Raw genomic sequence first — 72,089 nt, forward strand, 5'->3', positions numbered from 1 at the left:
CGGCCATATCTCTTCTGATCCTGCCCAGTAGTAAATCCTGTATGAAGAATTGGAAGAAGCCAGGTGCCCCATTGGTCCAAATGGCATCGTCAGCGGGGCAAACTGGCCGGCGCAGCACACAAACACCAACTTTTCCTCATCGCCCTCTGCCACCCTGAGGCTGCCATAAGCATTGCGCAGATTGAGTTTTGTGAACTTTTCAGCATGAAGCAGGCTGTCCACTAAGTCCATTGTTAGGGGGAGCAGGTACTTATTTTTCACCGTAAGTGCGTTCAATTTGCAATAGTCAAAGCACGGTCTCAGGTTACCATCTTTTTTTCCCGTGAACAGTACTGGGGCCGCCCACAGGGACGTCATCCGTCGGATCTTCCCGTTTTCCAGGCCCTCCCTGATGAGCTTTTCCAATGTGTCATTCTCTGCTGGGGAGAGCGGGATCACTTGGCTGGCTTGCAGCACCGCTCCTGGGACCAGATCCAATCAAAAGTTGTACTTGCACCGGGGGGATAATCATTGAGCCTCCGTCTTGCGGAGCATGTTGAGGTAGACCTTGTCAGCAACATTTCTTCCAGTGCCTTAACCGGTTCGGCACCCTTAGCCTCAGCCGCCAGCTTTGCCAACGTAGACCAGGATGCCTTCGCCGTGCAAATTGAACGGGGGACCTGCTCTGCCAAATTTGGAAGATGTGTCCGCTTGCCAGATGCTCTCAACTCTGCAGGAGATGGGGGTAATGGGGGTATGGCTGGGGACTCACATCGCAGGGGCGTTGTTCCGCATAAAGCACGCACCCCCTCGCCATTTAACCTTGCGTACCTCCCTATGGGCTCCTTCCCGTTGGTGGAGGTTGATTTTGGTATAGACAAAACCGCCGGAGCGGCCGCAATGATACCCTTTGGTGTCCCTCTTGCAGTTGGTCTTGCCGGGATTTCATTGCCTGTTGGCTCATTGTGAGGGGGGGTTGGTGTTGGCACCTGTGTGGGAAGTTCTAACAGCACTGCCAGTATATTTGGCTGGGATGAAGTCATCCCAGTTTAACTGGGATGCACTCAACCAATTCAAAACAGGTTGATCTCATCCAATGAAATATGAAACCAAGGGGGGTACCTTGGATTTATATTCCATCAGTTGAGATCAACCAAGTTTAAATTGGTTGAGTGCATCCCAGTTTAACTGGGATAACCTCAACCCAGCCAAATATGCTGGTAGTGCAGAGGTATCCGCTTGCCAGTTGCTCTTACTTGGGCGATTGAAGTGGATGGGTGGTGGGACTCCCATTGCGGGGGTATTGATTGGCATAAAGCACGCACCCCCTCGTCAATTCTCCTTGCTTGCCTCGCTACGGGCTCCTCCCCATCCTGCAAGGTTGTTTTTGGAGTTTGAAGGGATTTCAACAGAAGACCGTAACACAAAGAGCACTGAGATGAGCCTTAGGGCTCGAGAAGGGACAGTGAGGATTTAAGAGCTCACCGGATCGGCTTGGATTTGGAGGCGCGGAAAAAGAGAGATAGAACCAATGGTTGATTTCAGGTTTGTAGGCTATGTTTTAAGTAGGCTACAATACAAGGACCAAATTGTGGTTGAGAGAATATTGAATATGAAAGAAGACAATAGAACCTGATGGAAACTCAGGATGAGCAAACAGGTGACATACAACCAATCACTAACAGAGCACGCGCACCAGAGAACACAGTAGAAGGAAAGCAATACAGCTAATCTAGGCAGGGATCAAAGTCACAAGGCTAGTACGGCAAGATAGCATGACCAAACTAAAAGGAAACACAGGTGGTATGAGCATAAGTAGAGATGATGATTTAGGCAACAAGTAGCTCGGTGAAAAGAAGGCAGAAGGAAGATTTGAAAATCCAACAGAGTTGATGACACTGTCTTGGCAGTGGCAATCCCAGTTGAAGAAGGTGTCAGTCGGGGGTTGCGCCATTCAATCCGGTGTCCGTGCCTTTTGATCCACGGCATCCCCAGGATCCTGTTGTAGCTGTCTTTGAGAGCTGTGTCAATAAATGTAGAGGGGCTTGGGTCCTGATCCAGTAGGAGGTCTATCTCTTGGGAGGCCTGGCTCCTAGAGCCATCAAAACCAGATATGGTCCTCACGGCGGCCAAATTGGTGAGTCTCAGGCCCACTCTAGCGGCAAACACTCCACTTAATACGTTCTGGGTGGCTCCTGAGTCTATGAGAAAAGTGGCTGAAAGGGGGGTTGTGGCTCAGGGATCATGTAGTGTGGAGAAAGTGAGGCCTGCAAACAGCCAAGAATCCATTGCATTCCGGACAACTATTCTCAAAGTTCCCACATTAGCTAGTACAGCGTCCCTACTGCTCGGGGGAGGCACAGCCGTCACTCCCAAGCATCACCATTTTTTGATTTGTCCGCTCTCCCCGCTCCGCCACTTGTCCCCTTGCCCATGGTTAGACGCCGTACTTGGTCCTCCAGCTCGGCGATCCTCGTGTCCACCTTATTCCTGCCCTTCCCTTTTTTTGGGAATCCTCTTGCTAAGTGGCCCTTCTCGCTGCAGTAAAAGCACAGGTTGGCCCGCATCATGGTGGCTTTATCCAAGTTTGAAAGCGTTCCCTGTATAGCCAAGATGTCCATGGTGTTGGGGTCCATCGTTGGGGGGGTAGAGTCAACAGCGCATGGAATCAGATCCATTGATCTTGTTGTCAATCTTCAGAGCGAGGTTACTGAGGTTGGTGAGCGCAGTGAATTGGGCTTGCGCAAGGACCAGCGCTAATCAAATGTCCTTCTTGAGTCCCTGCTGGTACTGGCTCATGAGGGTCGCCATCTCCCATCCCTTGTTGGATGCGTGTTGGTTGAACTGAAACGTGTAGTGCGCCACTGACTTTATCTGTTTCAGCTGTTGGAGCGCCTTCTAGGCCCGGGATTTCCGTTTGGTGTTGTAGTACATCATTTGGAAGGCCGTGGCAAAGTTGAGGTACGAGACCGGTTGCCCTGCAAATAGCTTTGTTGTATAGGGTTGGGCCCACTCACTAGCTTGCCCAGTCAGGTATGAGATCAAGAAGATCACTTCACTACAGTTGTTGGGGAACATGCGGCGTTGGAGAGGACATAGAGGCCATTCTGTGTCACATATAACTTGGCCTTTGGCCCGCTTGTGCCGTCGTACTTGTCTGGGAGGCCAAACTCGGGGCCTTGTCTTGAACCGGGGGAGCGTTAGGAGGCTGTCCTGGAACAATGGGTACCACGGCGAGTGTGCCCATACCCGCTTGCGCTGCTGCAAGTTTGGCCTCTGCTTGTTGTCAAAGCCCTTGTTCTTCTTGGATGGAAGCCGCTAGCTCCTCAACCCGGGCGCGTAGTGCTGCTGCGTTGTTGGCCATTTGGTGAGGTGCTAATGTGATGGTCAAAGTATGTAGTGCTGGGGTTCGGATAGTTGGGGTAGGATTCTTTTCTTCTGGAGTTTGGTTCTTTTGGTTCTGTTTCTTTCTCCCGTCTTGGTTCTTTCTGGTGTTGGCCTTGTCCCCCGTTTGGTGATCTAGCAATATGTAAGGGTCTGTCTATTGGGGTGAGGAGGCAGTCTGGTGAGTCTAGCTAAATAGTAGATTGCTAGATGCAACAAAGGGTAGTTACGTTACGTTGCGTTATCCGCGCAATTTTGGTAATGTAACTACCCCCGTTATCCGGGGCCCCCCGTTACTTTACTAGTAACAGGGTCATTTCAGGCCCCGCGCATAACGTAACGGACCTGATTTTTGAGGCCCGTTATCGCGTTATCCCCCGGATAACGCGATAACGGACCATTTAAGGCTTTTTAGCCTCATTTTTTGCCTGTTCTCAAGGGCTCTGCGCGCCCGGATAACGCAACGAGTATGAAAAAAGCCGGCTCAACGTGTTGCAATAACGTAATTGCACTGCTGTTACGCGTAACGCGTAGATAACGACAAAAATTTTGTTACGTTACCGTTATCTACGCGTTACGCGTAGCGTAACTACCCTTTGTTGCTAGATGAGGAGAGCTGTTGATCTCTCCCCGAGTCCCTGTAATGCTAGGGACTCGTGAAATGTACATACAAAAAGTAACATGCCCTCTGGAGTAAGCTAGGCGCGCAAGCGCAGCTCACAAGACCAGTGTGGACTTGCTTGTGTCTGAAAAGTTGATTTTTCTCTCTAGAAGCCACCAAAAATACTGTTTTCACCTTTTGGAAAAAGGAGAGATAATGAGAACAGTGGGAGAAGATCTATGAGTCTTGAGTATTGGAGGGTGAATCTTGAGGGATTGGAAGTCTTGAGGTCTTGAGGATGGCTTCTTGAGGATTGAATCTGAAAGTGACTACCATTTAGACCACCACAGCAAGTAGTCCCACCACTGACCACTATGCCAAATTGCCTTGTACTTGCTACTTACCGGGAGCGCAGCGGGAGGTGGGCTGAGTCCAAGGAGCTGCGGCTCCTAGGCGCAACAGCAGCGCCTTCAATAAGGCGGCAAGGCGCTGCCCTTGGAACAAGCACTAAGACCCGCGCAGGGTTGCACTCCCTCGCAGTGTCAGGCTTGGTGATGCCAGGAGTATGAATACTCCTCTAGCTACACCGGCAACAGAGCACGGTGCGGTGGCGCGCGCAGCAAATGCGCGGTATAAGTGCGAAATAGCTTAAAAAGCTATTTCTAATGAACCCAAAAAAGGGGTTAACGGAGGGGCCAGGGGCGCCTGGGGTGGTTTAGTGCCCTCCGCAGTTCTTACAGGGCCTGCGCACGGGATGCGCAGGGGTTTTTGTAGCCTGTGACGTCTGGGGCCCTTAACAAGGGGGTATTTGCTCGATGGATCGCTCCCAGGAGATATAAGGGGATGAAAATCCCGATAGAAAGGAAAAAAACGCAGACTTACTTGTAAAAGGAAGTCTGCGACAAAAAAACACAATTGATCCCATAAAAACCAAAGTCGAGGCGATGTCAGGCTGGCGAACTGGTCGGTGAGACGAGTGGCGAGACTGGCGAGGCGTCGAACTGGTTATAAAAGGTATCTGAGGGGCCTTCCTTCGCCCGAAGGCCCTCAATTATATAGTCGAGCTACAACCGGTAGGGTTGTAGCTCTTATTTGCAAATGCTTCCTCGGTTTCTTGGCCGGAGGAAGGCGTGCTTCTGACAAGGGTGACGGGAGTGAAGGGGGATTCTACTTGTCCCTTCGCTCCCGTTCATTTTTCCTTTGTCATTTGATATTTCTGCTATTCCTCGGCTCGAGGAATAGCGTGGTTTATGTTCCATCATCGGCCGGGGGAGGAGGAGTAGTATAATTCTGTTTCTCTCCTCCCCGACCGAAATCCTTCTATTTCTCATGGAGACTACTCTCAGTTTAGTAGTCTCTTGAGAGTGTCTTGCGACCCGTTCTCTTGGCTTGAGAACGGGTTTGAACTGTTATTCTTTCTCCTCCCGATTCTTTGGCCGGAGCTTATTATCCTTACTCGTCTAAGGGATCTTTCTTATTATTATTTATGTATTTATTTGCTGTTTTTATTCTGTGCGCGGCGCTCCGCGCCGCAGCTAGGACTTTCTAAGAAAGAAGGTTATTTTGTACGCGGCGCTCTGCGCCGCTATTAGTACATACAATTTTTGTAATGTTACAATAGTTAGCCGGGCTCTAACTTATTATAGTAGCCCGGCTGACACGCGGACTGCTGCGGAGGCCGGCGAAACCTAGTTGGCCCAGCGTCAAAAGGTACCGGCAAGCTTCACGTTATTGCAAGGATCTTCCCGCTAGCAACTTTGTAAACCTCGCCGGATCGCTGCCCGCCATTAGCAGGGAGAGAGGAAGAATTTTTTTTTTGCCTAGACGCAATAAATGTTAAGTCTCATCCAATCAGCAACTAACGCAGTTAAAGAAAAAGCAATGGAAAGCAGCACAGCAGCAGAAACCGACCAAACTCCAACCGGGACAAGGCAAGAGGAGTTAAAAGCAGAAACGCACCAAACTCAAGAACCACCTGCGAAAAAACCAAAGAAGATGTCAGGATCCAAAACAGCCACCACGGCAGGGAAAGGAGCAGCGAAGAAGATTGTTACGCGGGCAAAATCCAAGATTCCAGAAAAATACAAAGAGTCCGGACAGGACGACCGGGACAACATCCAGGAAACCTTAGGAAACAATTGGATGGAGATTGTTAGGCCCGGTAAGTCAAGGAATCAGTCTCGTCAGGAAACACCAAAGGAATTACCCAGAGGAATTAAGGAACTGAGACAGACGTATGTGTGTTGCACCATTCAGTCAGAGATCCAGGCACGGAAGATTTTGCGACCGCCAAGAAAGCCTGCAAGGGAAGACTGACTTCAGGTAGGTAACCAAAAGACAGGAATCCAGGAAATTTACCATGGAATAGGGAAGCTAAGACATTGTATCTCGGATCCATCTAACAGCCACAAACCCTGTCGCAGCGAAAGGACATCCAAAAGCCCAGCGATCCCTCCAGACAAGGATCCTTGAGATGTTCAATAAGGCGGAAGAAGCCGCGGAATCAGGCGATCATTCCAAGGCCAGGATCCTCCTAAAGATCTGTGAAGGTCTATCCCAAGTCGCCACTGGTCCTACTGGAGTCGCCAACCCCCCTAGCAACGACTCGAACGGAACGAGCTCAGTCCAAAAAGTCGGATTTTTGAGTGTGATCCCAGCAAAAAAGCTCAATTCAACCGTCAATGACGCTAATGATGTTGATACGATTGGGATCACGGACCAACTGGGGAAGAAAGGCGCATTGGTATTTGACGACACGGCATTTCCTACTAGCGACGACATCGGCTTGACCCAATTCTTCAACAATAACCTGAAGAAGTTAAGGAACCCTCTACCACTTGCCATCTTCAACAAGGCTTGGCAAGAGAAAGCTATGCTTCATTACAGCAAAAAGCAGCCCCGATCGGAAGAAAAACAAGCAGACAGGAGCCAATACACAGGCTTTCCATTCCCCAGCAAATACCTCCAGACCTACAACAAATGGTCAGTGAATCATCAAGGATTCTACGCAGCAGTAGCCAAAATCCCCACTCATGCAAAGTTCCTTGTATGGCTGTCAGGCCATAAGCGGAACTGCGACGCCATCATACAGAACTATGGATACATGACGGGTTTGCGGTACAACATCACGGTTTGAGTCAACGCCTTCTTGGCAAGGGTGCCTTTAAGCGATGGACGTCTCTTGGTGGTCAACATCTCATTTTATAGAGAGACAATCGTCCAGAAGATGTATGCCAAGGCTGCTAGGTTCGAAGAAGTCGAATTCACCAACAACCCTTAAGCGGCTGGCGGTAGGCAAGTAAGCCGGGATTCAATCATCGGCCTACCCAAGTCCAAACCAAACGACTCCAACAACACCCCGCTCCACTTACAACAACCATTGGCCAAGACCGGACATAGTCAGAACCCCGCCAAGTAAGCCCCAAAGCCGTCCGAGGGTTCTAACCAGCAGACCCAATGACAGGGAGGGTACAAGGGAAACCGCTTCAACCCGCACCACAATGAGTGTGATGGCGGCGGCGGAGGGTCATACAGGAAAGACTGCAACCATTAGTAGGCTCCTGTCCACAACTCTTATGTTTCCTCTCCACATTTAGAAGTTGTATGCGCAAGCAATGGAATATCATTGGGAAAAAAAACCTTGCCATTGCTCTATGCTGCGCAAATTTAATCAGAGAGCGCACTAGAGTGCAGAAGTAAAAAAAAAAAAAAAAAAAAAAGAGAGAAGGGGACAACTCTGATATGTTGCCCTCTGGTGCCCAAATTTAGTGAGACAGATCAGGGCAAAAGTGGTTCATCGATGGGGGCAGGAGTAAGGAAACCTGTACCGGACACTCATACAGTAACAGAAATAAGCTGGCCTCAGGCGGTTTCATGCGAGATGAACCTCCTGCAATGGGAAGCAGCTCTGAGCGCAGCTGGGCTCCTTCCAGAGTTCAACAATGTGCTGCTAGGATTCCGTGAAGGTTTTGATGAAGGAATACCAGAACATTACATAGAGGGGAACGGCACGTTCTTCACATCACCAAACCACGACTCGGCAATGCAAGCTAAAGCCAAGATTGAAGATTCAATTGCGAAGGAGGGCGCCGCTGGAAGGATGTTTGGGCCTTATACTCGCCAACAGGTCAACAAAAAGTTTCCCTTCTTCCGCACAAATCCGCTAGGAGCCGTGATCAATGGGGATGGGTTGTTGAGGCCGATTAACGACCTCTCTTTCCCGCACGGACAGCCAGGGATTCCTTCTGTTAACTCATTCATAGATTCCAAGGACTTCAAGACCACCTGGGACGACTTCAACGTTGTAGCAACATACTTGAGAAAGAACAAAGAGCCCATACTGTTAGCTCTTTTTGACTGGGAAAGGCGTACCGGCAAATCCCTACTGCACCCAATCAATGGCCGTACCTTATGGTACAAGATTTTAACGGAGGAATCATGCTTGACACTAGGATCAAATTTGGAGGCGTGGCGGGCTGCGGCTCCTTTGGCAGACCGGTAGACGCCTGGAAGAAAATCATGTTAGCTGATTTCACGTCAGAGCAATCTTCAGATGGGTCGAAGACAACCTCTTTGTAAAATCTGTCACCTCCCCACTACTAATGACGGATGTAGTGAAGTGGTCCGACCAGCTGGGAGTAAAGACAAACAAAGAGAAATACTCTCCCTTTCTCAAAGAACAGAAATACGTGGGTTTTGTATGGAATGGGGTCAAGAAGACGGTCAGACTACCAAACAAGAAACTAGACAAGCGCATAAGCCAAATCAAAGACTTCCTGGAGATTGGAGCCAAATTCTCCTACACAAACGTTGAAGTGATGGTTGGACGGCTAAACCACGTGTCATTTATCCTGCCTCAACTCCAATGCTACCTGTGTAGCCTATACCGGATGCTGAAGAACTGGGTTTACAAATGGAAGACAAGGCTGCTACCCAAAGATGTCAAAGAAGACATCCACTTTTGGCTGACAAGCCTGAAGAACTTCCGCCCGACTCGCCTAATAGCAGCGCCAGAACCTACGGAAGTCGGCTGGGTCGGCAACGCGTCAACAGGTTACGGAATTGGTGTTCTCATAGGGCAACACTGGGCACAATTTCGCCTGAAATCATTAGAGAAACTAGGCGAGGGAATAGCAGACGACCTGGACAAAGAGGAAGAAAGAATTTCACGACTCAAAACCATAGCGGTGAGACTCGGACTAATCATGTTGCTTAAACTTGGAGCAAGAAAGAGCAAGAGTTTCATTGTCTGGACAGACAACACAACAACAGAAACCGTAATTAGCAAACGCAAGTCAAAAGATTGATTTGTGAACAGCAAATGGAAGATCATACAACATATGTGGATCAAACGTGAAGTGGACCTTGTGGCAAAGCGTGTAACATCAACAGGAAACCGCGCGGACGCCCTCTCAAGAGGTTCAAGAGAAGGCCACAAGAAGCACGATGAACTCCGAATAGAGGTACCACAGGACCTTGAAGAACTAATAGAATATATGCATTAACATGAAAGAGAATGGATGCAATCAATACATCATCTTGCAAAGATATTGTCGAGCTAGTGAGAGGGTCGGATACACAACAAGAACTAATGAGTATGGGAGGCTAGCTCTGAGCAGGGCTCCAGAATCACTGGAGTTACGGGTCGGGCTCAGACCTTAGGGACTGCAATGCAGCCTAGGGTAAGGAAGAGGACACCGTTCCTTAGTGACAATGGTCTCAAGGAATTTCTACTCCTAGACACTCCTCTCTTCTGGGCGGCCTACAAGGCCACCAAAAATGAAGAAGAGAGGAGGCCAGTAAAGGAAGAAAGACCCAAGAACCTTCCTCCCTTCTTAACCCAAACTCGGATGACTTGGAGAGACCAAACAAGCCTCTTGGGCCATCCTAGACAACATTACATTTTTGTTGAAAAAGTTCAAGGAAGTAAAAGGAATACTTCCCCTAAACCCTCAGATGCGCCACACTTAGCGGCGGATTGGACATGCCTTGCTGATTGTTGTATATGGACACTCCCCCAATGACCGGAGCAAACCTTTCAACGAGATGAGTGATGAACGGTTTGCTCCGGTCATTGAGGGGAGTCTTGACTCCTCACGATGACCGGAAAACGGAACCATTGAGAGGAGCACTTGATCCCCTCAATGTATGAACGGTCTGGTCCCGGTCACCAAGAGGTGTGTTTCTCCTCTCAATGACCGGGTTACAGTTATTGCTCCTCTCGATGACCGGCCTACTTCTCCTCCCCCTCCTGGGGGTCAGGCTTAGTTCAAGGAGGAAGGGGGGGCTAATCTCAATGATGGTGGGCGAGTGGTTTTAGACATCGGCGGAGTGTGTGAGATACATGATTGCAGCCACAGGGCCCTCTACCTTGTCAGGTAGTATTCAACGGCTGGGTTCCAGAGCCTTCACGCCATTGGGAAAAGCCGTGGCCGGAGGCGAAGCAAACAGCATTGGGCAAGTATGCGCAGGCCGAGGAGGTTTTGGTGGCCTGTGTAGCGGGCGGGCGTGATCGGCGGGACTCCTGGGGATGCACAAGATGCAGCTCGGCCTTCGTGATTGAGGGATCACTACCAGCAACAATACCCTCATGACCTGGGAAGCGGTATTTCCCTGTACAAAGCTGGAGAAAAAAAATTCCGCCACACGTGACAGTCAAAGCCTCTCGTGGTTTAGGAAGGTGCACCAAAGGCGCAGCATCATTGAGAGGGAGAACCGTCAAAAAAGACCCGCCTTGGCCAAAAGAGGTTCTGGCCTGGGTGTGTACATATACATCCATAGCAACAAAAAAGTGTGCAGGTCATCTAAAGACAAATGTTCTGATTTGTTTTGATTTGTTTGAAGGGTCCCGGTTGCTTTTCTCGGACAGCGCCACACGGCTGTAAAGATTTGCAGTGTTGGAGTGGGCCAAAATGGGGAGGACTCCCCTGGACTTATTGAAACATGTGTGCGCTGTTGATCTAGAGAAAAAAAGAGGAGCGAGGGGAGGTAGACAATAAATAAATGCGCCTCAACGGGGGCTGGGCCTTCACGGGTCAAGTTCCCCTCTTGCAGTTGCAGAGGTTGAGCACAATCCGTTGGTTAACACTCTCCGCCTTTGCATTTGAAAAGGTCTGAGGGCTTTAATCTTTCATCTCAATCCCCTGTTGCGCTTGTGCAGGCTGATTATGTCTTATCTTGTCCTCCTGCTGCAGTTGCAAAGGTGGGTCAAAACATTCATCACACAAAGAAGGAAAAAACATCCCCTGTTGCACTTGCACAGTGTGAGCCTGTGCCTCTAAAGTGACAACAGGACACAAGAGAAATGGGCAACACTGGTTGTATTTCTTGGGATAAAGAACTACAAACAGAAGGAGAGAGAAAGATATGATCTGGAGGGGGTCTATCAGGATCCTCAAAGTCAACTTGAACCACCTGGAAAAGTGGTAAGGACAGCTGTGCCAGACCAACAGGGGCTACAGCCTCCGCGCGCACCAAGGAGACGGTGGGGGAACACAGAATAGTAAACTAATCTGCTCTGATTTTTAGACTAAGTCTAGGTTTAACAGAGGAACCTTTGATCTTGATGGAGTTGGGTAAAAAGAGAAGGAAAAGAAACAGTCAAGAGACACAGAGTTTCACTCTGAGATAATCAAGGTTCAAACAAAGGTATACTTACTGTCAATATCCTAGGCGCCTGTGACGGTAGGTGTACTGGGAGTGAGGTATCCTTGTGGGGTTGATCCTGGGTTATCTGGGGGTGTGGTTCTGGTTGTCTGAAGTCTGTGGATCCTCCAGCTGCATGGGGGATCCTGACTTCGAAAATTTTCAAAGTTGGATGACATAATCACACATGTACATGTGGTTTGGAGCGCTCAGGTTCGACTACACGGCGCCGCTGCGCATGCGTGTCACAAACCACAAACTCTATGAAGGAGCAGAGATATTGGAAAGTGATCAGTGAACACTAGGGTCAAAATTGCATGAGAAATCAGAATCTGAAGTCAAAACAACCTTATGTCTTAATTTTAAAAAGATATAAACACATTTAGGTACAAAATGGAGATAAAAGGCAGTTTTAGGTCAACTGTGTTGACTCTAAGGCTGACACACAGGTTGAGGCAAATTTTACTCCCCTGTTGCACTTGCTCAGGCTGGGCAATTTATTTAACCAACCATTTGCCCACCTCTCTCCCCTTGCATTTGCAACAGGCAGAGGTGGGAGAATCCGGTCCCTTTTCATTCATGGTTCATGAATTGGGGGATCAGTCCGAGGCATTAATGTTTGGGGACTTAGAATTTAATTCACACGGCAGAAAAGTCAAACATACTTCTGCCTGGGAAGAAGGGAACTGTGGGAAATATTGCCAAGTTGGCCACTGTGCCACTGGCAGGCCCCTTTTGGGGCCTTTTGGGAAAGGGGGAGGGTGAACCCATGAACCCAATTAGAGATGGCCAGTGGGTACCCGTTTGGCGGTACCTGGCATCCGTTGGCGGGTACCCGCCACTGCCCTTTGAGTACCCGTCCGCAGGTGCCGTGTACGGGTCCAGGTATGCAATTTGGGCCAGAAAATCACCGGGTACCCAGGTACCAAACAGGTCCGCCATTGTCAGCAGTGGATGGCCGGCCATCAACCAACTTGATGGCTGGCCATCAACCAACTCAATGGCCAGCCATCAACCAACTCGATGGCCGGCCATTGAGTGGGGCACACAGCCCGCTTGATGACCAGACATCAAGCAGAGTACACGCCCCGCTTGATGACCGGACATCAAGCGGAGTACACACCCTGCTTGATGACCGGACATCAAGCGGAGTACACACCCCGCTTGATGACCCGACATCAAGCGGGACACACATCTCACTTGATGGCCGGTGCACTCCATGACCAGCCATCGAGTGGGATGCGCACTCAATGACCATTGACCGGTCACCAAGTACACACCCCACTTGATGAACGGTCATTGGGTGGAGTACACACCCTCAATGACCGGCCATTGTTGAGCGGAGTCCACACCTACCCATCCCACGCGATGACCGGACATTGAGTGGGGTGATTACGATGGCCGGTCACTGAGCGGGGTGTGTACTCTGCTTGATGACCGGCCTACACCCCCACTCGATGGCCGGTCATTGGGTTGAGTGCGCATCCCACTTGATGGCCGGTCATTGAGTGAGATGTGCACCCCACTCAATGTGCGGTCATTGAGAGGGGTGTGTACTGCTTTCAATGACCGGCCATCAAGAGGGGTGTGTACATACCCCACTCAATCGGTCACCAGTGCGGTACCTGCGGTACCCGCCTCAATTACCGCCGGTACCCGTCGGCGGGTGCCGTGTCCGGGTCCGGGTGTCCAAAATTGGTGAAATTCACAGCAAGTACCCGCACCCGTCGCGGGTACCCGGACCTGTTTGGCCATCTCTAAACCCAATTTCCATGAAAGTGTGGATTTAACATACTTAGATATGTTTGTGATATGAAAGCGGAGATAAACTGATACAAAACTTCTGAGAGAACTGATGTTATCTGTGAACTATTTGAAGTGTCTTTGCCCTCTTCCTTAACCTTCAGTTAAGAGCAAAATTGGTCAAGATCACTTTGACTTGTTAAGAGCACAAGTGGGTGATGCTTGCTACTTGACTACTTAGAACTACTCTGAGGCATGAAAAATGTTGATGGGCAACTTGATTGAGATCACACTACTGGATTTTATGTGGATGTGACTTGTAACTCTGAGTGAGATGTGTGTTCTGGTTAGGATTGTTTGAGTGGAATGCAGAGCCTGAGGAGGGGAAAGGTCCTCCTCTTATAGTAAAATGTGAGGGGTTTTTTCTGGTGGGGATCCTTGTGAGGGATTTTTGCTGGTGTGACTGCCATACAGGTGTCCATGTGGTGGTGGTGGTGGTGTCCATGGTGCCCATACCATTTTGGGTGCAGCCAAACAAACAACAATGGAGGTGTCCACAGGTGGAACCATGCCGTGGGCAGAGCCAAACCACGCCACTACATACACTATAAATATGTACTTGAGTCTAAGTCTATACTATGTACTATATATAACAATATCTCTACAGTATGTAATCATGCTTGTGAACACAGTATAATCCTAATAACTTTTGACTGAGTACAGCTAGCCTAGTGGTTCCAGTGAGTGAATAGGGGTTAAATGACCTGTAGAATTCAATTATGCAATAATGTATCTAGAAATATGTCTCCTTCTCAATATTAAACTGTGACTTTATGCAATTTGATACTTGAAACACATTTGGCACACCACACCGGAGACATTCCTCAGGTCAAAGAGGTGTACATGCCGCCAATTGGATGGATCAATTCCTCCGGTCAGATGTGTGTCCTCCTCCCCAACCGGAGCTCCGGTCAGATGTATGTATTCCTCTTCAACCGGAGGGATTCCGGTCAAAGAGGAGAGCCAGTGCTTGCCGGGAGGAGTCCCTCCCGGAAAACAGTGGCTTGTTTGACTTCCAGCTTGTTGCAAAGGACGGCATCAAACTGGATGGAGCAAGGCCAAGCAGGAAAGCAAGATGCTGCCACACCAAAAAATTTCACAGGCGGTACCCACAGTACCTCCCAGGCGGTGCCAGATGTGGTACTAGGTACCTGAAATGGGCCTGAAAGCGGTGTTATCTCCACTCTTTTTGCTTTTGGGTTGTTTTTGTTTTCCCTCTATTTCTTTCCTTTTCTCTGATTATGCTGTCTGGTGATGTCTTTAGGGATTGTTGATCTAGACCCTGGTGCCAACCGGTACCTGGGTCCCCTTGTTTTCCAGCCCAAATTAGGTACCTAGTACCGCACCTGGCACCGCCTGGCTGGTACCACGGGTGCCTCCAGCGCTATTTTTTGTCTCCATTGTCATAGACAGCCCTTGAATACTAATTCACTATTTCATATATTGTGAGCATCACCGAACAGCCTAATTCCTACTATGTAAACTATCTAAAATAACTTATACTTAGATTAATCTTCATCTACAAGGATTACCTTTCTTTTATACTTCTTTGTGGTCTTGCTGGAATCCTTTTCTTTCATGCAGCGAGGGTACCATATTTGATTCTTCTGGTCTTTGAATAGAAAGCAACTGTCATTCTGCCACTTATTGAGTTTGGTCCGAGTTGGTGCCTTCTTGCCAAAACATAATCCCGACCAAAGCTGAATGCTCTCTCCACATCAACAGAGGTTGCCAATGAAACAAGTTTGAAAGATTTTAGATGGATGCAGTAAAAATATTAATCTTTAGGTAGTTGACTTGCCTGGACAACTTAAATTATCAAGCGCCATATGTGCAAGGCCGCCATGCGTGTTTCTGGAACGCATATGTTGAAGCCACCACTTGAGAGGATTGAAAGAATTGTTACCATCCAGGATAAGTCCATTGGCCAGCCAGAAATCAAATGCGTCGGATGCTGAGTATCTGCCTCGGGCGGCCGCTGCGTTGCCAAGGCCAGCAAGCATACTTGTCCTGGGATATTGAGATATGTGAAAGATCAGTAAACCAACCCAATTTGCTAATTTGAAGTACTCATCCTTAAATGATGGGTGCAGGACTAAAATTCACAAGCTTAATATTAATAAAAAAACATCTGTTGTGATGAACAAAAGTGGTCACTGTGTAGAAATTGCAGGACTCCGCCGCTCCAAGATGATTCCCAGGTAAAGTTGGGTGATCTGGAGAAACTCCGCTCCGCAGCTCCGCCGCGTTGTAGGGCTCTGAGTGGGATAAATAAAGTATGGCACGTAATATGATAAAGCTCCGCAGACGTAAACCGTAAAAATAAAGCTCCACCGGATAAAGAAGATAACTCCGCCACAAAACTCCGCAAAAAACCGCAAGAAAACAGCCGTAAAGCAAGCACAACTGTAACACATAAAGCAATTCCGCAACGTACACAGAGTAAAAGAAGCACAACAATCCACAAAGTAAAGTAAAACCGTAAAAAGAGAGTCTGTGGGGCGTCCCATGATGAATCCTCCCTCCCCCACTGTGGTTTTATAGAGAAAAGGAAGAGAACTAAAAGATATCCTCCGCCCGCCTCCCATGCACACAATCTGCTAACTCCGTTCACACACGCACACTCATCATCCGCCAAGCGCTATACACACACGCACGTAATCCGCCAAGCTCCGCTCTCACACCAACTCCTGTTGTCTCCGCCGCTTGCCTTCAACCACCGTTGTGGTAACCCTGTTCCTATTCATACTATCACCCTCATATCTCATAAACCCTTCATAAATACTTCATCATTACTTCATATTCAGATTCTACACCCCATTTTACCCCTAGTCACCCACTCATCTCACCTAGGATTTCCAAATGGATTAGCAGTTATTGGCATGTATTTTCTTCATACGTATCCTTAGCATTATTACATATGTCATTCATTAGTATCATAGCTACATAGGACTGCAGATCTTACATAACTTCATTACTCATTTTTCTCTTCATATGAATCAGCAGTACAGTGGGTCATCTAATGTTTTTGGCACCACATTTTTGAATGCAGAAGCTCAGGCCACAGCCATTAAGTCATGAGATTGGCTACAGGGGTGGAAAATAAGTTCCTAAGAATGATTATGAAGTAAAAAAAAGTAAAAATAAAAAAATGAAAAATGTGGAAATTTTTCAATTTCTTGCAAATCCCACTTTCTTAAATCCACACATTCCTAGACCTCAAGATCTAAGTTTTGGCGTATTTCATTTCACCAAAAAAAATTCCAGCACTTCACAAAAAAATCACTCCACACGTTGAAATCCCCAAAGGCCCGGAGGCCCTATGGATGACCCTCCAGCCGTGCCGCAGCAACAAGCAAAAGAGGGCCGGTTGTTAAAGGTGTCCAGGGAGGCCCTAACCAAGCGGTCAGGTGGCTCCCAGGGAGGGGGCGGAACAAAACCAAATCCCCTGGCTTTTCACTTCCAACAATCTCCCCCTTCTTATACTCCCACAAACCATCCACATCATCGTCCTCTCCGCTATTCATGCACCTACTCATGCCATACTACCATTGCTTTTGCCACACCACTGCTCTCACAACGGATATTGGATTATCTTGTCACGCCACTTGTACACAATACACGTCGCAGCTATTGCAACTGCTCTCGGGGTATCACCTTCACCTTGGCCCACATCTTAGCTTTGCCCAGTCCCTGACGCGCTACCACCGTTGCTTTCACCACAACATTTATCAACACGCCTCGCCCAGGCCGCTTCCTGAAGATCTACTACCGTCGACTTCGCCAGACCACTTATCAACACGCCTAGCCCAGCCCGGTTTCTGATGCTCTACTACCGTTGACTTTGCCGGACCGTCTATACTCAATTCTTGCCTCCAAGCGCTATTTGAGTATTATTTCCACCTGGCCCACATTTCAATATTCGCCTTGCCCACTCACAAGATCACACTTCTCAATTCACCGTTTCCACCTACTCCCGCAGTTCATTCCGGTATTATTCAATTAATCAATTAGTAACCACAGTTGGCTTTTCCATGCTCACCGCGGCCCTTCTTTTTTCACCACTCTTCTCCAGGTACCTTGCCCCATCTCCCCAATCAATGCTTGCAGGCTCTGGTCCACAATCCACGTTCGCAAGCCGCTTATTGTTCACAAGTATGGCCCTGGTTGCAACCCACGTTCCTCACACTCCTTGAACCCGCTTCGCCACGCCCGGGAGCTCACAGACCTCCTCATCTTATCCAGGCCAGTCAATCTCCTCTTTTGCCTGATCCTTCCACCCTCATTGGTCCACAACAACATCCACACACCCACAACTTGGGCTTCAGCACTTTAAATCTCCCCCAACGTGGACCAATTTTTTATTCCTCCCCCATACCACAATCTACTTTTTATACTTCTTCATTACCTCGATACCTGAAATCCACCCTTCGCATTTGACTCAAACTTCAACTTGTCCTCAAATTAACCTCCCCAGACACAAACACTCTACTATGTCTCTCAACCGCACTCCAAACCATCCAGCCAGTATGACAGGCCTCTTTGAACCTTTAAGCAAGGTCAGTCCACCAGTCCTCTTGACCACTCACCAATTGCTGACCCCTCCACCAGTCTATTCCTGAAGCCATTTGGGCAAACCAGTACGGCAATGTTACTACTCCTAGCTTTCTCCAGTGCGCAGGTCCTCTTAGCACAAAGACGGAAGATTTTAAAATTAGCTTGACTACCAATACGGCCCTCCACAACTTGCTTGACCCCACGATGATATATTACCTCAGCGGGAAATTCATACCCCTCAATGACGGCTCCACTCCCAAGCTCACTTATGTCCAATAGATGGTTGCTCCTGTCATGCCTATCGCCGACAACACTCTCAACTTCACTAATCAGGCTAATTTCAATTCCCTTGGCATGGTTATATCACACCAAGAAGTTGTAAGCGCTAGCGGGAAAGGTACCTGCAAGTTGGAACCTGGAAGTCGTTGTCGCACATAGCAACTGGGATCCTCAAGTAAGCCACACCACACCTTACCGTTAGTGACAATTCTCACCGCTTCTTTTAACAGGACCGCGCACACAAACGTTTTTTGATCAAGTACATTGTACCCGGCTCCAAACTTCAAATCAAAACTTTCAACTTGTTTGTTGTTGGCCGCGAGGTCAAAATTGCTGGACAATTAGTTGACTTCGAAATGGATACTCATATGGCCGTTGTTGTTGTTTGTTTGTTTTCCTCACATTCATATTGACTTCAGCTCATTTCCATTGTTCAGGTTGCACATGTCGCCGTCACATCCGGCCATCAAATCGGCATCACCTCCAACATTGCATCAACCAGCGTAACTTGCTCCTCAACCGGTAAACAAATTCGCAGTCTGTAAGTATTACACAATCGTTCCGGTTATTTTCTAAATTACTCACATCTTTTTTTTGCAGGACAAAATTTACACCCAAAAAGCCGCTTCCCAGCAACCCCTCCACATTGGGTTGTTCAAAGAATTAACACTCATCTTCCGCTGGTATGCCTTCAAAGGTTTTCAAAGGCAAAGGCAAGGTTCCCATCCCGTCGCCTGACCCTTCCCAAGAAGGCAAAACCGCTTCAGAAGAAGAGTTTGAAGAGGAGAGTGAAGAGGAGGTACTCCCTAAACGCCAAGGCCGCCCCTGCAAGGAAATCCTCAAAGACGCTGCAAAACGCATGAAGTGCTCTTGATTAGACATCACGCTTCATTCAACGTTTTTGTCACAGCTTCCGCACTTGATATTTACTTTACATGTCACATATTATATTCCGCGCTCATCTTATCTCTCATTGTTTTATCATAATTTTACTGAGAAGCCACCCACTTAACATCCTCACACCAATATCCGTTAACTTCCTTCATGGTCCATCTACACAAACTTTCCCAATGTTATCCCTCGATCAGCATCTTTGTTCTACTCACTATCTTGATCTTGAATATTTTCCTTTAAACATCCTCACAACATTGTTGTTCCAATCAATATGTTGTCCTTCATGTTCCATTCCACACAATATTTGAAATCCAGCGCTTATCACCCAAGAAGATGGTAGAATGTGATATATGACCACATCACTCGTGCGGCTTCCGCTCTGCCAGGCATTCATCGCGCACCCCCCCAGTTGTTTCCTTGGAGACCCCGCCAAAGCAACTTCAAGTTTTGTTCAGAGCAAAAGCAACCAAACCAGCCCTTCTCTTTTGCCCTTTCACAGGCACACATCCTGCTCATCACCTCAACATTCAACTCCTTCCGCGCCGTTGAGAGAGGCACACACAAAGTCATTATCCCTGTCAAAATCAAAACAGGTACCTACCCCCGTCAAAATCAAAACAGGTACCTCTTCCTCAACACATCAAGTCTCTTTGGTCATCAACTCAACCTTCTACTGTCCGTGTTGTTCACAGAAACACAAAGGCTCTATTTTTGTTGCACATTCTACAAGTACAAATTACCCACGCCATCTGAACATCACTCAAAGTTCCTGACATCACTCCCGTTGTTCGCAGGTAATTGTACGCAAGTTATCACTGCCACCCTTTTAGAGACTTCTTCAACCACACACTTCCACGTAACATCATTCCATATCTCATTGCAGCCCTTCATCACTTCCTGAGTTAATCGTGGGTCAACTACCACTGCCTTCATGCGTTCACACTCAAATCATCCTACACGTGGCCCCGGGATTTCAATTAATGAGTGATTTTGTTTCTCACATAACCCATCACACTCGGAGCAATCTCTGGCTCCTCATTTATTATCATTCTATGACGGCATACCTCACACTCTTAACCCTGTACGCTTTTAGCATTACTTTTGTCAAAACACCTGGCCGCGTAGTAACTTCCCTCAAATCAAATACCAAACCAATGATTGTTGCTTCAAACGACTCCAAATTACCACATCGCCTTGGCCCGTGTAATGTTCAATGTGCCAAATGCCGAGCATTACACTTCTGCAAAGAGACCGCCGTCGTTGACGCATCAAAAACCACAATTAGCTTCTCAACCTGTTGTCAAAAGGACAAAGTCACCATCCCTTCATTTGCCCCTTCCGCCCCACAATTTCCCCCAAAACTGAAAGTTTTGTTTGACGGCACCAGCCCAGGTACGTTCATCTTTCAAAATCACGGCAATTGACTAACAGATGCCTCTAGATTCAGAAAATTTTGTCCAACTTATACGTATGTATAACAACGCTTTATCGTTTACTTCACTTGGCGCAAACGTCGACTACACTGTACAAGGTCCTTATGGAGTAAACATTTTTTGAATGTTGGGAGGCTTGGTACATCTCATTTCTAGCGTAGAACCACTCGACAGCAACAATCCTGGGTTTTCTCAAATATTTGTCGTCGGCGATTGTGGTACTAATGAAGCTCAGCTCCGCATTCAGAAAGCTCAAGGCCTTGGTGGCGATGCGGGTTGCAGGCAAGCAATGCTCCTCTCAACGGTTCAGAAACTTATGGATTTCCTATATCACAACAATCCTTACGCCATTGTCTACAAGACTGCTCGCAATGTTTTGCAGCAAACACAATCACTCACCTTCAAGTTGCAAGGAGTCCCCCGCGCTGGGTGCGATCCCAAACGCTACAATCAACCAACGTCTGACGTGCAGTAATTGTAAGGGGGGCAGGTGACATCATCAAAGAACGACAGATCCTCCTTCATCGTGCAGATGGGCAACTCCAAGCAATATCAGATATGCACTCCTCTTACTTTCCCCTTTGCTACCCTCTAGTCTTTTCACGTGGCAAACAACAGTGGGACAGCTTGTATCGGGCTGTAACATCACGTGGTAAGCTTATCTCTGTTCCATTAAACATTTTCATGTGCTGACTATTTCACAGTCAAAGGTCGCGTTTTTGGCCCGTTGGAATGGTTTTCATTTCTACTATTCGAACAACCAGATCACTTTTCCGCAATACTCGCCGTTCGCGCGCTGTTGCAGGAACTCGTCTGCAACATGTAGATCTGCGTTGAAAGATCGCGCACGTCTTTCATTGAATCCAACCAGAGCAAATTAAAGGCAGACAAATACAACGCACTCGTCAAAGGACTCGAAAACGGAACCGTTGTTACCGGTACAAAAATTATATTACCATCAACATTCATTTGCAGCCCGCGTGGGATGTCTGAATTATATCACGATGCAATGGTGATTGTCCTGAAATACGGCCCACCATTGTTATTCATTACAATGACTGCAAATCCTAACTGGTCAGAAATTATTGCAATCATCTCTGCAGGCAAATCCGCAGTAGATCACCCAACAATTGTTTCACGTGTTTTTCACCTAAAGATGAAGGCCTTAATGTTTCAACTCCTCAAGATGGAGCGCTTGGGTAAAGTAGTTGCATTTGTTTGGTCATTGAATTTCAGAAGAGAGGCCTACCTCACCTCCACCTGATGATCACTCTTGACTCCCACGACCACCCCTTTACCCCCAAAGAAGTTGATTTGATTGTTTTTGCCAAAATCCCTGAGGAATTTTACAAACCACGCTTCCACCAACTTGTGACTCAGTTCATGCTCCATGGTCTGTGCGCAGGTCAACCCTGTTGGAATGGCAAACACTGCAAATCTGGTTATTCCAAACCCTTCACACCTTGCACAGTCATCATCAACGGAGCTTATCCCGCATATTTGCGGCGCAATGAAGGAGTAACATTCACAAAACAGACAACCACATTCACAAATGGCAACGTTGTTCCTTACAACAAATTTTTGACACTCATGTTTGAATGTCATATCAACGTTGAAATTCCCGTCAACACAACAGCCATCAAATACCTTTACAAGTACATCACCAAAGGTCATGATAGGTCGTATATGACCATCGATGTTGCAAATTAAGTCCAAGCTTATATTGACGCTCGGTACATAAGTCCTCCCAAAGGTCAGTAGTTCACTTGTCCATTTTTCAAGTGACTTGTACACTGATCCTCTTTCTAGCTTGTTGGAGATTATTCAAGTTTCCACTTTCTGATTGATCACCTGCTGTAACCCGGCTTGCAATCCACAACGCGGGCGAGCATCTTGTGTACTTTGATTCAAACGAAGGCGCCGAAGGGCAAATCAAGTCGGGCAAAGCCTCCCAGACGAACCTCATTGAGTTTTTCAAGCTAAACCAAAAAAACTCAGTTGGCGCAGAAGGTCGGCAAGCGCGTAGTTTGTTGTACAAAGAAATTCTGAGTTTCTTCTGGTGGCACAAGGGAAAAAAAGTGTGGTTTCCCTGCAAAACAAAATCTGAAGCAGTTGGCTGAATGTATGCCATATCATTTCTGGCTGGCAAATTTTTTTATTTACGTGTTCTGCTGTTACATTGCAAAGGGTCTTGTTTCTCAGAATGTTCATTACTGTTCAAACCAAGGGGGGGAAATTAGAGAGCAAAGTATGGCATACAACAAGAATGATGAAAAATGAAAATTTTTGAAACCATTGCCAATGATTTTTATTGGATAAAATAAATTGAGTCAAATTAGTGGTGATTTGGGCTACAGTCCCTGAGTTCAAATGAAATTGGTTGATAACCCATCCACCCAAAAAATCATTGGCAATGGTTTCAAAAAATTTCATTTTTCATCATTCTTGTTGTATGCCATACTTTGCTCTCTAATTTCCCCCCCTTGGTTTGAACAGTAATGAACATTCTGAGAAATTTGCAAGAAATTGAAAAATTTCCACATTTTTCATTTTTTCATTTTTTTATTTTTACTTTTTTTGATTTCATAATCATTCTTAGGAACTTATTTTCAACCCCTGTAGCCAATCTCATGACTTAACGGCTGTGGCCTGAGCTTCTGCATTCAAAAATGTGGTGCCAAAAACATTAGATGAACCACTGTACATTCCTTCATAGCTCTTGTAGTTATTACCAAATGCTCATCATTATTTCATCTTATACATAGTTACCTTTCATGTACACTCCTTGGTCATTGAACCTTCATCATTAGAGCATTCCCACCGCGGGCCCTATCTTTGGGTTGCTAAATGTCACGGCTTGGGGCTGCGCAGCAAGATTTAGCGCCTGAAACTGCTGCAGCATACACCGCTAGCCTCCATATGAGCCTCTAAAAATTGATGAAAGGCACATCCCCTGTCCCCCTGGTTCACTCCCCCGCCAACAACTCTCCTTCCGTCAGACTCGGACTCGCTGCTGTCTCCGCTGTTGGGTTCGTTTGCTTCAACAGACACTGGTGGGTGGTCCTCCTCAATCGGCGGCATCTTGTTCGGAGGCTCCGGAGGCTCTTGATTTTTCTTTTTGACAGCTTTCTTGGGTCTTGGTTTCACAGTTTTCTTTCTAGCATTCTTTGGGTTCGGACCGGCAACTACAAAAAGAAAAATAAGTAAAAGTTAAAAGAAGATCAAGTACTCGACTGACCATCTGGCAACGGGATGCTTCTCTTCCTCGAGTCATTCTGTGGAGCGGAGAGTACATCTATTTCCATCAGGTCTGCAAGAAGCAAAAAAAATCAATAAAAACTTTGAACTCTGCAGAAGAAACTAGTCAAAATCTCACCGTCAGTGCTTGGCATGAGCGCTTCAAGCGCCGGGTCAAGAGGGATGTTGTCCATGGTCGGATACTGATATCAAAGGATATCGGGGGTTGAGATCAAATGGGTTGGGTTGGAGTTTCACTGTCTCTGGCATGTGACAGTAGGTTTTGACCAGGAGGGAGAGTCCCTAGGAGAGTCCCTACGAGTCCCTACATGTGGGGACTCGGGCACGAAATTTAGGGCCGGCCTTAAATTTAAGACGTATTTAGCGCCCGCGGTGGGTCGCGTTGGGTCGGTAAATCCCAAATAGGGACCCAATTTAGGGCCCGCGGTGGGAATGCTCTTACTGCTCATCTTCATATATTGTTACTATGTGCTCATCATGTATCACCCCCCTGTAGTACTTCTCACATATATAAACACCCCTCTAGATGTTGTATCCATCATGCACTTTCACCCACTACAATTTGTATGCACCCCTCCCCCCATACTCTCTGTAACACCTTTACACACCTCACTTAGATAACATTTCACCCCTCAGAAATATATCCTCCAGAATATATCTCATTACCCATCTCAGAGTGACTCCCCAACAGCTTCTGCTTTTCTCCCCATCTCACTTCTCCTCTCTCACTCAGTAGTATTGATACACCTCAAACCCATCAGTGTTAAAGCCATCTAATTCAAAGAGAACCATCAGCCACACCTTTTTCTTTTTCTTAGTGTAACCCTCTCTCCATCAGCATTAGTCCAGAGGGCAGCCTCAACAGCACCTGTAGCCTCTTCTACATTATTAGTAGTGTAGTTGACTATTTCCCCTCACAGCTCTTTCCCAATCTTTTAGGAGTTCCACAAGTGGTGTCCCAACAGTGGCCTGATTACTTTTAGATTTTAGTCCTAGTTACCTTTTTCACTACCAGTTTATATTCCTATCTCCTACACAAATCCCTTCCATTCCATCCCTCTTCAAGTGCAGAAACCATAAAAACTACAAAAAAACATATTTCCTACCATAAGTCATTCATTTGAATTCTTCCCTCTTTTCCCACCTTAAACCAGTCACTCCTTCAACCCTTTTTTCACAAAAAAAAAAGAAAATCCTCAACTTCACTCTTCTGGAAAGGCTCTCATTTATCCCAACCATCCAGCTGGACTACTTCATTCCTCTATAGTTACCCTTCAACATGTCTGAACACTCCCAAGATACTGCTCATCCTATCAAAAACAACCTAGGAGAGACTTTCAGCAACAACAACCGCATCCCAACTGCTCCAGAAGATACCAAAACTCACCCTACTGGACCAGCCAATCCTCTTCCTGAAGATCCAGCTCCAATCAATCCTTTACCCCAACCTACCAACACCTTCAATCAGTACAGAGGCAGCACTGGCCCCAACAATCCTCAGTTTCAACCCACCAATGCCTTCAATCAGTACAGGGACAACATACCTGAACCTTCTGAAAGCTCTCACCTAGGACTCACCTCCAGCCCCATCTGTATCTTCCAAGAATTCTGTGGTCTACTTTTTGGAGAAGGAAACCAGGATGCCAGCCTACAAAGGACCAATCAAAGGAGTCAAAATCAAGCCCTTGGACAAAGAACTCTGCTTTGATGGAACCAACCTCACCATTGAAAAATTTATTAACAGGTATGAAAATGTAGGATCAACTGATGGAGCTTCTTCTATAGATTTGGTCAGACAGTTTGTTTTTTTTCTTACAAGGAAGAAGTGGAACAAATGGAGGCTTACAGGAACCAGAACGGGGATGACCTCAAGAAGCAACTACTGGACAGATATGGATCCCCACTCTCTTTGGTCAGATATACTAGGAGGGACCTCACTCAATTGGTCAACAACTCAATCCAGGCTGGAGGAATCAAAACTTCAGAAGAATTCATGTTGTTCAACAATAAATATTTAGTCATTACTAATTACCTCTTAAGAATGAAACAGTGCTCCCACCTGGAGGAATTCAGAGAATTCCTATTGGATGCCCTTAGCCCAGAACTGGAATAAGCTGTCACCAAGGAACTCATCAAGTGCAATTAAATGCTGGCCTCAGAGGATGCAGGAATGATTCCACCCCCAACTGCAACCATCTGCTCCTTCATAGTCAGAGAAGTACATTCAGCATCAGTCATGGAAAGGAGAAAACTCTTCAAAATGGCTCTTCCCCAGGATCAAAACGACTCAACTCTTCCAGTGACCAAGGCCCCTCCTTCCACCTCTCAACCCATGGCTCCTCCTTCCAGGTTTCAACCTCAGACTACCATCTCCCAGGCCCCTAAATCTACAGACCCTATTCCTTTCCTACATATAAAACTTACTTCATACATATAAATTCTGGTCACCTTTCCCCTGCCTTGGACTCTGGACCCCTTGGAATCTGGACCCCTTGGACTCTGGACCCCATATAAAATCTTCTTCTAGGAATTCTGGACTTTCTTCTCAAGCATTCAACCCTCTTCAAGTCACATGGCCACATTGGATTTCTGGACTTCTTTGGAAAGCAGTAGATATTCTTTCTGTTAAATATATAATACCACAACTCTTCATTCTGGATTATCATTAGGGGGGTTCACGATTGGATTTTTGGCTCCTGGTGACCCCATAAAATCTTCCTTGCTGGTGCACATTTGGGCCATAAAATTACCACCAGAAATGGTAAAACTTTGCTGGTCATCCAACCGGGACCAGCAAAATTTTATGGCACCCCTTCCAATGACCGGTCAATACCATTCATCACCTGGAATGCATCCAATGGCTGGTCAACACGGGTCATTGGGTCAGGTACACACTCAACTCTTCCCCAACACCGGTGATCGGACACACGCACACACCCCACTCAATGACCTATGTCAACTTGGATTGGGAGTATACGGTCCAACCAACAGTGGGCCGCTATGCTAAACTACACTATTTTAGCCCTAACGTTTAGCGTAGCGGCAAAAAGCGCTGGCCTCTTTTGAATAGAGTTAGTGCGCTGTTAGCAACAATGGGAAGTTACTTACGTTAGGTTATCCAGCGGGATTTTTGTAACATAACTTCCCACCGTTACCAGATAACGCGTTATCGTTATCTGGTGAAATATTCCTGCGCTATTTTGGATAACGTAACAGAGGCGAATTTCCGCCTTGATGCCGCAAAAAATAACGCCGATAACGCGCTAACCACGTTATCTGGCGTAAAAGCACCGTAAAATAGGCAAAAAACCCGCGTTATCCGCACGTTATCCTCCTCAGATTGCGGGGGATAACGTAACGGGTCTAAGAAAACAGAAAAAAAATCAAAAAATAACGTGACTAAAACAATGCTGCCGTTAGCGCAATGATAACGGCACCAATTTAGTTACGTTATCCGTTACTTTTTGTTACGGATAACGTAACTTCCCATTGTTGCTGTTAGCGCAGCGTACGCCAATTTTTGTTGAGAGTTAGCGCTAAACTACAGCTGCTACGCTGTGCTAATTTGCGCTAAGGCGCTTGTAGCGGAAAAAAGGCCTTTTTTGCCTCAAAAAGTGCTGTAGCGCAGCGTAGCACGCTCTTTTGCGCCCTGCGTGCTTAGCGTTAGCGCCATTGCGTGAATCCGCGCCAACGCTACGCTAAAAGCTAAAATAGATTTGCACCCTATGCGCGTAGCGTTAGCACAGATGCGCACAATTGCGCTAACACTACGATAAAAAATAGTGCATTTGTGCTGTGCTACGCTACGCTAACAGCTATGGTAGCGTAGCTGACCCACTGTACTCCAACACTTGACCCTCAAGATGATCCCATGGAAACATCTTGGAAGTTTGCTTGCACACCCAATAGCGAGCATCCTCAGCAAGAAAAACTGTACCAAAAAATATTGGCACAGACCACCGACTCCGGATCCAACAATAACACCATGGCAGAGGAAATGTCTCCTTACTTTGCTCCAACAAGCCACCAAATACAGACTTGTGGGATCCAATGACAATGCACATCCGGTGCTTTTTTCACAAGCTGGCATTCATAGTCAATGCCGGTCTTGCATCCTTGTTGCTAAAGACCCTGCCTCCCGCCAAAGCCAAGGAGTCAGTCCTGGGATTTTTCCCTGTTCTGGGCAGAATTGGTGAGGAAAATGAGGACACCAATCTTAACGCCGCTCATTTAGGTGATTCTTCCAATCCAAATGCCGCCATAAATCTGTGTGGCAATGATTGCGCTGCCTCTGAAGATGATTAAGGTAATGTCGATTATCAGCTCACAGGATTGGAAACTAGCAATTAAGAAAATGAGAAAGACAAACCTCTTGGCTGAAGCTATGCAGTGTGAGACACTTGTGCTTGCCACAATCCTTCATCCGTGCTACCGGATGCAACAGTGGGTAGTTACGGTACAGTTATGGGTAACGTACCAATATTGTAACGGTTTTTCTCTTGTTACCGTTACCATTCACCGTAACGGGAGTGTGTTTACGTTACAATATTGCACACCCAGGATGTTTGACATTTGACATACGTTACAATATCTGCCCGCACTGAGGGGCAAATATTGGACTACATATGATCCAGAGGGGGCTATTTGCCCCTCTTTATCTTGTTAACCGGTGGTTAAAGTGTTACGCTACTAGTAATGCAAGTAACACACCAAAAAAATCAGGCCCGGGGTTACAACTGGTTGTTACTAGTAGCGCTAACGCCTGAGCGCAGTAACGGCAAGTGTTACGCTACGCAGATAACGGTGGTTATTGTCGTGTATTGTAACTACCCACCGCTGCTGGATGCATATCTTTGACCTAGCTTTTGGATCTGAAAGTGCTCAGCTTCAATTGAACTCTTCAATCGCCGATACCGCGACTTCAAGCCCAAACCAGCCCACTCAACAGTGGACGTTCCTGAAGCTAAAATCCCACTTTCTTAAATCCACAGAATCCTAGACTCTTGGATCTAAGTTTTGGGGTGTTTTTTTTTACAAAGCTACAACAAAAAATAGCACACACAACAATTAAACACAGGCACAAGTTGAAAATCCCCAAAGACCCAAAGGCCCCATGGATGACCCTCCAGCTGTGCCGCAGCAACAAGCAAAAGTGGGCCGGTTGTTAGATTCCAGGAAGGCCCTAATCAAGTGATTAGTGGGCTCCCAGGGAGGGGGTAGGACGAAACCGGAGCCCCTGGGGGGACAACCTCATGGAACAGCACTCCTTAAATAAGTTTTCCGGAGGATCCCCCACGAGCACTTGACCCCAGCCACATCCGCTTGTCTCCAATGCCCTGCTATTACTGCTCCCCAATCACCCGCCACCACCAACCATACACCCGTTCCCACTGCCTTGGGCGGTATTGCTCGCCACTGTAACCGTTGCGCATGTTCCATTGCATTTACAAAACCGCCACCGCCACTGTTGTCATCTTGTACAAGCTTAACAGCTCTTACCAAGGCACCACATCAAGCTCGTCATCCCATTGCTGGGCCAACCCCGCGCCACAACCATCACTTGCATAACCTGCCTACCTCAGCCTGTGCAAAGGTCTACATATCAACGCGCTCGGGTGGTAACCTCCGTGCAATACACACAAATCCAACAATTATATTTATGTACATGTGTATCTGATTTGGACATGGTCACCAGATTTATAAGCTACCCAGGCCCGGCTGGCCAAGAACTCACAAGGCCGACTCATTCGAGGCCCCGATCCAGTCAAATATACATATTGGATTTCAGAGTGCTGCTTGCCATGCACGCACTTCCTTCCTGCCTCAGTTCGCCAGTCTTACCGAGCAGCTTAGCTCATCCGTCCAACCTGACCACCCACCCACAAGCCAAGCGCCCGACACCATCCCCCTAGAATGCACTGGCTTTCCCCAACCCTCCTTCTTCTTTGGACCCTCCGCGCTTGAGTAACCAACAACCAAGGATGGTGTGTCACAGTCTCAGAAAGACGCTCGCGACCAAACGCACGCAGATTGACCAAGAATGCCAAGCGTGGATAGCCTTCAAGGGAGATTATACAACGATGGTAGCGTGCAATATCCTTGATGAGAAGTAAAAACAGGTGAGCAATTCAGGACCGTTTATGGCACGTCATATGTATACACAGCAGCAGGAGCGGCAGTCTCATCGGTGTGTTTACAGGCTTCCGCATTGGCCCGTCACACTCCGACCGTTCCCATCAAGCCCTTCTTGGCCCGGGAGGAGGAAACGTTCATGTTCGGCTAAGCAGAAGAGAGTCGAGCCAACTGGCCCCAACGACTGGAAGAGCACAGGCGATTCGGCGAAGCAGGAGCCGAGCACGAAGCACCAATCGAGAGCCGTCCAAGTCGCTAGATCGCGTCTAGCCCGTGTTGACGAAGGGCGTGCACTCACCATCTCCACGGAAGACGCAGCAGAAGACAAGGCGCCATGCCATCACTCGCCGCACAGGGACGGCCCATCTTCGCACCAGGTCACACCACGACTGCACAAGCATCTCCGCCCCGAAGCAGGCGCACTGACGACCCCGCAGAGTGCTTCCCGCCAAGGATCCGCGCGGGCGGTCCTCCCTGCGCCCGAATGGATGTGGTACTCCGACAGCAAGGCACACCATTCCAAGCAGGTCTTCAGCAACCTTCCTCCAGCTAAGAGCTCCTCCCTTGGCCCCCCGCCTAAGAAGCTGGACTCTCAAGACTCAACCGTCCTGAAATTCTTCAATGACTCCTCCAAGGCCGCAAGAGGACTCGCTGTTGGGAAGGAAGGACCTCTTGACATCAAAAAACAAAGCTCTGGAAGAAGAAGAGGAACCCGGTCAGGGCCCCATAATAGTACTTCAGACTGATGACAACGAAGGAATGGGAACACAAGTGGTCAGCTCTCCGGACCAAGCAGGAGAGTGGTGGCATGTGCCTGCAGCCAGACGGAAGAGTTCCCGTGACAGCGCAAGGTGCATTCAAAGCGTCAGATCTTCCTGCGCCTGCCCCTTGATGGGTGCCCTTGGCTCGGGCTGTGGCGCCCTGCTGGTCCAGTTCAAGATGGAAAAGCCTACATAAACGGGGTTGCATACATTTTTGACAAGGTTGCACGGGAAGGTGGTGCACAAGCAGATTATGGGTGTGACTGCAACCACTGTGCCAATGTGATTCTTCCCCCCAATGTGATACCCAAGCTGGAGGCAATCTCTGAATCTTGAGTATTTGTTTAGTATTATGAGCAGGCGGCGAAGGACCTTGATTGTGTTGGCGCCGAGCGCAACCCGGTCTCCCGCCACCAGCAGCATATCTCACTTCAACCTACCGGGGGACTGGTGGGTTCTTAGTATTGTAATATTGGCTGGAGAGAAGCTTGTGTCCTTGTTTCTTTTTGATCTCCTCTTGTCTTGTGCTATGTGAAGGTAGTTGGGCCTCCCTGATACCCAACGGGTTGAGGAGGTCAACCCCAAGGGGAAAAAAAGAAGCTAAGGTGGGGTCATTGACAAATATCCAACCCCATAGAATTTTCAAGTGCTTAAGCAGGGAATACTCTGTGTACTACCAAGACATCCTTCACCTTACACTCTGTTTTAACCTGGCCATTGATGATCTTCCTCTCCAAAAATCTGATGATTTATACATAATTTTGTGTCCAAACTGGGAATTTATGAAAAATGTGAGACTTGAGAGACTCAGTCATCCAGAATTTCTGACATTTGTAAGGGTGCCACAAAATTGAAGTTGTGGGTTATTTGACAATAGTGATAAAAGTACTGTAGATGCCCACTTACAATGAAATCATTCACTAATTTGTTTTTGAGTGTAAATTAGGCATAAATGTTGATTGAAGCATGACCAATTTTATTGTTTTGCTCCCTAAAGAAAATATAGTCATATCATGCTTGTGGGTATTCATTAATTCCATGAGGTGGTGTGTTCTTGGAGGAGCTATGCTTGCAGGTTGGGACTGGAAACCATTGAACCTGGATGAGAGAGTAACAGGAATCTGAATTTGCAGCGGCGAAGCCGCCTTGGCCTCTAGTATCCGTTATAGAAGAATTGTTGTATGCTGAGCCAGACTCTCTCATGGCTTGGCTTGCATCACAAATGACTCAGCAGCAGCAAACAACTCCACACAAAGACCAAGTCAAAACTTACCTCAGGACTGACCTTTTCTTCACCCGCAAGGAAATTCAAGACAAATCCACCCCCTTGAAGTGGTGGAAGGAGGGCATACCTTGGTTGCACGGCGAGCTCATGCGCAGTTGAAGGGCTTTTCTCAGCTGCTTCCAATGTCTGCAGCAGCAGGTGGGGTGGCTTACTCCCATCAACAATGTCTCACTGCGTTAGCAGCCTGATGTGGTTACGAGAGCAGGTCCCTCTTACCGGCAATTTTGAAGCGGTAGGGGAAGGAAGCTTTAGCAGCTCTGGTGCCTAAATCTTTATAATTAGATACATATGTTTGTTACCAGTAACAAGTAACGGGCCCTGAGCCCACTATTGTAACGTAAAAAATAACTTCTGTCTGCCGTAATAAAACAACGTAACGCGCGCGCAAAAAAAAAGTGAGAAGTCAGAAGTACCGGTAACGCGCTGACGTTACTGATAACGGCAACAGTAACGCATGATATGTTACTGGTACAATACCATTACTGTCATTGTAGTGGTCTAGTGTTGGCTGGGGGGTCTGAGTGTAGGTGGTGAGCTGTCTCAACACTTGAGCCAAGCCCTGAGGTGCGCTTGGCCTGCGCCTAGCTTAACTAAGCCTCTTGAACGGAGGGTCCAGGGGACCCCGCCCGGAGGGCTCTCCGCAGGAGAGGCTTATGCCTAATGTCTGAAGTCTGGCAGGGAAAGGAAGGATATTCAACCCCAAAATCACCAAATAATTATTTAAAAATCAGCAAAATATGTACAAAAAAACTGGATAGACAGTTTCATTGGCAGTGCTGATGCGCACCCTCACCCAAAATCTTGAGCAAAAAGCTCCAAAACTGATTGAAGGAATCCGTTTTGAAGGTCAAAGGAATCCTGAAGGATAGCTCTGAAGATCCATTTTCTGATTTTCTGATAATATGCACAATTGAATTTCCTATCTGCAACACTACATGTGTAGGATCTGCGGGTTTGCGGATCCAGGATCCACCTGGCATGATGGTTGTGCATCCTTAGTTTACATTTCTTCATGTTTTTTTATTTTTAAAACATTAGTACAGTGCAAATGGTTTGGATTGAGGAGATGAGACTGGTGCCAAATGAAAGCTGAGGTGCAGAAGTATCTTTTGGCTCTGGGGCATGTCCACAGGACCCTGGCTGAGGCTTAATATTTTCCCTCCAGCCATTTGTGATTTCTTTCCCAGCCAAAATTTTGACATTACGTGCATGTCCCTCCCTGCGGGAGGGGCCGCTTCGCGGCCAGCCAAAGCAAGCCTCCTACCAGGGGAGACTTATGTTTAGTTAGGCCCGCGCGCAGTCCCTATGAGAAATGCACAACTGTGGCTGACAATTGGCGGGTACGTATACACACCCGGATGCGTACACGGTACCCGCGGACGGGTAACTGTGGGTCAGTGCCGGGTACCTGTCAGCGGGTGCCAGGTACTCCCAAACAGGTACATACCCACTGGCCATCTCTAAGGCCCCGTTTGGCAGGGCCCAGCAGGACCCTGGAAACCCCCTATAGAGGTGGGTAACCAAAATGTATGATTTTTTTGACCAAAACCAAAGAGGGTACTAACCAAATATGTATGAATGGCCTTTTTTTGGCATGAGGGTACGCACGGAAAATGTACTTTTTTTCTCATGGGGTTGGGGGGTTGGTAACAAAGATTGTATGAAATTTCAGGGTTGAGCAGAAAAGCACCCCGGTAACCCCCCCCCCCCCCCCCTCGGCAGCGAGCCAAGGCCAGCCAACAATTTGTTTTTTTCAACTGCCCGCCGGCAAGGAGGAGGGGTTCTAGGGGGTTTGAGAGCCCACAGCTAGTAGCCAGCTTAATCCTGTTTAATCTAGATTCTACTTGAAAACACAGAAATTCAAGCTAATTCTCAAAAAGGTAGAAACATTTCCGGGCTCATCAGAGCAAATCAGAGCTCATCTAAGTTTAATTCATCTTTGTAAAAATGTTGGTCAATACTATTGTTCCAGATCTGTTTGACAAATTCTTCTCAATCTCTCTATCAGATTCACAGATACCTTGCGGAACACAAAATGACTTAATCTTTTGGCATTTTAGCTCTCCTCCAATAATCCCTGAAGATGAAGAAGATGAGGGAATGTGGTATGTTGTGAATAAAAGCATGGATGTGGTCTTTGGTGTTGAAAACTGCAAATAAAATCTCAGGTGTGGAAAGTTTGGCATTGAAGTTGTGCTTGAGTACTTGAAGAAAGCTTGTGGTCACCCCTCTTTGAATGCGGACAAGCTCCCAATTAAAACAGTCACAATTGATCTTTTGTGGTTTTTAATCTAATTGTTTTTCATTTTTTTTTGACTTAAAATGCTACAGCTGCCTATAAGATGCTATGCAGTGAAAAGAACGGCAAGCTGGCTGCGCAAAAAGGCCTGCTGTGGGGTTTCTGGGCCAAAAAAAAAGGGTACGCACCAAATTTGTATGGATTTTTGGGCAGAGCCCTGAGGCTACGCACAAAACCGGTATGAATGCCTTGTGAAAATGTATGAATTTTGGCCAAATCTTGGATTTTTGGTTACCCACCTCTATGGGGGGTTTCAAGGGTCCTGGCCCAGCGTCATATGTGGGAATAAGCTGCTGTGTAATAATCCCAAGTAAGGTTTATGAACCTTATTGGGATTATTTTACTTGGCTGTTTGGGACGGCCACCGTCATGTAGCGCTGAGGCTGTGGTTTGAGGCAGGTGGGAAGCGGAAATTACAGGGAAATTTTGGGTCAGACCAAAATATCCCTTTTGGCGGGGGGAATAATGGAGTGTCAACTCCGGTTGTCACGTTTATGACGCTTGGTGGTGTGCCAAACAGGGACATGGGATATCGTCATTTCCCCTGTCCCCCCAAAAATAATCTGCCTATTTGCTTATTATGCTCCCACATTTTTGGGGCCGGCCAAACAAGCCTAAAATACACCTGAAACATGATTGGAGTTTAAACATTAGCACTGTTCACGTAAGCTAAACATCAGCAAGATTGAAATAAAGTTTATCCCATTGTGCCAGCCAATTTGGCTGGGAAAGTATGCTGATGTATATCTCTCACATGGTCATAGATTTCTTACGTGAACAGTGCTATTAGGTTGTCACAGCTTACATGTCATGAATTTGACATAAGCTTATCATGAAAGGTTACATACTCTACCTAGTACCTAATTGTAAGCCCACCGGGCCCTAGCCCCACCCAAACTTGCAGCAATCAAAAGTCCAATGGGTTGTGTGAATTGTGGGGAAACAGGCAATTTTGGGGCTTCATACTGTTGTGAAACTGACAGCTCTTCTATAAACACATACATAGTAAAACTCTCTGCGCAAAAAATGCCTAAACACTTGCCTCAAGCCAGACACAACAAACTTATGCTTCCTTGGAGCCCAAAGTCCGGCGACACCTGAAATGACTTATCGTGGACCCGAAACAGGCTTGTCAGGGGTTAAAAGAAGTCATTGTAGCAACTAAATTTATCAGCATCCAAGTTCAAACTCTACCCACAATCGCGGGCCTTCGCTCACACTTTTGCAAAGCTATTTAAGCAGTATGTGCTAGGATCTTGGGTTGCAATACATGTTTGCAATTGGTCATGACTAGGCAGCGGGCTTTGAATAGGGATATCAAGGTTTGACAAATTGTCGTTATCATTCTTACTGAGCTCAAATGAAACCCGTGGCATCCCCCTTCTCGAGCCGAGCTTGACTTGTGCTTAATTACTTCGCAAGCCTCCGGTCACACTTACCTCCAGCTGTGCACAATTGCAGTATGAATCCGAACAAGAAATTGTTACATGTACGCAAATAGCAATGTTTTGGTGGCTTTGACAGCTATTGCATGCACAACTCCGGAGAGCGTCGACCTCAGTCACATGTGTCAGGCAAGAACATCGCACCACGCCCACCAACAGTGGAGTGGAGGAGGATCACCTACGTACCTGATTCAGATCGCAGAGATTTTACAGTTCTTAACACGTGTAGAGATTTCCTCTCCAAGCTTGTTGAAATATTTTTCCACTTTACTTTTAATCTAGTACTTTATTTGGACTTGTCTATAAATATGGTTGTATTCCTTGGTTAGTCTCCTTATTCCCCAACCAAAATACAACAGAACCTACCATTTCTGGCCCATTTTTTCAGTAGACAAAACTGTTGAGGAAAATATTGTCAGCTTCCCTCAGCCAAATACAAAACAGAATTTATTGCCTCTTCAGGAATTGTTTGATAGAGTTTTATAAAAGAAACGTTCTAGAAATTTGCCATGTTTATTTCCATAGGATACCTTCAAATAGTGTTACTGGCCCTACGCTCCTTGAATAAAGTTCAAGGTATGGAAAGTGTGTCTCACAGCACTGGTATGACGGTAGAAAAAGGTAAGTACTTCTATAATTATTATTTGAGTTTTTTTTTTTCAATCAATATGCTGCAAAACCAAAAATAAAAGGTTCATTGACAAATGGGACTTTGAAAAAACATATTTTCCAGGTGAAAATATAAATAATAAGATGTTGGGTGAAATAGGGCACACCCCAGCAAAGTGGGAGCCCACAGTTGATATGGATAATGCAGAGAATAAATATGTTAACAAGATAAGAGAGGAGAACCCAATTCAAACCAGACTTAACAAAGATTCTTTTGATAATGGTCTATTGAAGGATAAATTTGTAAATTTACATATTGCAGCAGAAGAAAGACCAGCTGAGGAGATAATAAATCAATCCAAAGAAGGTAAATTCTTTTTTTATTCTGATTCTTCATCCTTTACGGGATAGGTTTCTAACTCTATATAATTACTTGCCAGTTATCCCTGAAAAAATGTTGAATGAGCTAGATTATTTATGGAAAAATACCAGGTCATTTGCTGAAAAGGCTCCCAATAAAGACTTCAATGTGGATCAAATTGACCACTTGAAGGATTTTAAAGAATTAGAGATTATTCAAAAAATCTTATTCAGTCGTGTCAAAGACAAAGTCTTGAATTTGGGGGTGAATTTGGAAGAATCAACCATAAATAATTTCAGCCCAATCATCCAAAATCAAGAAACTGAAAATCAGAATTTGATGGAAATCTGTGAAAGACTCCACATCAAATTGGATCCACTTAGAATTTCAGAGAGCAGAACTTCTAGTGCAGATTTGGTACAAGTATTGAATGGTTTATTCCATAGAATCAACTTGGAAGAAATTGAGAATACCAAGTTTGAAGATAGAGAAAGTAGAACTTCTATCAAACTACAAGAAAATATTTTTGGCACTCTAAAATATATGCACAGACACAAATTTATAACCACTGCAGATTTGAAAAATTTCTTCAAAAATGACAAAACAATAGAGATTGCAATTGTAAATGCATGTTCAAACAAACTTTTCACTATTTTCATGAAAGAGGCAAGTGAATTTGTGCTTGTTAAAAATCCAAGCAGCTTCATTTTGAAAAAAATTCTTGAGGATGTTGAATCTTTGGATATTCTGACTGAAGGTGAGTATAAATCTTTTTGATTTTGGAAAGAAAATGAAACTTTTACTCATGGATTCTGTTTCTTATTGAATTTGAATTATCCAAAAAGTTTTAAACAAGAATCATGAGAGAAAAATTAATTATTACTTTCTGAAATCACAATTCATTACTTACTCGAAGTATAAAGGCTTTCCTGAACAAGAGGATGAAGTAAAATTTTCAGAGTTGATGAATAATATTTTTGCTAATGACAGTATTCTTGAACTATTAGAAAAGCACCAAGAAGACCCTTCAATAAATACAAACAGTGTAAAATTCAAAGAATATATTGAACAGGCATCTGATCTCTATTTTGCAATGGATGCTCATGAAGACCCTGATCACATAGAGGAAAACTTTGAGTTTTATTTCCTCTATTTACTCATAAGTTGGGTTAATGAGAGATATGGCAGGGATTTCATTAATGACATTTAGTGCCTCATCAAAGTTTCAGTTATCATTGCATATTTGTTCTTCCATTGATCCCAAGTTATATTGTCTGCCACATCTCTCTCCTATTTTTTCATGTTTGATTCTGCCCTATATGAAGCCAGTTTTTACCATCTTATATCTTGAATTCTAAAACCATTTTTATGTCTGATTTAAAGGGGGAACTTGTTTCCACTTCTTAGGGTTGATGGGGGTGGTTTTTCTATATTTACCAAATTTGCTGAGATGCAGATGGATGATGGGGATGTTCCCATTTTTTTCTGTCTTCTCCCCTTTTGCGCCTTCTGTGTTCACAACTCGGCTGGATCTTTGACTTAAAATTGGCTTGACTATCCCAGCACTGCTGCCCCTCGCCCTTGTTTGGGATATTTCCTGTAGGATCTACACCTAAATTTTCACAGATCTGTCACCCCAGGGCCCACAGATGTCCTGAATGATTTTCCATCCTCTTCGACTGGAAGGATTCCCTTCCGGTGCAGCCTCTTTGACTGGAAGGAATCCCTTCCGGTTGAAGGGGCTCTACAGCCTCTTCGACTGGAAGGATTCTCTTCCGGTCGAAGGGGCTCTGCAGCCTCTTTGAAGTCCCTTCCATTCAAAGAGGCTCTACAGCCCCTTTGACCGCAAGGGAATCCTTTCAGGCGAAGAGGCTCTACAGCCTCTCTGACTGGAGGGAATCCCTTCAGGTCAAAAGGGCTGTAAACCCTACCAACTGGAAGGAAGACCTTCCAGCAGAAAAGAATATAAATAGGGCCTCCATTTTCACCAATGGTTTTCCCCCACTCTCCCCCACCTAGGCGCTTTAAAGCCACAGGGGATTGTCAAAGGCAATGGGGGCTTAGGGTACTGGTTAGCGGGATTTGCGCCAGCCCTACTGAGTTAAGACTCATGGTTATTTTGGTTTTGATGAGGGGACACCCTTGAACCAAAGTTCCATGAGTTACAGGTTTCAGTGAACTTAGATATAGATCCACCATTTTTAAATATACATCTTAAGACTGTCTGAACAAATGATTGGCCTCAGTCAAACTTTGCTGCCGCATATGTATTCACAGCAAGACAATTAAAGTACAGGTCTCAACACATACAGGGACTTCCCCTACCAAGCTTTACAGTTCTCAAGACATTTAATGTCCTACCACTTCCTTGAACTTTGATCACACATGCATCACAAGCTGATTCCTCATTGGAAGCGCCTGGATCCTTGGAGATTTTCTGCCTATAAATATGGGCACTTTCTTGGGATGATTTTGAATTTTCCCTCATCCACAAATAAAATAAAACATCTATAACCTCTTTACAACCGTCTTCTCATAGATCAAACTAGTTATTTTCTCTCACTCACAAATAAAGAATAGCCTGTTACTTCTTCAACAAATCTTTCCATAAAAACTCATAAAAGAATTCCATAGATCAATTGTGAAAGATTTCAGGAAACTAAGATTTACATTGTAGTTAGATATTTGTTTTAATCTAAATACAATCTTTTGTTGAGCTGAAATAAAAGGGAAATAAGTTTTACCTAAGAGCAAGCGACAAGCCGCTTTCTACTTAAGTTAAAGATAAAGAAATGGAAAGGGTGAACCGGATCGATGTTTTGCTATCTCAAGAGAGAAGTCGAGTCGTCCAAGAGATCTGAGAGCAACAGTTCATCACTTTTAGTTCTCTTGAAACCTTTTTGGTTCTTACTTGGATAGAGCCTTGCGCTCTTTTCTCCTTTTCACTTTCTGAAACGGCGCAACAATACAGCAACGTCGTCTGTTTTAATGACAAGCCCGTAAGTCTTTTAGCCTTTTGTTTCTGCTATTGCCTTTTGGCCTTGCGACGAGTGCTTACCGATTTGGTTACCAGCGCTTTGCTTGGAATCGGATCTGTCCGCGTTATCCTTTTGGTTAACGACGTCTAGTGAAGTTATAAATGAGGCATTAGCTCTCATCTGTATCAGCTCGACAGATTTAGACCCAGCCGCTTACCTTTGGCGCTTGCTGTGGTTATTCTATCTGCGAGAGACTTGTTGCCGAGTTTTTCCGCAACCTTAATCTTCCTGCTCGCGTGCGTGGCACCTGTTCCCATCCAAGAGATGTGGTCAGTTTTTCTGCCCCGCTGCGGCGGTTCTGGACTGCGGTTCAAGGTTCGCTTTGCTCACCTGTCTCCGCAGCTGATTGGGCTCCCAACCTCTTTCTCAATTTATGAGACTGAGGTTGTTCACTTAGGCGTGTATCTTCACAGCCTCCTGTGCTTCGAGTCGAAAGATGCGAAGCAGCCGTCAAGACTTGGACTACGGATAGCTTGGCCAAGGATTTTCGGATGATTGCTCGCCCAGTAGGCTTCGTCAGGAAATCCGCCGAGTTTTCTGTCGTTTTGATGTAATGGATAGTGATCAATCCAACGCCGATGAGTTCGCGCACAAAGTGCAACCGAATAGACATATGTTTTGTCCTGAAACCGTTTTGCGATGTTTCGCTTTTAGCTAGATCAATCGCGCCTCTGTTGTCGATGAACACCATGATGTTCTTCAGGTTCGGAAAGATCTTAGTCTCGTCTGCGAGATTAGCCACCCAGGCCAGATTCCTTCCCAGGTCTGAGAAGGCTTTGTATTCGGCCTCAGTTGTTGAGAGTGAAACGGTAGATTGTTTGGTCGACTTCCAATTTATTAAGTGTTGACCGACTTGTACAACATATCCGGTCGTGGATCTTCTGGTATCCAGGCAGTTGCCCCAATCAGAATCAACGAACGCCCGTACTCCGTGTGACTCTTGCTTTCGATAAGTTAGACCAATCTCCTTGGTCCCCTTCAGATACCGGAACACTTGAATGGCCGCTTGATACTGCTTGATGCCAGGCGTCTCCAGGTATTGCGATAGCGTACTGACTGCAAAGGCGATGTCTGGCCTTGTCAGAATACTCAGGTAATTTAGAGAGCCTACTAAGGCCCTATAATTTACCCCCAGAGTTTGGAATTCCTTGATTTCCGCTTGAGTTGCCTTTTTCAAGTGTTCCCGAGGATTGAGCGGACATGAGGCCGGATGTAGGTCGCCCAGGTGAAATTCATCTAGCTTTTGATCAATGTATTGAGTTTGATTGATCTGAAGCCCATCATTGAAGCGTTCAATGTTCATGCCCAGTAGAAATTCCGCCTGTCCCATGTATTTGATGTCGAACTTGCGCTCCATTTCTTCTTTAAACACTTCAGGTTCATTGCTAATGATGACTAGATCGTCGACATGTGCGAAGATCCACGTGGCGGGCTTCCCACTCGAAGCAGTTCGCCAGAATACGCAAGGATCAGATATCGCCGTCCGAAAGCCTAGTGTAGTCAGATAGGAGGATAGCCGCTTGTACCAGACCAACGGTGCCTGCTTCAGACCATATATTGCTTTGTTCAGGTCCAGCACTGAGTTCGGCGGACAGTCAAGCCTGGGGGGAGGCAGAAGTGTGACCTTGTCTTCGAGCGGACAAGTCAAGAAGGCACTCCTCACGTCCAGTTGATGGATTTTGAGCCCGTTATTGACCGCAAACAAGAGGAGGAAACGCAGAGATGCCGGTTTACCAGTTGGAGCGTACTTAGCCTCAAAATTGAGACCGTGAGTTTGCCGAAAGCCTTGCGCACAGATTCGCGCTTTGAACTCCACTACTTGGTTCTCGGAGCCAAGCTTTTTTCTGTATGCCCATGTTGCTGGAATTGGGTCATTGCTCTCTACCCGCACACGAACTGTCCAGACATTATGTTTGTTCATGTTGTCGATTTCCTTGAGCTCCGCCGCCTTCCAGCTGTCACTTTCGGTACACGCCATGGCTTGCTTGTGAGTTTTTGGTTCAATTGAGACCGTCACTGTAAATGCCTGTTTCCGTTGCCGCTTCCCATCAATGATGTTCCTCGAGTCAATACCGCCTATGATAGCTTTTCCGACCGCCGGAGGGTCTTCGCTAACGTCTTTGAGTTCTTGAGCGTTCTTGTCGGACCCGGTCGCCTTGATTTGGTTCAGTATCCCTTCAATCTCAAGCAGCTCATCTTGCTCTTCCTCCCGCGACACCTCTTCGCCTTCATCGGGGAGAGTCTCCTCTTCACGAAATGGAAGGTCGGCCTCGGAGTTGAAGTTCGGAAGACGATCGTCACTCAGCAGGTTGTAGCTTTGACGAAGCGCCCCTAGTTGTGGAAAGTGAGCTTCGTCGAAGTGCGCGTGCTTTGCTGTAATCACTTGTCGATCTTCTAACCGACATATTTTGTACAAGGAATAGTCATTCTCGTAACCTAGAAGAACTCCTTCCCACGAGATAGGTCCAAACTTGTCTGTCCTGTTAGCCTTTGGTTTGACTACCCACACCCAACAGCCAAACGGACGAAAGAAATTCATGTTCGGAGTTATCTTGAACAGTAATCCGACCGGACTCTTTTTGCTCTTTGCCAGTGAAGGCAGACAGTTAGTGGTTGCGGTCGCTGTCCGGACTGCTTCACCCCACCATTCAGGTGCCAGATTGGCCTGCATAAGCATGCATCAAGTCATGTCTATGAGAGTTCGATTAGCCCGCTCCGCCAGTCCGTTGTTCTGCGGAGTGTACGGCGGCGCCACATTGTGTTGTATTCCTGCGTCCTTGAGCAGCACACCAAGGGCCTTGTTGCAGAACTCTCCCCCGCCGTCCGTGACGAGTTTCTTCAGCGTCTTTCCGGTTTGATTTTCAAATAGCCTCTTGAAGTCCCGAATGGCCTCGACTGCTTGACTTTTTTCCTTGAGGATTGCTGAGTGTATGTAGCCGGTGTACTGGTCGACAAGTGTAAGAAAGTATCTAGCACCCCCATTGGAGGCCGGAGAGATTGGGCCAACAAGGTCGCCATGTACTACTTCTAGTGCTTCATTGACGTTCTTGAAGTGACTGTTGCAGGGTTGCCTCGTGAGTTTTCCGAGCATGCATGCTCCACAAGCACCAGGTTTCGTCATGTCGATAGGTATCGGCAGCGCTGTCGCAATTCGCTGAGCACAGGCATGTCCGAGCCTGTTGTGCCACTTCACAAAGTCGGATGACACGGGCAATGCTTCAGTGAGCAAGCTAACCTCGAGATTTACCGGGTCCATAACTCCTTTTATCTCTAGCAAGTCGTTGCTAACGTCGACCGCGAAAGGCTTCCCGTCGTCTATTTTGACCGCAAACCCGTCTTCTCCTTCCTGAATGAGCGCTTTGGTTTTTAGCAACTGCACGAACGACACTAGATTTCTGGTGAGCTTCGGAACGAATAGAGCATCTTTCAGGGTTAGGGTCCCCCCATTCTCCAATGGCAGCACTGCATCACCGCGCGCCGTCGCCACCAATTCACCGATTCCACTACCTGTGACGATTCCAATGCTCACCAGCCGAGTCTGTTGGAAGTAGCCTAAGGAGTTTAGCATATGGTTGCTAGCTCCCGAGTCCAAGATTGTAGTTTGTCGTTTTCCGACTTCCGCGCTTGACAGATAGCTGAAGGAGGGCCTGATTCCGCTTTGAGTTTCACCTTTGTGCTGATGGGTTGTCGTGTGGTAAGAGGAACCCTTTTCTTTCTCCTTCTTTTCCTTCTGCTTTTCCAGATGTTCCTGGTAAAGTTTGGGATTTACCGTCCAGCAATTCTCCGAGGTATGATTAGACGCCGGATTGTGCTTGCCATCATAGCATCGTATGGGATTGTACGGTTTCTTCTTCTTGTTTGGCACATTAGTGATCAGCGCAGTGGTAGTTCCGCTTCCAGAGCTTCCCTCAGTCGGAGCTTTTTGTTTGTTGGAGGCTTCGAATCGACCCACTTCGCGCAGCCGGTTGATAACGAACTTGGGTTTTCCTAGTGAGTTCAGATCCCCGAATAGACTCTGCATTAAGAATGGCCGTTTCTTGGTGATACGACTGATAATGCTGCAACAGATGACGAAATCAGGAACGATCATTCTGAGTGATTCAAACTTGGCTAGACACTCTTCAATTCCAACGATGTATGTGGCCATGTTATCGTTAAATTGAGTGTCTTCCCACTTTGCCCACACCTCGTAGCTCGCCAAAATCAAATCAGATGCGTAAACCGATTTAAACATATTCCAGAGCTCATAGGGATTGTTGCAATTGTTTTTCTTGACTATGGTGTTGAACACGCCATCGGTGAGATTCGCGCATAGCAGATTCGCTGCTTTCTGAGCTTTCTGTTTGGCTTTGGCTGACATATTGGGAAGAGGAGGGTCATCGATGAATCATTCGAGGTTGTATTCGGACAGAACCATTCGAATTTTCTTCTCCCAAATCTCGAAGTTGTCGCCAGAGAATTTGGGCACCTTCATCATAGGTCTACCTCCGACGCTAGAGTCGCTTGACCCGCCATCGTCGATTTCGGCCATGTTTTCGTCTTGCTCCTAGTCTCGTGATTCTGAGGTACTGGTGTAGCGTCGAGACTGTAAATCTGAAAGATTTCAGGAAACTAAGATTTACATTGTAGTTAGATATTTGTTTTAATCTAAATACAATCTTTTGTTGAGCTGAAATAAAAAGGAAATAAGTTTTACCTAAGAGCAAGCGACAAGCCGCTTTCTACTTAAGTTAAAGATAAAGAAATGGAAAGGGTGAACCGGATTGATGTTTTGCTATCTCAAGAGAGAAGTCGAGTCGTCCGAGAGATCTGAGAGCAACAGTTCATCACTTTTAGTTCTCTTGAAACCTTTTTGGTTCTTACTTGGATAGAGCCTTGCGCTCTTTTCTCCTTTTCACTTTCTGAAACGGCGCAACAATACAGCAACGTCGTCTGTTTTAATGACAAGCCCGTAAGTCTTTTAGCCTTTTGTTTCTGCTATTGCCTTTTGGCCTTGCGACGAGTGCTTACCGATTTGGTTACCAGCGCTTTGCTTGGAATCGGATCCGTCCGCGTTATCCTTTTGGTTAACGACGTCTAGTGAAGTTATAAATGAGGCATTAGCTCTCATCTGTATCAGCTCGACAGATTTAGACCCAGCCGCTTACCTTTGGCGCTTGCTGTGGTTATTCTATCTGCGAGAGACTTGTTGCCGAGTTTTTCCGCAACCTTAATCTTCCTGCTCGCGTGCGTGGCACCTGTTCCCATCCAAGAGATGTGGTCAGTTTTTCTGCCCCGCTGCGGCGGTTCTGGACTGCGGTTCAAGGTTTGCTTTGCTCACCTGTCTCCGCAGCTGATTGGGCTCCCAACCTCTTTCTCAATTTATGAGACTGAGGTTGTTCACTTAGGCGTGTATCTTCACAAATTGCCATGTCTATTTCAATAGCATACCTCCAAATAGTTCTACTAGCGCTACACTCCTTGAAAACAGTTCAAGGAATGGATGGTAGTATACCTAGTGGTGTTATCACAGCCCATGGAGGTAAGTACTTCTATCTTTTTGCTTCCCTTTTGTGACTGCACTATCTTACAATGTCAGAAAAGGACTGATTTTAAAAATTGATGGCTCTAATCTTGGATAAAAAAAGACTTGCCAGGTACAGATATGAAGATGATATCTGGTGGAATGGATAATGTTGGCAAAGGTGATTGGAAACCAACAGTTGAAATGGATATATCCATGAACAAAGATGATCATGGGATGATAGAGAACAATCAAATTCCAAAAAATATGCATGATCTTTCTCTTCAGGAAGATTCTTTGGATAAAGACGTAAAAAGAAAGAGACTCTCAGGTTTCAGTAATCTTAATAGCCAAATAGATAGGGAAAGCATTGATAACTCTTTCCATGGTAAATAATTCTTTTCTCCACCTTCACCAAAATCATCATATGACTGATCATGATTCTTAACAGTGAATGCTCAAGCTATGATGGAGGAGATCCAGTCTTTGCATGAAGATACCAGATCATTTGCTCCAAAGGAATCAGAATTGAGTACTCATAAGAGAGAGATCACAAATTTGTTTCAAGAATTGGAAGTCTTTCAAGCAATTCTAATTGCTCATACCAGGAATAAACTCACAGACTCAGGGGCAGAAAAATCAACCTTGGGAAATTTTGGCCTTGATGGTAAACCTATCCGCTTTTCCCGTGAAATACATAGCAGGCTAAAAAAAGATTTGGATGTATCTTAAATTTCAAGTGAGATCATCTCTAATGTCCAGTTGGCTCAAGGATTGAAGCTTTTATTTCACCGAATGAATTCAGAAGAAATTCAGGACTTGAGTTCATTGGACGACATTAGTAGGATGCACCTTGAATCACTCCAAGAATGTATTTTTAACACTTTGAAATACATGGTACGGTACAATTTCATCACAGAGGAACATGTTAAGCAATTTTTTGAAGATGACAAAACAGTGGAATTTTCAATTATCAATTCATGTTCAAAATTCCTTGATCTTGATATCATGGGAGGCTCAAGCAGAGATATGGTGAAAAATCTCTTTTCTAAATCAAATTATTTGGATATTATGGATGGGAGTGAGTACAATTTTCAATGATTCATTTTAATATATTTACAGATATTTAATTGACTTTCTCTTTCTTCTTTTTGGATATTACTTTTCAAAGTTCTAAGTGAGGATCAAGAAAGAAAAGTCCCTCATGATATTTTGAAAGGCTATAACATGATTTACTTGGATTTAATTAAGGATCCAGTTCCTCAAACTGCTGATCAATACAACATGCTTCGAGCTCAAATTCAAGATGAATTTGGGGTGCTGATGAAGAAGGTTTTTGATGGTGATAGTCTGCTGAATACATTGCAAGACTTGAGAACATCTATTCAAACACCTCGCCCTGATGAACTTCAGTTTAGCGGCGGCAAACAACGCAAAATGTTGCCTAGCACTTTGGTCCCAGAAATTGAAGATCCACTGATCTCAATGGACAAAAAATCTGCAGAGGAATTTATTACTTATAATAAAGATTCAAAAGGCAATTTACAAATATCATCAGTGAATTTAATTCTTGATGATGCATTCACGATTCTTCATGGAAAGATCCAGAAAATTCCTCAACCAAACCGTAGATATCTGGACGTCTACAAGCATAAATTTCTCACCACACTGATAGACTGGGTTGAGAATGTTATGTTGGCAGCTTGATTGTATGGTTCCCACAATTTGGATGATCGGATCTATCTCATGACATCTTTATACTAGCATTCTCCCTGTCAAGTCTGTATTCTGATTCCTCCACTTTCTTAATACTTATGCCTTCATGGAGACCTGCCATTTGTTTGCCATCAGAATATTTTTTCTTTCTTGTTTGGGGGAGTCTTTTTGCTTTTTTGAGTTCTGGTTTTGATATATTGTTTTTCTGGTTAATATTTACATTTTTATCTGAAATTCAGATTGTTGACTGGCCTGCTGGATGTTCGAGGCTCTCCCCCGGGGGAGGGCAGGTCAGAGTGAGCCGAGCCCGGCCCAGCCGATCGGAAGCCAAAGAAATGCTCAGCCAACCACAACAGCACGCACTCCTCCTCGCAACCATCCTGGCGGTGGCAGGATACCCACGAATACTGCTCCTGCCCCTCGCAGCACTCGCCGCCATCCTCAGCTTCCTCGTCGGAACATCCTACTGGCTCGAAAACACCCCCGACGAACAGAAACCGACCCTGCCAGCCCCACTCTACCACCACCTCAACTTCGCAAGCCCAGCAGCCTACTCGGCAGCACTCACCAAACACAGCTGGGAGACTCACACCGACTGGCGCCAGGAACCCCTCCATCCAGCACTCCGGCCAAACACACAGGATGCACTCAACAGGCTCATCGAAAAAATCATCACCGAGTTTGTCTGCAAGGTACATGCGCAAGAGCCATCTGGTCTAGCTGATATATGCCCTGAGACTGACTGAACAGTTCTGTACAGTGGTATCACCTCATCTCACCCCCCAGCAACAACCAACCGGAACCGGAGGACTCCTTCTCAACACCCGCCTTCCCGCTCGCCGTCGAGAGAGCTATCCGTCACGCACTGCGCATCATATTCGATAGGCTTGCAAAGGTCGACTTGGCCAACCTGATCATCCACAAGATCCTGCCCATCCTTACCACCCACGTTGCAGCATTCAGGCAAGCCGAACACGACCTCAGAGGCGGCGGCGCACTACCCCTGCACGACCATTCACGCCGATCCCGAAATGAGTCGAGAGGCCGTCTCTATCGCGCATTCTTCAGCTCAGGGAATGATGAGATCGATTTGCTACTATCCAGGCTTCACGCCGACGTTCTTCGAAGAATGAGCCAGGAGGCCGAGCTCAACAGCCCTTCCAACCCGGGCGAAGAACCCTCCAGCCGGCTTCATCCGGCCGTCGATGTGCCCACGCCCAACTCTCAATCCTCCGAACAGGCTCATCTTCGAAAACTGCTCGACCTGCTTCTCCCACTCATCCTGCCCCCCTCAGAAGCCAACAGTACCGCCGTCAAAACACTGCTGGTTGACCTGCTGAGCGCTTGTGTGATCACACCGCTGATCGAGATGCTTTCCGACTCCGATTTCTGGAACAGGTTGATCGAAGAACGCGCTGGGAACGTGATTCGTGAACAGCGCATGGTCGAGCAATTCAGACAGGTCTTGGATCGCCAGCTCTCCTTTGCCACCCCTTCTTCCTCCTCCAAGCCCGACGGGGGCGCGCCTGGTGCGGGTGCCTCAGTCAAACCCAGCACAGGCTCCACCGCACAATCCAGCCAACAACCGATCGCCACAACAAAGCACAGCGGACTACCCGACTACGAATTTGCATCTACCGGAAACATCTCCATCAGAAGCACCGCCAAAGAATTCGAGCGATTTTCGAGGTCAATCCAACGCTGTAACACGCTTTTTGACGTCAGGCGGCTCAAAAACGACGTGGAAACTCAGATTCGCAAGGCAGAGGCAGAGTTATTCGGTGGCTTTGACCCCGAGCAAGCAGACAAAAACCTGCAAAATGACTCCACCATCAACCCCACTCATCCGACACACTCTCCAAGCGAGCTCACCAAGTTCCTCGAACGGCTTTCTGCTGCCCGAGACATCCTGGATCACCGACTGGCCGAGCTGGGCGGCTTGAGCGGCCCGCTCATCAACTCATGGCCACCTACTGATTCACCAGGTGGTGGTGCCGACCCACATTCTTCAAACTCATTAAGGACGCTCGAGGCCTTACATAAACTCCAGCCCAGTCGGAGTCCAACTCAAATCCTCCAAGAGATCTTACGAGACCGAGAAAGTCCTGCACTCTCATATTTCACCGAGTTCATGGACCGTCGCCAACGCGTCAAGCTCATCCAATTCTGGCTAGCAGTCGAAGGCCTCAAGAACCCACTCGAAGAAGATCTCGTTTCCAGCCCCGACAGCAAGTCCGTCAAGGTGCCTGGTAGATCGATCCCAGACAAGTCGTATCCAGCCTCGACTCACGAGGGAGCCCTCGGAACCAATCAGCTTCCCCAACGGGACTTGGACGCTATGAAAGCTGACATCCAGGCGATCGTCGAAATCAACTTTTCGACCGTCGAAGCCACTGAGCTTCTGGGACTCAAGCAGACCGAAGTCGTGCCCTTGCTCAGCTTTCTTTCATCCGAGCTCGCCGAAAGCTATCAAGCCACTCGGCCTACCAACCTCCAATCCAGCTCGACAATCAACACGAACCACCACAACAACAACCACAAGATTTATTTTGTCTCAGAGGCCCGTACGGCCCTGTTTGCCATGCAACGTAAGGTCTTCGATCTCATGCTGGCCGAAGATTTCCCGGCGTTTGCGGCAGCTGGCGATCTTTATCTCAGAGCCACCGCCTCACTAAGTCGCATGAAATCATCATCTAGTGCATCTGCTGCTCTCTCACCTCCAGGACTGGTTAACAGCGAATCGTTTCCAAATCTTGTCGATCTCAAGGCCTCCAACCCCAAAGCTCGTCTCACCACCTCACTCTCCCATAAATACTTCCCTGCCACCAGGCCCCAGCCTCTCTCGGAGCTCGATTCCCCACGCCCTGCTCTGTTGGCCGGCTTGATGGGCTCGAACTTCAACGAATCATCCGCCAAGAAAGATGGCCCATCCGGGATGGTCAGATCCAAGTCCTTCAACGGCTCGCTTCCTTCAGTCGAATCGAAACACGACTGCGATAGTCCTGATTCGATTACCAGTCCCATTCCGCCCGCCGGAAAGAGGGGAACTGGGATGCACAAGTCCAATCCATCTACCTCGAGTATCATCCACACCGTCTTACGCTCCTCATCCACCGACCTCACCAAGCCCAACCGTCGCATCCTTCCTTCGCCCGTTCCGCCCCAAGTGACGCTCCAAGAAGCCTTCGACGAACGACTGCCGGGCGAACGGCTGACCGGGCCCACTCAATACGATCAGCACATGCTGTCGCTCTCCAACTACACCTTCCCAGTCAATCTACCCTCCTCCCAATCCTCGATCAAGTTCCGGCCGATCCACCAACTACAACCGGCCAAATTCCAGATGTCCCCTAGCTTGGACTTCCTCATCTCTCCCTGTAAGGGCGATCGGGCACCCCTCTTCGGCGACGATGTCAACTTCTCCATCCGGAATGCCCCCTCAGCGCGTCCCCTCTCCCACATCGACCGGACCAACGCAGCGCCGAGCTCTCGGCCCAGCAAACATGATCCGGTGATGTCGCGGGATGCAAACCTTGCCTTACAAGAAGCGCTCTCCTCGATCATCTCGACCTCTGACCAGAGTCCCAGCATAGGCTCAGTCGAGCTGCCAGAGCGCAATAATAAACCACACAACTCCGCTAGGTATCGTTCCTCGTGCTCGAGCCTTCTAGGGGACGAGAGCGGGAGCACCTTGGATTGGTCCCTCGACACTCGGGACCGACGCCTGAAACTCGACCTCCCTAAGCCGCTCTCCCGCTCTACCCCAAGCTCGCCGGTCTCCAAGCCCTCGCAACGGAAGGGCCTTTTTGACGATGACGATGAAGACGACGACGACGATGATGAGGAGGAGGAGGATGAAGAAGAAGATAACCTGTTGTTGTTCAAGCCCACCCAACAGGGCTCATCCAAGCGCAGGAAACGAGCCGGCCTCCACCGAGAAATCTCCCGCCCGATCCAAGCAGGCTCATCGACGACGGTGACGAGTGTTGCGGAAGCGGACGAGCGGATCATGAAGTTGGAGAACGAACTGACGGTCTTGTCGACCCTGATCCGCCGGGCAGAGCTGACCGGGAACAAGCTGGAGATCCGGCTGGTGAGGAAGTCGATCGAGTCGGTGGGGATGGAGCTCTCGGAGGTGATCTATCGGAAGACGCGGCTGATCCAGCTGAAGGAACTGGCCCTGGGCGGCTTCCGCGCCAAGCTGGTTCCCGGCCGAGTCAAGCTTTCGATCACCGGCACCGCCCTCGGAGGCCACCATCATCACCATCCTTCTCAGCCATCTAACAAGGACGAACAGCTGGCGACCACCGGGCTATTTAGCGCCTTATCCCCAGAGAAAAAGAAGAGCTCCGGCGGGGGGCTGAGTGGGCCACAGGAATACGTGCTCTATAAGATCGAGGTGCACAAGCTGGCCGAGGACGGCAGCTTCGGGTCCGGCTGGATCGTCCATCGGCGTTACAGCGAATTCGACACCCTCAACCAGGCCCTCAAGGCCCTCTACCCGATCTCTAGACAGCTCGACTTCCCCGCGAAGCTCTTCGGGTTGGGGCTCCCGGCTACCGCTGGCCTCGGCTTCAACGTGCTCCCCTCTACCGTCGCCAACTTCGGCGGATCATCGCTCCATCCTGCTAAGTCTAACCGGAACCAAACCTTGATCGAACAGAGACGCTTGGGCCTCGAGCGGTACTTAAAGGTTTGTTTTTCTCTCCTCTCTGTTCATCTTCCATTTGTTCGGATCTGAACTCTCTCTCTCTTCTGGTGGTCGTCTAGGCTTTGGTCCAGATTCCCGTGCTCTGCGAAAGCCCCGAACTAGCCAAATTCCTCTCCCGATCGGCCTCGTCGTCCACGACGACAACGAAGACCGCGGGTGGTGAGGGAGGGGTCAAGACGGGTGGTGGAGGGGGTGGGATGGATCCGATGACCCGGATGAAGAAGCAGGTCGAGTTTTTCTCCGACACCACCAGTTTCGTGCGCTCGATCTACAAGGCGATAGTCAGTGGAAGCGGCGCGTCGCAGAACCCGACGGCCGACGACCCCCACTTCTTCTCGCCCTCCTCCGCACAGACCTTGGGCCAGCCAACATTGCCCCTCTCCCCGTCGTTCTCCTTCTCCTCCCAGTTCCTGCTCGACTGCTTCCTCAAAGGCTTCCAGAAAAATGCCCTCTTCCCCATCCATGATGACCCCCCTCCTCCCCACCATCGGGACTTGTCTCCACGGAGCACGAATGGGGACGCGATCGAGATCACAAAGCTGGGCAAAGGGAAGAAGAACAAGACTCGGGCTCAAGAAGAGGACGAGCAGGAAGAAGAGGAAGGGTATGCAGGCTTCGGTATGGCCACCGATCCGCGCCTGCTGCACCTCTCGCAGAGCTTCAAGACCCTCGAAGCCGACCTACTCACGCCCTTCACCCAACCCATCTCCGCATTCCTGATCGAGATCTTCGACTTGAACGACCACCATCAATGGCTGCGCAAGCAGGGCATCGTCATCATCTTGCAGCAGATCCTTGGCGGGACTATCGAGCGGTCCGTCCCCCTCCCTTCTCCTCTCCCCCCTCACACACGCACAGTCTTCTGATGGTTCTTTTTGGTGTGTACAGGAAGTTCCGCGAGGCGGTTGCGGAGTTCTTAGATGACTCGCACCTCGCCCACCTGGTTGCCAATCTCGAAGCCACGCTGGGAGCAACCGACCCGTCGTCGTCGGCTGCTGCGATCCGGTCGATCGAAGAGAAGCTGATGACGTGCGAAGGCGCCTACCGCAAGCTCTCTGCAATCATCCCCGGTCCGTCCCTCCCTCCCTAGTCTCCCTCCTTTGTCTGCATCATGCCCCTTGGCCGGCGCGGGTTTGCTGACGCCGAGAAGCATCGTGCGCCGATCAGATTACGCCGCCGGCATCCTCGGGAGGTCGAATGCTCGGTCGGCAACCAGACGCGCGTTCTCCTTGCTCCAGAACCGTAGACTGAACAAACATCTTATCTACTCGGTTCTTGACCAGGTCCGTCTTCTCCCTTCCCCTTTCCCCTCTTTTCTCTTAGATACTCATTTGTTTGTGCGTGTGTGTGTGTATGTTTTGGGGGGTGATGGGCGATGGTGCGGATGTACTTTTTTTCTTAGGTTATTAAGACTTTGTTTCCGGAGTTGATTGGCGCTTTGTAGCTACTCCTCCGTCCTTCATGAGAGCACCAGAGTATGCACTGAATAGATACTTGAATAAACTGTGTAAGACTAACAGGGTTCTCAAAGTCGAGGCATAAATGTGTACTTGAAACCTTCTTTGCAGGGCCTGTCAAGTATCTGCTCATGTGATCTGTGTATGTTTGCCTGCAAAGAAGGTTTTTATGGTGGTATGGTACAATAGGGGGTTTCAAACCACCTCCAGAAAGTCTTGCAGATCGGACTTTCCTGGGAAAATCCCCCGCCAAAAAAAAACTACTGGGACCTGGAGTTTGAGTCCCCCCAAATGGTCAAGAACAGGAATCAGTGGTTTTATCTCATAAAATTGTGTTGCAGCTGGGGTCCTGAAGTGCCAAAGGCCCACAATTGTGCACCACCTTGTGAACCTTGCCGCACTTGCCATTGAGACCAAGAGTTTGCACCCAAGACTGTGCTGATAACACACACCACTGCTTCGTAAACTCAATGACCAGCACAAACCAGCCATTGAGAAGCTTTGAGTCATCTCCACAACCAGCTTGTACAGGCCATTGAGCAGCTTGAGTCCTCTTGCTGACTGGTTTGTACTGGTCATCAAGAGGGTTTGAGTCCTCCCAATGACCATGTGGTGGGAAGATGGTGAGAAAAAAACTCCCAGGGGTTCAGTTCTGTTTGGAGCTAAGGTCAAAAATGATTTGTTTCTTTGTTTTGGACTGGTTTATCCTGATTTCCTGGACCTCCTGGAGGGTCTTGCCAGTCAGGAATCCAGGTCTGCAGGAGATGTTCCAGGAGGTGTTTTTTTCCTGGAAAGTGTGACCTGGACAACTTCCTGGAGGTGGTTTGAAACCCCCTAATGTGATCATTTTTAACCCTAACTGTGTGTTGTATGCACTGCATAAACTATCCGCTTGGAAAAGTTTGTCCAATAGGTTGTTGGGCAAACTTTGACCCTTGATTTTAGCAGCCCAGGCCCAGCAAGTGGCCAAACCTGTTGGACAAAATAAGTCCAACAACTGCTTTGAAAAGATTGTCTGTGAGAGATTTTTGATCTGTTATTGATTACTATCAGAGAGTGTTGCAATGAACAGTGACTCAAGTAGCAGAACACAAGGTGATGGTGACTTTGTGGAAGGATAATTTCATTGCATCATGAAAGAAACAAAAAGTAAAAAGGAAAACTCACCTGAAGCAGCAGAACACAAGGTGATGGTTATTTTGTGGAAGGATGAGGAAATACTTCCACATCTGCTGCTCCAGGTGACTACACTACTAGATGACACAGGCTATGAAAGGTGGAGAGCATGTTGGAAGCATGGAAAATACAAACACCACACTTCAACACCCCCCCTTGCTGACAACCTGACAAAAGAAAGAAAAGGAGAGAGAAGGAAAAAGGAAAAGGAAAAAAGCAAGAAGGAAAAGAAACATTAGACAATTCCAAACCAGGCACAGTGTTCTTCTAGAAGTAGGTGGTTGGTTGGTTTGTTTGGTATGTTGGCAAGCATGTCTTTTGTTGAAACATGTAGGACCAAGATTTTACTGCTTTTTACACACTCTTGAGTGAAGTAAAAGCGGGCATTGATGTGCTTTGTTTGCGCATGATGTTCCAGATTCTGGGTGAGGGCTTCATCTAGATGGTCACTTTGAATCTGGATACTTGCAACCCTTTTAGTCATTTCTAGACATCCACATTGGCATCCAACAGTGGATACACTCTGAAATTGGCAGGTACCTGTGCAGGTATCAGCGGATACCCGCCCCTCAAAACCCACTTATGATTGTTTGGGGTGCAGGGGCATGTACACCAAGAAACCCATTCCTCACTCCCGCATGCCTGCATACTTGGCATGCGGGACTGAGATGAGTTTGGGCAAGATCCCTGTGCTGAACTGGCTTGTGAACTTGCTTGGGATCATCCCATTTGGGTTGAGAAAGGACAGGAGCAGGCCTTGCTTGATCATCTCATTGTGGCCCTCCTTCAGCACCACACTCAGCTGCTCATCCGTCAGGCTTGCCAGATAGGTCTGATGGTCAATTTGAGACAAGCCCGGTTCAAATACATTGCCGTACATTGTTTGCAGTGCTTGGAACCGTTCCACGTCCATCTCTCCGCCAAATTCTCCATGCTATAGCAGGGTGGGCTATAGACTATGCAAGACAGGTGTGCAGCTGTGACAGCTGTGTGAATGGCACGTTAAATGAAGGTGAAAGCTCAAAAGGGTACATATGTAATTCATACTATGTAGATGAGTGCAGAAAGGGAAAACAACGGGCCTGCAGGGTCTATTTATACCCTGCAGCTGAGAGGAGGGAACAACCGTAAAGAAGGTTCTCCCTCAGGGAGAGCCCTGAGGGGCTTGAGGCGTAACAAGAATATGAGGGAGTAACCAGCGTGGTAGTGAAGGCGCATGCGCCGGTACAACAAGCAAAACGGGCCTAAAGCCCAAACAGAGAAACGTCAAGGGGAAATAGAAGGAAACCATGTGGCGCCCTTGTTGTCTTGAGGCGGAGGCGCACGTGTTGTGAAGGTACCCAAGCCCGGTGCAAGGGCGAGGGTCCAGATTGAATTGTTGCAGAGTCAATAGCACTATGAAAAAAACTTGAGAAACTGGTGTCAGTTGACATGCCAGATCCAGGCTGATACAATGCCACATTCCTGAGTTTGTCCAGCTTTATTCCGGGTTGATTCCATGTATTTTTATGGATTAGCTCAGGCTAAGCAGTATGTTCAGACTCTGCTTAACCACACCAGCCACCACACTAACTTTGTGCACAGTTTGTTTTGAGCTGCTCAGCTGGCACAGCAGAATACATACAAGCACCCTTTCAAGCGGGAGGCATCCCTCCCTCCAACAGACAAGGCCACATACACCCACCCACGTGGACCAGGAGGAATAGGGATTCCTCCCGGTCAACAACATAAAACGACCGGGAGGAATTCCTCCTGCCCCTGGTCAACAACGCAACACAACAGTCAACCAGGCGGAATACCTCCCGGTCGACAGCTATATGCAACTGTCTTGCCTGGGAGGACTCCCTTCCGGTCAACAACATAACACAACAGTTGACCGGGCAGAATCCCTCCAACAGTTGCCCGGGAGAAATCCCTCCAGGACAATGGCCTTGCATAACAGTTGTCACCTGCCGGACAACTGCTTCATACAAAAGTTGTCCGGGAGGGATCCCTCTTGCACAACGGCCCCATACAACAGTCGCCTAGGAGGGATCCTTCCCGGACAACTGCTTCATACACCAGTTGTCCGGGAGGAATCCCTCCCGGACAACAGATACATGCAAGAGTCGCCCGGGAGGGATCCCTCCTGGCCAACTGCTTCATACACCAGTTGTCCGGGAGGGATCCCTTCCAAACAACGGCCCCATACAACAGTCGCCTGGGAGGGATCCCTCCCGGACGACTGCTTCATGCGAACCTGAATGTAGCCTAAACAAAGATCACCAATTTAATTTGGTTGTGGATTTGCAACAACAGCAAAAAAAAAAAGTGCAACAAAAAAAAAAGCAACCGACATGCCGAGTAGCCTCCCCGGGAAGCGGGTGCTTTTACTGCTGGAACGGACCAGTCATCAAGGCTCAATGACCGGAACAACTTGGCCATCGAGGGGACTTGTGTGTTACCCCTCCCCGTGGCCGGTTGTACCGCTTGGCGCTCATCTACATATGTGTCAGCATGTGTCGGCGATCACGCTCGATGGCCGGGTAGCTGGTCCGTACCGGTCATCAAGGCTGAAGAACTCTTGATGCCGGGTGTGTATAATCTACTTTCTCGTACATCCGGCCATCAAAAGGAGTGCGAAATGTCCTTTCAATGGCCGGCGCTTGTACAGGTCATCAAGAGCAACACACTACTCGATAGCCGGCCATCAAGAGGGGGTACACACTCCCATCAATGGCCCGTCTATTCCGGTCATTGAGGGGAGTGCGAACCTTGTCTTGATCATTGTCAGGTACACACTCCCTTCGCGACCTGCCATCCGGCCTTCAAGAACAACTCACCAACCAAGCCGTCGATGGCTGACCCCGACCGGTCATTGTGAAGGGATCAAACTACTCCCCTCAATGGACATTTTGTTCCGGCCATTCTGGTCCGTTTCAGTATGACCAATACCCGCGCCGGCGATTGGTATTGGTCATACTGGATGAGATCCGCCCGCGGCTGGGTGGGAGGATACGTACTTGACCATTTTTTTTGTGTGTACATAACCATGGTGATTCTACCAAAGCAGAATTGCTTAGGCTAGATTCATCTCCCCCTGCTTCATACACCAGTTGTCCAGGAGGAATCCCTCCCGAGCGACGGCCCCATACAACAGTTGCCCGGGAGGGATCCCTCCTGGCCGACTGCTTCATACACCAGTCGTCCAGGAGGGATCCCTCCCGAAAGACGGCCCCACACAACAGTTGCCCGGGAGGGATCCCTCCCGAACAACGGCACCGTACAACAGTTGCCCGGGAGGGATCCCTCCCGGGCAACTCTTGTATGTATCTGTTGTCCAGGAGGGATCCCTCCCAAACGACGGCCCCATACAACAGTCGCCCGGGAGGGATCCCTCCCGGACAACTGCTTCATACACCAGTTGTCCGGGAGGAATCCCTCCCGGACAACAGATACATACAAGAGTTGCCCGGGAGGGATCCCTCCTGGCCAACTCCTTTGTACAACAGCTGTCCAGAAGGGATCCCTCCCGGACAACGGCCCCATACAACAGTTGCCCAGGAGGGATCCCTCCCGGACGACTGCTTCATACACCAGCTGTCTGGGAGGAATCCCTCCTGGACGACAGATGCACACAAGAGTTGCCCGGGAGGGATCCCTCCTGGCCAACTGCTTTGTCAAACAGTGATTCAAGAGGGATCCCTCCCGGGAGACTCTTGCATGTATCTGTCAACCGGGAGGGATCCCTCCCGGGCAACTGCTGTATGGGGCCGTTGCTCGGGAGGGATCCCTCCCGGGCAGCAGGTGTATGAAGCAGTCGGCCAGGAGGGATCTCTCCCGGGAAACTCTTGTATGTATCTGTTGTCCGGGAGGGATCCTCCCAGACAACTGGTGTATGAAGCAGCCGTCCGGGAGGGATCCCTCCCAGGCGACTGTTGTATGGGGCCGTTGTCCGGGAGGGATCCCTTCCGGACAGCTGTTGTACAAAGCAGTCGGCCAGGAGGGATCCCTCCTGGGCAACTCTTGTATGTATCTGTTGTCCGGGAGGGATTCCTCCCGGAAAACTGGTGTATGAAGCAGTCGTCTGGGAGAGATCCCTCCCGGGAGACTGCTGCATGGACGTTGTATGTATCTGTTGTCTGGGAGGGATTCCTCCCGGAAAACTGGTGTATGAAGCAGTTGTCCAGGAGGGATCCCTCCTGGGTGTATGTCGAGCTTAAGGCCTTGTGTGTTTGCTGGAGGGATGCCTCCCAGCAACGGTGCAACAATTACATTACTTGTAATTGTAATTTTGTGTAACATCACCATCTTTGCCGCCATTACAGTGTACTTGTATTGTAATTATTTCTTGATACACTACACTGTGATGCCTAGGTATTGTATTGGCAGCCTGTTACAATACAGATACCCTGTAGACAATGTATCAAGTACGCCAATGCAATACAAACCAATTACCAATACATCTTGGTATGTACTCAATTCAGACCTGTGGCGCCGCCAATCATGACATAATCCACAAAGCCTTGCCCCTTAACTCCGGAATTGCTCTCTGTCTCAGCCTTCAAGTCCAACTCCTCCTGACCATCATCACTCCGATTCCTCCTGACCATCATCACTCCGATTCCTCCTGACCATCACCCCTCCAAACCCTTGCTTCTTGGCTGGCATCCTTTGCCCGCCAATTATTGATCCCCCCTGCATGAGAATGTGATGGCTTCTTTGACTGACACACCCAACCCTTCTGGTACACTTCCCTCACAGTCGCAGAACCCAAAAATGGCCCCCAATGTTCCTTCGCGGCCTCAATCCCGGCAATCTAACCGTATCGTTACTCCAGTCAAAACACATGCCAATTATGTTCAAACTAGTCGTGATACTCGTCAATCTCTAACCCGCAACAACCAGTCTGAAACCTCCAACAATGAAGAATCTTCACATCAAGCCCCCAAAAAAAACCAATCAACCAGCAAAAAAAAGAGCCAGCCACGACTATCAAAATCTTCAAAGGCTGGTCCGAGTTCGACTTCAAAACAAAAGAGAACACCGGTCTTGAAGAAGAGGAAGCAAAACCTAGCAGCTGATGAGTCTGAAGATCACTCCGAATCTTCTGAGGATAAGGAGGACAACTGCGAATCAGACTTAGATGAGGTGACTGCAGCCATGAATCTTCCCCAGGACTCGGATAATGAGAACGCGAAGATGAAGAAGAAAGTTAGAGGCCCTGCATCGACCCAGTACAACGCAATTGAGTGGTATTTTGAACCTCCAGTTTATGGTGAAGGCGAAGTGAGTTGAATTTATTTGTGATATGTTGAGAATACCTTGATAATCTGAGCTTATTATTGAAATTTTTCTCATTATAATCTTCAGACAACAGGACCAAAGCTATTCTATCGATGCAAATGGTGTACTAAATTATACAAAAGGGGGAAAGATACTTGCTCAAACCTTGTGAAGCATCGAGATGGAGACTCGGGGCGGATGCCTTGCAGAGGTAGGAAAGATGCGATCAATGACGGAGCGAACTTGCCGGTTACGGTGAAAGACAAGGAGGCTGCAAAGTTGAAAGCTGCTCCGGCGAGCAAGTTTCTACTTGGTGGCTTGTTTGACAACAGGAGCCTCAACCAACTTCTTGTCATGTGGATCGTTCAGTCTGCTCTTCCTTGGACCCAAATCCAGGATTTTATGCTTGGAGTGGCTTTCAACTATGTTCGGCAGGGAATCAGGATCTATTCTCGCACCTGGGCTGCAACCAAAGCTCATCGTCTGTACATCAGCTTGCAGGAGAAGGTTTTGAATACCCTGAGAGTCAGTCATTTCTTTGTTTTTTCTCTCTTAAATTGCAATGACCAGAAGCTGACCTGATTTGTCAAAACTAGTTAAACAAATCTAAAATAACACTCATCCATGATGTATGGACAACAAAAGGTAATCACCATGCGTTCATGGGGATAGCCGCGGCCTACATCTCCGACGACTGGATATTTAAGTTATGCCACTTGGGCATGAAGTATATTTTGTGGACTCACAAGGGCAAGTACCTTGCAGTGCCCTTTGCAAACATCATTACCAAATCGTCCCTTCATGAAAAGATAAGTCTTTTTGATTGATTTTTCCATTACCACTTTCCTATCCGCATGAATGTCTTCATAACTGATGAAAATAATCTAATACATTCTTGCTCAGACTACAGATTCTGGTTCAAATAACGGAACAATGACTTCTGAGGTTGACCGGCTAGTTGGGAAAAAAACTTGCTTCAATCTGAACCTTTCCCAAAATCACATCAAGTGTTTCTGCCACAAAGTCGCCTTAATTCTCAGCGCGGGCCTCAAGGAGATCGAAATGGCTTCAGAAGGTTTGACTCGAGATAAAGAAAGCACTCTAGGCTTTGTACCCGAGCTTACATCAATATCAGAAGAATCCAAAGATCAAAATGATTCAAGCAAGCAACCTGCAACATTTGAATCTGACGATGAGCTCATAGAATCTAGCAGCGATGAGTCTGAAATAGCACCCATTCACATAGAAGCAGAAAGCAACCCAGTGGCCAAACGTAAAAAACCAAACATGATCTCTTCAGTATTGAAAAAGGTGATTTTTTTTGTTATTGTCATGGTAATACTCCAACGCAAATGAGCTCTGAACTTGATTTTTTTTTTCTGTCACTAAAACATAGGTTGATTATGTGATTCAGCGAATCACTTCTTCAGCAGCTAGACGTTCTGAATTCAATATCTGGGCCGAGAAACTTGAATACAACGGTCCAAGCCTCATTGCTGGATACGGAATACGTTGGAATATCAAGTGGCAAAGCCGGGACCGCGCATATCAGGCTCAAACCATCATCAACAAACTCATTGAAAATGAAAAAGACCGCCAAGAACGTGATGGCGGGAAAAAATTCTACCAAGAGTATGTGATACGTTGGGGTGACTGGGAAATTGTGAAGAAGCTGAATGATATTCTTGGTGTAAGTTTGCCATCAACCCGGCTAATCTCAATGTTTCTTTGTTGATCAACTCAATTTTACTAGGAATTCTACTTCATAACAAAGAAGATGGAGGGAGATTGTTCCTCTGCCTGTCTGATGATTGCCGAGTACCTGAACATAATCAACTTCCTCAGAGATCAAATTGAATTAACAACGGAAGTCGAATTCCGAACTATGATGCGTAAGATGATACTGAAGACTGAGACATATCTTGACGAGGCATTGGATTGCGATGCTATACTCCTTGCAACCATCTTAAACCCAGCATATCGTTTATCAATCTTCAAGGCCTGGTTCAAGGAACACCATACTTACACTGAATCATTACTTCAATCTGAATACTGTGAACAAAAGAAAGAACTAGATACAAATCAAAGCTCAAAAGATAAATCTCCGCCACTTGACCATCAACCATCATCAAAACATCATTGCCAGGTTCTTGATGACTTTGACTTTTTCCCTGAAACAAACAAAGCCCCGATTGTCGAAGAACTTGTGGATTACATTGGAGGTAAATACAAGTTGCCTGCAGCAAAAGCAGACAAAGCCTTGAACTGGTGGCAGGTATGTTGTGCATTCTCTTTTTTATATCATTGACCTATAGAAATAATGCATTGAAGTGGTTTGAATTTCTTCCAGGACCATGAGGCGGAGTTCCCAGTCTTGGCCACAATTGCCCGGGATTACTTGGCTTGTTGTGCAACCTTGGCAAGTGTGGAACGTTGTTTCTCTGCTGCGGCTGATGTGTGTGGACGTGATCGCGGCAGCTTATCCGCTAGAACAATCAAACGATGTGTTAGCTCAAATCAGTGGCTACGTCAAGGTTTCGAGGCCGATGGAGACTTTGAAGATGCCAAAGTCTTGGTTTCTCGAGCTCTTCAGTTCCAAGAAGAAAATAATAAGAAGCAGAGTTGTGAGAAAGATTCCAAGCCCACAGAAGCTGAGACTTAGATCATCGGGTATCAGGAGTTTCTTTTCTTTGATTCTAATTAAAATGCATGTTTATCGCCCTCCCCTCAATCAATCATGCAACTGTTATGTTACATTAGCAAAAAATATCCTAACTTGGCGTTTTTTAGCGCCCTTAAGCTACCCTTTTTTCTATTGTCTTGTGTATTACAGCTACAGCTAATACAAATCTCAAAATATATCTGTGTGTTTTAATCGCTAGAATTATCCTTTTTTAGCAGCTATTTGCTAGGCTTCAGCTTTTTCTAGCATTGCTAAGCTATTTTAGCGACTTATTTAGCGGTAATTATTGCTAATTTATTCACTATGTTACAGGTAAATCTCATGTGATATAGGTCTTTAATGGGAATTGAACTCTTGACCTGGTGAGTACCTATATCTATTCAAAAATGGGGGCTCATATCAAAGGTGACATGCGTGGTCAGTTGTGACAAAACTTGTCTGCCTGCTGTACACAATCTTGACTAGACTCTGCTCAGTTGCATGGGAATCTGGAGATGGGTAATAGTCCCACTCAGCTCGTCAGCTGGGTAAAATTGATTTTTGCACATTTAAATATTTCATTAGCGCATGAGGCAACTAGGGCGCTAAACTACAGCTAAGTTTAGCTTTAGCAATGTCAGGAAGCTAAACTGCATTGGGAATGAAAGCATTGTAGCAAGCGCCACAATAGGCTACCTGCTAAGTGTAGTGCTGTTCAGCTAGCGCTAATGCTAACAGCTGGGATTATTAGCGGGGACCATTAAGCTAATTTATTAGCGCTGCTAATTACTTTTAGCGTAATAGTTGCACCGTTGCCTCAATCATCTCTTAACCCCCAATTCCCCTAACAGGCTAGGAGTATATTTGTAAACTTAAAAAAATGGTCTAAAATTACCCCAGATACAGTGTTGGTATTGCATTGGGTACCCAATACAATACATCTGTAATCAAATATTTGTATCATGTAATTAATACTTTGTAACTGTATTGTATTGGACCACCAATACAATACAAGTGGTCTTAAATTACATGTAATGGCCAGAGATTAGAATAAAGTTACAGGCCAATAAATTACGTGTAACGTAATTGTTTCACCGTTGCTCCCAGTTGACAAGGGCACTGGTAATGTATGTACTTAGGTGCCACTGCTGTGCCAGCTGAACATCTCCAAAGTTAGTGTGGCTAAGCAGAGTCTCAACATACTGCTTAGCCTGAACCGTTGAGTAAATTCCAAATATTCCAGGGTGCACCACCCTGGGATTCATTTTGTATGAAGCTTGTTCTAAGGGAGACTGAACTCAAGTATGCTGCATGTCAACTGACACCAGTTTCTTGAGTTTTTTTCATAGTGTAGGCTGAAACATCAGGAAGGCCCAAGCCTGTTGGGAGGGCAAGGGTTGGGTGAACCTTGGAGCTGGTGTCCAGGTGTCACGAGACCGGCTACAACCATCCCCCCCCCCCCTTAAGGAGGGAATGTCCCATCCCCAGAAGGTGCCAAGGGTTTGGAAGAGTTGGAAGTTGCAAAGCGGCCGGTGATCTTGATCCGGGACTTTGGCAAGGGAAGTTTGGCAACCGATGTGGTTTTCTTGATAAGAGCCTTGGCAACACAAGCAGCCTTCTGCTTGTCTTTGAGGAGGATGGCTGGGGGTGTCGACCACATGTTTTTCGGAACAAGAGATTGCAGGGCTACCGGTTGGAGATCATTGCCGTTTACTGGTCAGGATTAGTCATTGCCGTTTTGATCTCATAGTATGTACACATTATTTTCAAGAATTTTTTTAATCTCAAAAGGTCCAAACCAACACGCTTGTCCTTTAGTGCGGGGGACTTGTTGCGCAACTTAACAGCTTGTCCAACCACAAACGAGTCAAAATCCCTGGCGAACCAATTATTGCCATCAAAGGCAACCTTGTTTTTTTCAGCTCGGACGGCAGTTTGTCCCAAATCTAAGGCAAATTTTATTGATCTTGCCAATGCAAGCACAAAGCTCCTCTCCAGGGAGAGCCGGATCAGATGCTGTTGCTGGAATGGGGTCACAGGCGAGTCACGGTTTAACTCCATATGTGAGTTCTAAAGGGGAAAACCCGCTGCTATCGCTCACATGGATGCGGGTGGAAAATAAAGCCGCCAGTAAAAATTCCTCCCATCTGGAGGGATCAGCGGTCTTTTTCAGTCGGAACAGAGCGGCCTCCAGGATGCCGTTGTAACGCTCGCACTTGCCATCTGTTTGGGGGTGATAGCCTTTGAGGAAGCTGGACAGGCCTTTAGCCAAAAAATTTGCTCCTCTGTCAGTTAGAAACTCCCGTGGCAAGCCAAATGGGGTGATGATGTGATTGAGCAGTGCCTCTGCAATGGCCGTTGCTGTGGCTTCCTTCATGGGGATAGCAATTGGCCAAGAATTACAATGGTCTATGATGGTTAGGATCCAAGTGTACTTATTAGTATAGCTCTCCGGCATGGAGAAAAATTTGGCAGCCCAACGCTCAAAAGGGCCAACTGCCGGGAGGGGAACCTGTGGTCTGGTCTCCTGGTATTCATGCGCTCGTTTGTGTATTTGGCAAGACAAGCACATACAAATATAGTTTTTGACATCCTCGTATTGTTGGGGCCACCAGCCGCGCCCACGGAGGAGCTGCAGGGTACAATCCCTGCCACAATGGCCCATATCATTGTGCAGATGGGTAAGAAGGGCAAAACGGTGAGGAAAAGCAATGAGCGGTGATTGTTCCTTCAGCCCTGGCCGGCCAAGATACATCAGGGTCTCGGCTATGGGATTGTATTTGAAAAGCTTGGCAGAATCTTCTGCCCGTTTAATCAGACCTTCCGGGACATTGTCCGGCACGGATTGGCCATCCTTTAAGTAGGGAATAATCAAGGGCCAGTCAGTTTCATGGAAGCTGTCACCTATCTCATCAATCAAAGCTAAGTCTGCGCGGCGCAATAAGGCATCTGGCACGTCATTTTTGCAACCCTTTTTGTATTTAACCTTTATATCAATTTCGGAGAACTCGTCTATCCAACGGACAAGACAAGGTGTCAGCAGTTTTTGGGTTGCTAGGTATTGGAGAGAGGCATGATCAGTGTGCACCACGGTTGTGGCGACAGCCCCTTTGAGATGAATCTTCCACTTCCTCCAAGCGTGGAGGATGGCCAACAATTCTTGTTCCTGCACTGGATAGCTGCGCTGTGCAGAATTTAGTTTACAAGACTCAACATTGGTGGAAGAGACTGCTGTCCACCAACTACTCTTTTAAAGGTTTTTTACCTTTGTCCTCATAGGCCTTTTGCTTCTTGGTCTTGGGTTCGGGGCATTTGGACGAGACATGGCCCTCGGCCCCGCAGTTGTAGCAGGTGACCCCAGACTTCTTTTGGGGTTTGGATTCGGTGCCCTCCGAGCCTCATTTGTTGGAACCGGAGCCGGAGGCGGAGGCGTTGGAGGCGGTCGCTTGAAGGGCCTGACCTTTTCAATACAATCGGTCTTCATCCAAAGCCGCCACCACGATTTGGGCAAACATCATTGGGGTGCCGCGTTGCTCTTCGGTGTTCATCAAGGTGACCATCTCGCGGTTGAGGGCCTTATTCAGTCGGCTCACAAAGCCCGTTGCTCCATGGTAGGGGAAGTTGTAGTTCTTCGCCCGTGACTGCCATTTGCAGAATTGATTGTAGAACCACTGACAGGATTCATTGGGGAGCTGGGCAAGGGCGTCGTATTCTTCGTCAATGACTTGCTGTGAGACAGAGATTGGGTTGAGTCCAATTAACCAGTTGGTGAAACTGGTCCAGTCCTCCGGGGCGGTCTCCAGGGCAATGGAGTCCTCATAGTCGGCATAAGCTTTGCCTTGGAGAAGTCAAATGCCTGCCAGGTGCCAGACATCTGGATGGGCCTGGCGGCTTTTCAAGTTGATTGTTAGAGTGTTCAACCAGCGGCGGACATCAACACCCAGGGAGCCCTCATAATAGGGGCAGTTCTTGTAGTTCCAGCCTTGGAAAACATTGCCGAGGTTGGTATTGAGGTGGTCTGACATGACCGCCGAGTGATAGCGCTTGACGTATGCCGGAGTCTGATCCACTTCCATCGGATCAGCTTTCACCTTCAGCTTGCGGATCTGCTTGGTAGCAGCCGCTGTTGCCGCATCTTGGGCCTTGTTCCCCGGAAAAGCTCCTGGAGGCAGGCCATCGTTTTGTTGGGCTCCCGGAGCGTTGGGCAAGGGGGGCTCCTTCTTGTCGTCATCAGACTCGTTGTCCGGAGCAGTCTTCCAGAAAGCCGGGTGCGCCAACACAAACAGATGTTGGTCGACCGTCATCCCCTCAATTTCAGCAGGGGTATACATTGCCCCATCGGCAGGGAGGGCCGGAGCTTGGTCCATGTTGCCCTTGCAGGTGGGAGTGGAGTGTTGGAGAGGCATCTGTTTTGCCAACAACAACAAAAAACAAAGGGATACCACAATTAGTGTCCCGAAAAAAGCAGCTTGCAGGCAGTCTATTGCCACAAAGATCCTGGGGCACACTGATAGATCAGGTGGCCCCATCATAAAATGCACAACTTGGGCACACAAGTCCCGCACCCAGAGGTGCGTCCAAAGACAGTCAGATGGACTTTTACCAAAATACCCAAAAACCAAGAACAGGACTTACGTTGACTAGTTGGCAATGTGGAACTCCTAAAAGATCAGGAAAGAGCTGTGAGGGGAAATAGTCAACTACACTACTAATAATGTAGAAGAGGCTACAGGTGCTGGTGAGGCTGCCCTCTAGACTAATGCTGATGGGGAGAGGGTTACACTAAGAAAAAGAAAAAGGTGTAGCTGATGATTCTCTTTGACTTAGATGGCTTTAACACTAATGGGTTTGAGGTGTAATATCAATCCTACTGAGTGAGAGAGGAGAAGTGAGAAGGGGAAAAGCAGAAGCTCTTGGGGAGTCACTCTGAGATGTGTAATGAGATATATGCTGGGGGATATATTTCTGAGGGGTGAAATGTTATCTAAGTGAGGTGTGTAAAGGTACTACAGAGTGTATGTGGGGGGAAGGTGCATACAAAGAGTAGTGGGTGAAAGTGCATGATGGGGATACAACATCTAGAGGGGTGTTTATATATGTGAGAAGTACTACAGGGGGTGATACATGATGAGCACATAGTAACAATATCTGAAGATGAGCAGTAATGATGAAGGTGCAATGACCAAGGAGTGTACAACTATGTAGAAGATGGAATAATGATGAGCATTTGATAATAACTACAAGAGCTACAAAGGAATGTACTGCTGATTCATATGAAGGGAAAAATGAGTAATAGAGTTATGTAAGATCTGCAGTCCTATGTAGCTATGAGACTAATGAATGATGTATGTAATAATGCTAAGGATATGTATGAAGAAAATACCTGCCAAAACTATACATGCCAATAACTTCTGATCCATTTGGAAATCCTAGGTGAAATGAGTGGGTGACTAGGGGTAAAATGGGGTGTAGAATCTGAATATGAAGTAATAATGAAGTATTTATGAAGGGTTTAGGTGATATGAGGGTGATAGTATGAACAGGAACAGGATTACCACAGTAAATTCGGGGAAAAAGATTGAGAAGTCACTAAGAGCAGTCAAGTAAGGTTGAGGTGGTTGGTCAAAGGGAATATGGGTAAAAAAAAGAAAGCAAGCTCACTACCACTATAGCGGGGTGGGCTATAGACCACGAGAGACAGGGGTGCAGCTGTGACAGCTGGGTGAATGGCACGTGAAATGAAGGTGAAAGCTCAAAAGGGTACGTATGTAATCTGTACTATGTAGATGAGTGCAGAAAGGGAAAACAACGGGCCTGCAGGGTCTAATTATACCATGCGGCTGAGAGAAGGGAACAACTGTAAAGAAGGTGCTCCCTCAGGGAGAGCCCTGAGGGGCTCAAGGTGTAAAATGAATATGAGGGAGTAACCGGCGTGGTAGTGAAGGTGCACGCGCCGGTACAACAAGCAAAACGGGCCTAAAGCCCAAACAGAGAAACATCAAGGGGAAATAGAAGGAAACCATGTGGCGCCCTTGTTGTCTTGAGGCAGAGGTGCATGTGTTGTGAAGGTACCCAAGCCCGGTGCAAGGGTGAGGGTCCAGATCAAAGCATTGCAGAGCCAATAGGCTGAAACATCAGGAAGGCCCAAGCCTGTTGGGAGGGCAAGGGTCAGGTGAACCTTGGAGCCGGTGTCCAGGTGTCACAAGCCCGGCTACAATGCACTGCCCCTCCTTCCATGATCAGCGGCAGAGTTGAACTCAGGTTCCCTGAACACATTCCAAGGTGATCACTCATTAGCATCAGTTGCAGGTATTGGTCAGATCCAAATAGCGGGCATTTGTCAGTGTGGGGGACTAAGAAATTATCCAGTGCTTCTATTGAGGACTGCAGGTGCTCCATGGAATTGTCTGTCTAAGTTTCCCCGCAACCCACTCAAGTCTCATTGGCGGGCTTCCGTCTGGTTTCTCCACTACCTAATATCCACCAAGGATCTCTGACTCCGCTTGGCTGCCTCACTGACATGTGCTAGTTTCTCTGACTCCCAAATTTTACTACAAGCACGCCAAGACACCCCGGCCAATTGCCCAAAGTCCAGCTTAGTGTGAGAATTACATACCTCCCAGCAAGCTGGGATTTGACCAGCTTGCCGGGAAGAATACCCTTGGCAAGCTGGTTTACAAATTTATAGAGATGGCCCCGACAAACCCATTGTGGGTACATGCTATCCGCTGGCGGGTACCTGTCCATGGTTGGCAGGTACCCGCCAGCGTGTGCGTGTTTGGGTGTGGATGCTGGATTTCTGGGAGAAATCAAGCGGCTACCCGGGTATTCTAGCGGGTACCCTCTCTTGTTTGGGCAGGTGGCAGCTGCCACAACAACCAGAAGGACTGGGAAGGCCTTCCTTCCTGTTGAAGAGGTTCTGTAACCCCTTTGACCGGAAGGCCTTCCAGTTGAAGAGGTTACAAAACCTCTTTGACCAGAGGGATTCCTTCCAGTTGAAGAGGTTACAAAACCTCTTTGACCTGAAGGAAGGCCTTCCAGTTGAAGAGGTTACAAAACCTCTTTGACCGGAAGGAAGGCCTTCCAGTTGAAGAGGTTACAACCTCTTTTACTGGAAGGAATCCTTCCGGTCAAAGGGATTACAGAACCTCTTTGACTGGAAGGCCTTTCCAGTCAAAGAGGTTTTGTAAACTCTTCAAAGGCCTTCCAGTCAAAGAGGTTTTGTAACCTCTTCGAAGGCCTTCCAGTCAAAGAGGTTACAAAACCTCTTTGAAGGCCTTCCAGTCAAAGAGGTTTTGTAACCTCTTCGAAGGCCTTCCAGTCAAAGAGGTTACAAAACCTCTTTGAAGGCCTTGCGGTCAAAGAGGTTACAAAACCTCTTCAAGCGGAAGGATTCCTTCCAGTCGAAGAGGTTTTGCAACCTCTTTGACTGGAAGCCGGTCAATTTTGAGGGGCGGGTACCTGCAGGTACCCCCTCTGACTGCCCCAGGCGGTGCGGGTGCAGGTGCAGGTGTCAAACTTTTGGCAAAAAAGCTGGCGGCAATGGTGGGTAGTTACGGTACGGTTATTGGTAACGTACCGATATCGTAACAGTTTTTCTCTTGTTACTGCTACTGTTAACCGTAACGGAAGTGCATTACGATATTGCACACCCAGGATGTATGGCATTTAACATCCGTTACGATATCTGCCTGCACGGAGGGGCAGATATTGGACTGCATATGATCCAGAGGGGGCCATTTGCCCCTCTTTATCTCGTTAACCAATGGTTAACGCGTTACGCTACTAGTAACGCAAGTAATGCACCAGAAAAATCAGGCCCGTTACGATACGGGCCCGGGGTTACAACTAGTTGTTACTAGTAGCGCTAACGCCTGAGCGCAGTAACGGCAAGCGTTACGCTACGCAGATAACGGCGGTTATTGTAGCGTATCGTAACTACCCACCGCTGCTGGCGGGTACCCACATCCAAACAGGTACCTGGGTTCACAGGGGCCATCTCTACAAATTTAGCTTGCCAAGAGGTATGTATTCCTCTTGGCAAGCTGATTAAACTCCAGCTTGCCTGGAGGTTGTATTCATCTCTGTGAGATTTTCAAATTCCAGCCCGCCAGGAGGTATGTATTCCTCTTGGCAAAGTCCAGCCTGCTGGGAGGTAGGTAATTCTCATTCCAAGCTGGACTTTGGGCAATTGGCCAGGGTGTCTTGGCGTGCTTGTAGTAAAATTTGGGAGTCAGAGAAACTAGCACATGTCAGTGAGGCACCCAAGTGGAGTCAGAGATCCTTGGTGGATATTAGGTAGTGGAGATACCAGACAGAAGCTGCCTTTATCATTACTAGGGAAATTGCGGCTGCGCCGCGGAAAACAAACTTGCACAGGAACCCCATGAAATCCCAGATCTCACACTTGCTTGAGAAACAATCAACTTGTTTTCAATTATCATTGCAACAAATGATGCAAAAACTTGTGCTAGTATAGCTGCAGCGGTCAAAGGTCGGCGGCACTTTTCTTCACTTTTTGCGGCTTTTTGGTGTGAGAAGTGTTAACAGAACCGCACAATGCTGCGCCCATTTGTGCTGATTTGCTAGTTGCTTGAAATAGTGGTTTTGGGGCACAGTTTTTTTTGTCATTCCAACCACAGACTACAAGAAAAGAACCATTTGATCCTAGATTTTGTTCCAACCCAGCTTTCTCAGCAGAATTTGAGGATTTTCAGCGCTCAGCACGCCACATTTTTCCATTGTTTCAGTGCTCATTGCATTGAACAACAGAATATTGCTATTTCAGCCAGAGATACCGCTTTTCAGCACCCAGCGCAGCGGGTTTTCACCATTTCAGCTCTGAGTGCAACCAAAGACCGCTACTGAAATTGAAGAGATTTTTGCTCTTAAAATAATTCAAAAAGCGCAGCGGGCCAACTGCTGTCAAAATGTTATAATTAATTCTGCTCTTGTGCAGCCTGTCACCCAAAGACAACTGAGCTTGACCCTGGTAACAGGACAAGCAATGTAAACACATGTAAGACTTGATCCCAGGATATATGTAAAATGCATAAACTTTAGTAACCGTACAGTGAATTGAGCACCAGATGCAACAGCGCACTTAGCTTAGTTAGTAAAAAGCATCACTCATGAAGTTTGAGATGGGTTCAAATCCCATAGTGCACAACTTACATTTTGGTTTCTGACACAAAAGTGCTAGCAACGCTGGTGGCTTTGGACAACCAATCAGATTCAAATCCTCAACAATAACTTACTGTCCACGAGAATCACCAACAAACTGTCTCCTGAATTAAAATTTTCATGCCCTCTGGTCCAGCCTGGGTTGGGGGGCCAGCCATAGGTTGCCCGGCTGCAAAAAGCCCTTTTACCAACTGTTTCCATGCAGATTCAGAGGTTTGATTGGCCATCTGGCCGCCGTCAAGAACATCCATGATCTGATCCTTATCATCATCCAACATCTGGTTATCAAGCGCACCAACATCCCTTTTCCTCTTGTTCTTCTTGTCCATTTGCTTGGTGTGGCTTCTTGGCGAGGCCCGCCAGCCTGCTCACCATCATCCTCATTGCTGCTCTCAGATCTGTACAGCGCTTCTTCATATGCGTCTCCGAGTCGCGGTTGGTGTGCTGGTTGATCCTGGAACTCCAAAATCCCAAAACGTTTGGTTTCAACTATGTCTTGAAAAACCACAAGGAAAGAAGGAAAAAACCTGACATTTTCAGATAGGCCTGCCAGTTCTACATCAGTTGCAACATGAGGTCTTCTGACATAACCTGGTCAGGTCTGGTCACCAGTATGGACAGCCCGTCTGAGCCGGCTTTCTATCCGGAGTAAGG

General features: G+C 47.3%; 3 protein-coding genes across 3 annotated transcripts; all 3 read left to right on the forward strand.

The window, feature by feature from the left end:
• Positions 1–5,845: 5,845 nt before the first annotated feature.
• Positions 5,846–45,719, forward strand: PtA15_10A416 (uncharacterized protein; the record flags this gene model as incomplete). The annotated part of the gene is made up of 4 exons (XM_053160589.1): positions 5,846–6,125; positions 6,221–6,286; positions 6,370–6,659; positions 45,717–45,719. 4 exons carry the CDS (start codon positions 5,846–5,848, stop codon positions 45,717–45,719), a joined length of 639 nt encoding a protein of 212 aa, XP_053024548.1.
• A 1,597-nt stretch (positions 45,720–47,316) lies between these two features.
• PtA15_10A417 (uncharacterized protein) lies at positions 47,317–53,136 on the forward strand (the record flags this gene model as incomplete). Its single annotated transcript, XM_053160590.1, has 6 exons — positions 47,317–47,673; positions 47,742–51,674; positions 51,752–52,506; positions 52,581–52,738; positions 52,860–52,975; positions 53,095–53,136. The coding sequence occupies 6 exons, from the start codon at positions 47,317–47,319 to the stop codon at positions 53,134–53,136; spliced, it is 5,361 nt and encodes a 1,786-aa protein (XP_053024549.1).
• A 5,947-nt stretch (positions 53,137–59,083) lies between these two features.
• On the forward strand, positions 59,084–59,602 carry PtA15_10A418 (uncharacterized protein; the record flags this gene model as incomplete). Its single annotated transcript, XM_053160591.1, has 1 exon — positions 59,084–59,602. One exon carries the CDS (start codon positions 59,084–59,086, stop codon positions 59,600–59,602), a length of 519 nt encoding a protein of 172 aa, XP_053024550.1.
• Positions 59,603–72,089: the final 12,487 nt, after the last annotated feature.

This window comes from Puccinia triticina, chromosome 10A (assembly GCF_026914185.1).
Source record: "Puccinia triticina chromosome 10A, complete sequence".
NCBI lineage: Eukaryota > Fungi > Basidiomycota > Pucciniomycetes > Pucciniales > Pucciniaceae > Puccinia > Puccinia triticina.